The following is a 72,089-nucleotide window of genomic DNA, read 5'->3' as shown; positions in this document are numbered from 1 at the left end:
TTTAAATTTTATTATTTTTTGTTTTGATTAGTTTAACTTTTCAATTAGTACTTGCGTAAAATTAAATCAGATTTTAGCTTTCTTGTATAAATGAAGCTTTAAAATTAATTAGAATATTGAGTACTTATCAATTTACAAAAATTATTTGCAGCAGACAAAACTTTGTTTTAAAAACTTGAAAACTAAGTTACAAAAACTCATCATATTAAAGACAACAAAATATTTTAATAATTTCTAAGAAGTATTTAATTAAACAAGTTAATTCGTAATTAGTTTGATTAAAAACAATAATAAATTAAGTTTTTGAAACAACTAATGTAATTTTAGATAAGCTTTATATATTAATAACTCGATTTTTTTTAAGAACTATTAAAAAAAAAATTGACATAAAATATCTACTGAATAGTTTTCAATTTGAACAAGCTTTTCTTTCATTATGACAGTTTACCATCATTTTAATTAAAAAATAAATATTTTAACATTTAATCGGTAAAAAGATAACCTAAAACCAAATTAAAAACATCTAGAAAAAACGACTAAAAGTACTAACCTCACATGAACTTCCTCGTCGTTTACGTTTCTATTTTGACACAACCAGTTGGGTACTATGACGTAATAATTGTTGCTGTCTTCTTTATCAGGTCTCTTTTCGCAATAAACACTGAAACCTTCAGGAAGAAGATCTTCCGCGAACCGCATCAAATCCTGGTACAGTACACAACATAAAAACGGTTTAAAGTATTTTACTTTATGTGTAGGTTTCAAATGTTAAATGTATTTTGCTCACTTCTCTACTATAAATAATATTATGTATGTTTTTGTACAAATACTTTTGAATAAATATGCTAATTTATACATTTATCTCTTTGTTTTTTGTCAAACGTTTTGGCGCTTCAATACTCATTTTATCAAAAGCTAAAAAAAAACAATACTGATTTTTAATTTTATATTATAAGCTACACTATTTAGAAATTTGTTAATATTGAACCTAATTAAAAGACAGCTGTTTACATACAATACATTATCTAGCATTGAACTTGACATATATACATACATATATATATATATATATATAGTTTATTAGAAAAATAAGATTTTAAAAATATTGGTACACGTGTTTCATAAGACTAGACGCCTTAATCATCAGCCAGCTAAATTTTAAATTGTACCAGTATTTTTAAAATCTAAATTTTTCTAATAAACTATTTAAAAGTTCTTCAAGTGGACTCAATAGAAGGTGTTTAAGTTTTAATAATATATATATATAATAAATTAAAATTTTCACACTGAGCCCACCTTTAGGGCTTTATTATTAAAAAGGTTTATTTAAAGATCCAAAACTCAAAGGACTCGAGTTTTAAACTTGTTTTGAATCTGATGAGTAAATAGTCACAAAATTCGAGCCCTTTGAGTTTTGCATCTTTAAATAAACCTTATATATATATATATATATATATATATATATATATATATTATGTTTTAACATATCATATGGTTACTAATTTTGCTCTACAACTATGTTCTTATAGTCTTATCAATTTTGATCCTTACTACAGATTGCTGTTCAAAATAAAGCTATAAAACTAATATATAAACTAAAAACTAAATAGGAGCTTATAAAATTGCAATCTATTTTAAAACTAGTTTTTTGAAGTTAGCTTTGTTAACTTAATTATGTATTCAGCAAAAAAACAATAAAGTACATTTTAGTACAATTTCTCATTTGCGCCAAATAAATTTATAAATAAAAAATAGTTCTCCAGTAAATTATAAACTGACTGCTATACTTACGAGTAGCTTACAGTAATAAGTTACAAAACTTATTTCTAAGTCGTGAATAAAACACACTTTGAATAAATGCAATTTACTTTATTTTAAATAATAATTCTTAGTTTTGAAGAAAGAAACTATTAAATCACGACACAAATAAAAACTATAAAAAGTATTATTAATCGTAAAGTTATATAAAATACTAACATCAACTCCGGGACGTAGACGTTTTCTTGATTCTCGAAACTAGTTAATGAAACGTCTTCAAGTAAGTAAAACAACTAAAGCGTATTTAAAAGACAAACGCCGATATATACGCGACGGAATGAAATTAACTTCCTTGAATATTAATGTTGTTTTGGGAATTGGTAAAACTGTTTTGAGAAAACTTATCGAATGCTTTTATTTTTACGAAAAATTCCGCATTTATTCACACGCTTTTAAAATTATAAAATTAAATGTATATTTCATTACAGGTAAATAAAAAAATATAGTATATTGCTTGATCGTAATAACACTAATTTGTTCTCGTCCAAAGTCAAAAATCTTTTTTATAAAAAATTGGTTTGGTACATGATTTAAAAAGCCATGTTTTAATTGAACACTTAAACTATATTAACGCTTTAAAAGATCAAGAATTAATCTTAGTAAAGGTTTCCAAGTGTACGAAAACTGTATCTAACTGCAATATAACACGATTAAAGTGTTTATGTACATTTAAAACTAATATATGCTAATTAAATTATTATTTCATTAAAGAATGCTTCAAAAACTATACTAAAAAACTTTTTTTTTACAATTGTTTCATTATGAAATTTTACTGAAATATACTAAAAAACATATTAAGCAAACGATTTGATTACAAGAAAATTTTATGGCTTCTCTCTTTATTCTTTAGTTTTGCAAAATTTATTTTAGAAACGATTAATAAATTTCTGTTTTTTTTTTGGAATAAAAAGTTTTAAATTTAGTTACAATTTCATTTAAAAAAAATCTGTATAGACATAAACTTTGTGTTAAAAATTTTATATACTTATTTTTCCAACATAAAAAAGTTTTGAAGTATCTATAAATGAATAAATTAAGCAGTTTTTTAAGTAATATATTAACTTTTACTTATTCTAAGTTTAGCACAAGTTAATTTTAAAAGTACTATTTACATTCTAAGTCTGTTATAATTGTTTTATTTTTACACTCTTCTCAGTTATACAATCTATTTAAGTAGGTTTGATATTTAAAAAAACATTTTTTTACAGTTACCAGTAAATCAAAAACAAACGCATTTCCACAAATTAAGTATGCCAACAAAAGACATATCTTCAAGGGCCCCTTTTTCCAAACAAGAAACTCAAAAGTTTCAGAAACGCCTCGAAGAAAACAAAAGGATTAACTTGCAACCAACGACAATTTTGACCGTCAGAGGGGGCCAGCTGACGAAATCCTCGATAATCGGTTCTGCAGGATCGGGCTGTAGTTCATCAACGGCTTCTGAATATGATGGACGGTAAACTTACAATGGAAAGATAACGGTTAACTGAAAACGCTGACCGGTGGATCGGGGAAGTGGCGTCGAGAGACGATACTCTTTTGTATTGAGTATCTCTCCCATAAAATGCTGCGGGTTCATTTGCGAGAAGTTTTTAACTGGACATTCTCGAACAAAAAATTAATACTTTTTTTTGATTAAAACTGACACGACCACTATATGACGAAAGGGTAGATCATACTAATTCGATCATCAGAACACAATTGGTATGATCAACCCTTTTGTTAAACTTGAGCTTTGTGTAACGGCATACGTGAGTCCAGGCTTCTGCTCTGCAGACTTTCGCCGATGTATTTTTTGATTCCTGTATGATTTAAAACTTTACACAATCGCACCGGTAAAATACCGGTAAAAAACATTTCAACATAATGTTTAGCTGCTTAAGTCTATTATGACACGTCTGGTCAACTCTTATTAAAAAACCTTTTGAACTTTAGTGATTAGTTGTTTTCATTAAAAAAAATGTTTTAAAGATTTAAAAAAATATTTAATTGAATTCTAATAAAATTAATTTATTGATATAAGGTAAATTGTGGAAAATATATACTACAAAACTGTTTGATATTAATAAATGCTAAACATAACCTTATAGATGGTTTAATTAAGTAATAACAACCTTTTATAGTTAGTTTAATTTTCTTTTAAAAAAACTTAACATGTAGCCGATAATTTTTATAAACTTGAACAAGTTCATCAAGTATTTATTATTAAGTAGTATAACATTAAGTAAAAAGATTTCATTTAACATGGAAGTATCAACACTTTTTCTTGCGTGTACAGGTAAATTTTTTGTTGTCCTTCATTTAATTGATGAGCACAGTTTTCAAAAGTTTTAGTACAACTTAAAAAAAAAAAATTTGATAACTACAGTGCTCAGAACTTTTAACTTGTTAATACTACAAATAATACAGAAAAATACTGCCATAAACTATTGTTGTAATAATAAAATAGTAAATTAAAAACGTAAAGTAAAGTGTGTATTATGTTAAAATTGTTTTAAACTTTAGTTAAATGTAATTTTAACTAAGTTTATGATCTTATACAATTTATTACTTTTTTTCACGAATTGATGTTAAACTAGTAAACATTTTAGACGTTAGTGTATCACATGAATTTATTCATTTTTTCTTAATTAAACCGAACTCTTAATAACGTTTAATGTTTTGTTTTCAATAAAGTGAATTTTTGAATAATAAATACTAATTTCTGTTACTTTTCATTTACCAACTATAAAATACATTGAAACTGTTTTAGTTTTACAGCAATTGAAACGAAATCAGATAACATAGTTTGTATAATAAATTCATATATATAATCAAGCAATTTTTTATCATACCAGTTTGTAATGTTCTTCTACTAGTCTATAACTGTAAAAACATAACTCAAACATGTAGCTGTTATGTTTAAAAACTATATTATAAAACATAAAAATGCTAACATCTACTACCTGGTACCTGGTGCTACTTTAAAATATGTTTTTAATTAATCATCAATTAGGTTGAAAAACCAATTAAAAAAAGTAAAACGAATGGCAGGTAAGTCATGTTTTTTATCTACAGCTACTAGATAACTAATTCTATATAGGTTAATTTCTCAGTAAACTTAAAAAAAAATTAAAATGATAAGTTCAATGGGTTTGTATAAAGTAAATTTTTGAAAACATTACAGCATTTTCTCCCTGAAAGTAGCTAAAAGAATTAGCTTAGTAGTCTAATTTTATTTCAAAATACGTTGTTTTGTTGGCATCTGGTAAAACTAATCAGCAAAAAATTAATCAGTTAAATAGAAGAAAAAGTATAAGACTATTTCTAAAATCGTATTATAATTGATTAAACGTTTGCATTTAATTTGCTTAAGCAAAAAAGTCTATAATATATTATAACTATAATTTCATTAGTGTTACTATTGTAAGCATGAATTTAATAAGAAAATTATTTTTTTTAATAAATCAGAAACAGACCAATTAATATTGTGTTTGCCAAAATCAGTATAATGTGTTTATTTTTTGAACATTTTAGAATTTTAAAATGCGTAACTAAACGAGAGTGCGTAATGTCACGAGTGCGTAAAGATGCGAGAGGTTAATGTAATACACAATCTAAAAAACTAAATGCAGGTAGTTTCAAAAACAATAAATAAGTTAGTATATCAACGTTAGAAAATACAAATTTTTAGTTTACCAGATAGTCATAACTTAAAATCAAATTTCAACAACGTTTAATAACTTCAGTTGCTAGCTGTACAAAATTTACGTAAAACTTATAAACACATATTATTTAAGTAAAAATTAAAAACAATAATATATTGCCTTTTCTTTTAATGATAGTTAAGATAAGTTAGGTAAAAGCACAAAATCAAAAGTTACTATTCAAATTGATGCCGATTAACAAAATGAAAAAATATGTTTAGTCAAGTTTAGTACAACAATACAAAAGTTCCCAAAAAATCTAAATATTTAATAATTTATCCATGTAACAGTTATCCATTTGCAAACAAACAAGTTAAACAATGTAAAATTTAAACAAACTTTAATATCTGATAATCCTTTCTACAAATACTCTTCATTTACTTGGCCGTTTTTTTAAATCCTTTAAAACTGTATAGTAAACTTAGCAGAATAATTAAAATGAAATAAGTAAAAAATATCAAAATACTAAAGAAATTTTTACATATACTAAATGAAAATTAAACATACAGAAATTTTAAAACATACAATTTTTAAATGCTAAAATAAAGTTTTTAAATGTGATTTTTTACTAGTAACTTAACGAGTGACAATACTTAAGACAAATTTTAACTAAGATTTAAAAAATGATTAAGTCATATTTTTTTTTGAACATAAACAACTAACTCAAAAGAAGAGTCTTTTAAAAATTTTTAAATCTAATTTTTTTTTTTTTTCAAATGGAGTAATTTGTTTCAGAAGTTGATAAGTTTTTAACTTTAATGGCTTTTTTAACAAAACTTTTATAAATATATGAGTCTATGCTGAAGAAAATTACTTATATATCTTTAACACTTTTCTACTTTTATTAACTTTTGTTAAAAAATTATAAAATTTAAATAAAACAGCTTTGACTTTATTTAGAGGTGTTAACAAAATAAAATTTAAAAAGTTACTCATATTATTTTAGTTTATAATAATTAATTAGTAAATTGATAGCTGTGTAAAGAGCTTTTAGAATTATAATTGTATTTTTTTAAATATAAAATATAAATAAAATATTTGTTTTAAAACCTTTGACTTTAATTTTTCTTCAAACAAGTTGTTGTAAATTATTGCTAGTGTTTTACTTTAATGTAACTATTAGGCTCTATGGCAGCTTTTATGAATAATTACACAACTCCTAAAATAAAAACTTCTTTACTTTCTTCACGAAATAGACCAAAAACAAACTAGTTTATTTTCTTATCACACATTACAAAAGCTAATGTTATAAAGGAAAAATAAATTTGTGTTAGTCATTTTTGATGATTTAAGTGCATTTTGAGATAATATTTATACAAAAATCTCAACTTTGTTTTTTTTTCACAGTACTCTTCTAGCAACTTAGTAACTTTTACTCAAAAAGGTTAGAGTAAATTTAATAAAAAGTGATAAATTTATTCGTAAAACAGTAAAAACAATAGCTTAGACTTTGTAATAAATTAAATCTTCTAATCAAATCAGTATTTGTACAGTTTAAAACAAAAGATTTTATAATAGATTTTTAAGTATGCTTTAAATTTAAAGTAATTAATTAAAAACTGAAAGCAAGCTATTTTACTTTAATGATGTCTGATTGTTTAAGAAAACTTATAAACACATTTATACAAATTTTAAGTACAAGAAAAGTTGTTTATAAATCATTTCATGTAACATTTAAAAACAGAACAGGTCAAGTATACTATTTAAAATGAATTAACAAGAAGTAAAAGGGCAAATGAAATAAAAAAACAATTTTTATTCAGTTAAGTTGAATTTGCGTCACTGGTCCATTTCTGCAGTTTAGTGTCAAAAATCCACAAGTGACAAGCACCACTTACCTCATCGTATACGTCATCAGAAGGCGAACAATGGCTCAACGATGACTTTTTCTCTGAGTTCCATGCACAAGTGTTCTAAAAAGATTGTTTGATTTTGTGAGTTGTTAATAAGACCAGTAAATGTATATGCTTATTGAGTAAAAAAGGTCGCATTATTAGGTTAGTACGTATAATTAAAAGATAATAAGAGTGTAAAATAACTGTTTTACAGTTTTATTTTGATATTTTTTTCTTTTTCAGTATAAATCATTTGTAAAACAAACTTTATCACCGCATTTTTTCGGATCTTCGTAGCAAAACTTGCATTTTCCGCATCCAATTTTCCAATTTTTCTCGAAGTTTTCAGAAATAATCTCTGATGTGAGATCGTCATCACCAGTCGTATCTATCTTAAGTTCGCACGATCCTATACTCAATCTTTCGTTTAAGCCGAACGTTCCTGGTAAAAGGGAATTAGATGTGTTTAGGTTATAAGTTAAAATAAAACCGATTGTATCTAGCTGACTGAATGAAAATAATTTTTAAACTATAAGTTAACAAAAAAGAGTATTCTTAACGACGTTGATGTTTAGTTCAAAGCTTTTTGGTTTTATTCTTATTACTGCTTATAATATTTATGTTAAATGTCTAACAAAAAGTTTTTTTCGACGTTTAAACCTTTTTCATATCACTTTATCTTCATTTTATTATTTTTCAAACTTTTAATGTTTTGAATCTTTTTTTGAAAATATCACTTTAATGTATAACAATATATAAAAATGCACAGATATTTTAAAAAATCTTTTATTTACTTACCAGCTAAGAAATAATAATGATTAGTATCAAGACGTGTTCCACACGTAGCTCCATTGAAAGCGGAATATATCTTATTTCTCGCGTTATCTTTTACACTGCCTTTATAAGTCTGTATAATTAATCTAGATTATTTTTATTTTAATAGAAGTTTTAACAAATTTCTTATTTTACAGGTTGTATTGAAGAAAAAAAAACAAAGTTTAAAATTATACTATCTATCTATATTAATGTTATTTATTCAAAATAATTTATTTTAGTTATTACTAACACTTAAAACAAACTTTAATAACTTCAACTTCATACTCTACTTTGACACCATTTCCATAGTTAGGCACTGAATGAAAATAAAAAGAAATAAAAAACTTTAAGTTAATGATTAGATAAAAAATGATGTACATCTCGTAATTCAAAGTTTAATTTAATTTTTGAAATTATATTTCAGTTGAAAGTTAAACTATTAGTTTTTACTATATCAAGTTATTTTAACAAATACTTTTATCTTAATATAATTAAACGTAAGGTCTTTTTATTTTTCTTAAAATTGACTTTAAGGCAGTCTTAGATTAAAGTTATATAGAGCTTTAGTTTCGAAAAGTTATATAAAAGCTGTAAAGTGATAACTAATAGTATTAAGTTAAAGCAGAAATATTTTTGAAAAACTATAAAATAAAAATATTGTTTTAAAATTTATCCATCTGTATACATAATTCGTTTTCTTTAGATGCAATTAAAAAGTAAGGTGAAAATGTTTAAATTCGAAAAATCATAAAACTAATGTTTAATTTAATTGACTTCATTTGAAAATGTTTTCCGAAAAATTACCGTTTTCAATTTCAATGTACTCATGACTACCATTCGGTTTAAATTGTACAAACATCTCTGAAAGTGTGAGAATTTTGACAGCTGACAAAAAAGTTGTATATTATGGTTTCTGAAAATAAAACAAAGTAAAACAAATAATGCCAAGTTTTTGTGTATTAACGACTAAATTACTTTAACTACTTTTTACAAATTGTTCTACATATTTAAAAACTTCTGGACTGAGTTTACATTAATAAATAACAAAATAAGAAAAAAAAAACAGTTTGTCTGAAACAATTAAATCAGAAAAGCACAACTATAACAAGTAACATTTTTATCGAGCTAAAAAAAGAAAAAATTACAGTATTTACTAACCATATTCTGAATTACAGTATTTACTTTGTTGATGTTGATCAGAAAAACATTTGCAACTTTCAATGTTATGTACCAAACAAGAAAAAATTAAAACAATTGACGAAAATTTTTCCATAGATTTGTTAATCTAAACCTGCAAACTTTTAATTGTTTAAGTCTTTTTGAACTAAAGTTGTGGTGATAGAGGACCTGAAGGCTCATTATATATACTAAGTATTACTATAAAAAGCCAACCTTGCTAATACATTCTAAATAGGTTCTCTTTGCGATATTTACTTAAATACTGTTCAATAAGTTTTACAATTTATTACACAGTACAGTATATACAAAATAAACACACACTATAAAGAATACATAAACATAATAGTTGATAAAATAATAATACTCAGCTTAAATAAGAGTTAACAGGTGACTTCGGCTCACCATTCTACCATAAGCAACGTTTATTCAAAATTATCTTATTTAAGCATTGAGAAATTAATCTTTTTTTGCAATATCTTCTCATATATAATTAAGAAAGCAGTGAAGCATGCAATATTCTACACTCCCTTTTTCTGCTTTTTTAAAAGTTAAAATTTGTTTCTTAGATTTTAAAAAGAAAACATAAATATAAAATTTTGTTCATATTAGGTTCTTTCCTCCTCTTAAGAAAACTAAAAAAATCATTTCACCGGTTAAATTATTTTTATATTGTTATTTAAAACAATAAAAACTTTAAGAAAGTATCAATAGGTTTGAAAAAGTACTTATATACATAACATAAGTGCACATGCAAAGTATAAGTGAAATATATGTGATGTGTTAAAACTTTTAACAACAAAACAACAAATAAAACATTTAGTATGTTTGTGTTAGTTCAGATGTTTATAAAGTCAGTCAACTGAAGTCCACTTCTTTTTCTATCATCTTGTCGAAAAACTAACGTCTAATGCACATGCAACTTTTGTGTTGGGTACAAATAGGAAGGTAGTTGTCGCCGACTGAATGAGTCCAAACATCCGCTGGGTCAGACAATGAACTTTAGTAAAAGTTTAAGTTGGTGATGAATCGGTTCATCTGATTACATCGAACTTGATGACATTCATCAAACTTACGGCGTGACGTCACGATTGGGTGACATGAACTAGATTGTTCGTTGTAGTTGTCCATTGATATTTTAAGATATATTTAGTTTTATATATTTTTTAAATAAATTTTATTTTTAGTCACTCAAGATTAAAAGAAAATTTTTAAATGCTTTAACTTTTAAAGGTTTTTATTAATTGAAACAAGTGTTTTACTAATAATATTCACAAAGTAACTTTATTTTCGTAAAGTAACTTTTAATAAGTATAATGTTTTGAAAACATTCAAATTTTAATAATATTATCACAAAACTATTAAGTTTTTAAATAAACCTCAAATCAGAAAAATGACTTAAATTCGTAAACAAATAGAGGAAGTAAATGTTTTGAAATATGTTTTAAAATAATCAATTACTTCTTTTCGCTACACAATTTGAAAACAAATGCCTTGAAATAGCTTTATAGATATTAGTAACAGATTTCTTAAAAAAAAAAAAATTCAAAACAGTTGTTAAAAATAACTATGAGAGTTACTCCTATAAACATTTTAAAAGTATTTATAAAATATCTGCATCGATAAAAATTATTTTATATGTATAATTATGTTTTAAAATCATCTTAAAATAGCCCAAACGAAATTAATTGTTACTTTTAAGTGAATGAAAATAACGTCATAACAGTTCTGCAAAACTTAACACCCTTTACACAAGTACATCAAGTTTCAGTGAAAAATCAGCTGTAAATGTTTATTTACCAAAACATACATTTTTTTAAAGACTACTTAAGAAGCCTTTTTTAACAAAATAAACTTTTTTTTTAACTTCACAATAATACACTAACGTTTAGAAGCTAGTTTTAAAAACTTTAACAATTACAAATTTTTTTAATGTGAAAACAAATTGAGCAGTTTTTAAAAAAGATTTTTTTTCTACTTTCCTAATTAAATTGACTCTTTTTTTGAACCAATAAAAGTGCTTAAATGATTTGCTAGTACATTAGCTGCTTCCTTAGACTATTCATTTATTCTTAACCTCTAGTATAGAGTATTTGCTAAAAATTTTAGGAACTATCACTTTCTTTTCGACTAAACTTAGTTTTTTAAATCATAAGTTTAAGGTTTCATTAAATATAAGCAACTTATTCGCAACATAAATCTAAAGAATTACTTGCTCGTAACTTATAAGACAGTTTTTGGCCGTCTGCAGTTATTTAAAATAATAATAAATAACTTAAAATTAAATTTCAATAAGGTTTGATAACTTCAGTTACTAGCTGTACAAAACTTACGTAAAACTTACAAACACATATTATTTAAATAAAAAATAAAAACAGTAATATATTGCCTTTTCTTTTAATGATAGTTAAGATAAGTTAGGTTAAAATATAAAATCAAAAGTTACTATTCAAATTGATGCCGATTAACAAAATGAAAAATTATGTTAAGTCAAGTTTAGTACAACAATACAAAAGTTTTCAAAAATCTAAATATTTAACAATTTATCCATGTAACAGTTGTCCATTTGCAAACAAACAAAGTTAAAAAATGTAAAATTTAAACAAGCTTTAATATCTAATAATCTTTTCTTCGAATACTTTTCATTTAAACTCGCCGTTTTTCAAATCTTTTAAAACTATATTGTAAACTTAGCCGAATAATTAAAATGAAATAAGTAAAAATTATCAAAATACAAAAGAAATTTTTACATAAACGAAATGAATATTAAACATACAGAATTTCAAAAACATAAAACTTTTAAATGCTAAATTTAAGTTTTTAAATGTACTTTTTTACTGGTAACTAAACGAGTAATAATACTTAAGACAAATTTTAACTAAGATAATAAAAAAACTTTGATTTAAGTCTTTTTTTTTTTGAACAAAAACAACTAATTCAAAAGAAGAGTCTTTTATAAACCTTAAAAAAATTTTCAATTGGAGTAACTTGTTTCAAGGGTTGATATTTTTTTTATTTTAATGGCATTTTTAACAACAATTTTATAAATATGATTTTATGCTGAAGAAAATTAATTTTATTTCTTTAACAATTTTCTATTTTCATTAGCTTTTGATAAAAATATCAAATTAAAATAAAACTGCTTTGACTTTTGACACTTTGACTTTCTCGGTTTTAATAAAATAAAACTTTAAAAATTTACTCATGTTATTTAAGTTTATAATAATTAATAAGTAAGTTGGTGGCTGTGAAAAGAGCTTTTATAATTATAATTGTATTTTTTTACTATTATTAATATAAAATATTGGTTATAAAATCATTGATTTTATTTTATTTAAACAAGTTGTTGTAATTTATTGCTCGTGTTTCACTTTAATGTAACTTTTAGGCTCTATGGCAGCTTTTATAAATAATTACACAACTCCTAAAACAAAAACTTCTTTACTTTCTTCACGAAATACACCAAAAATAAATTAGTTTGTTTTCTTATCCTACAATGCAAAAGCTAATGTAATAAAATAGATTTGTGTTTGTCATTGTAGCAGTATTGAATGCTTCACTGCTTTCTTAATTACAAGAAAAGAGATTGCAAAAAAAAAAGATTAGTTTCTCAATGCTTAAACATGATAACTTTAAATAAACGTTGCTTTTGGTAGAACGGTGCACCATGGTGAGCCAAAGCCACCTGACAACTCTTTTTAAGCTGAGTATAATTTAATCAACTATTATGTTTATGTATTCTTAATAGTGTGTGTTTACTTTGTATATATTAAATTGTGTAATAAATTGTAAAACTCATTGAACAGTACTTAGGTAAATATCACAAAGATAGTAATACTTAGCTTATATAATGAGTTCTCATGTCCTCGATCGTCACATTGGGGTTCTTGTATAAATTATCAACCTTTTCGATTAGATCAGTCTGAATTAAGAAAACTTCTAGTGAAGACTAAAATAAAACAGCAGTAAAAGTTCTTTAATAATTTTCTTAAAAATCAGGAATGAGACATTTGTAAAACCTTAATCATACAGTTTAAGAGTGCATTTATTAGGAATTTTAACAAGTTTATAAGAACTTAGTATAAGTTTTCTTTTGTTACATTTCTTTCTACGATTAAGCAATAAAAGTTGTTTAAACAACAGTTTTTGATACAGAGAGTCCACAATCAAAGTTACAAGTATGTAGTATTAGCCTATTGAATATTATTAAGATAATAATGTTTACTTCTCGGGAAATTTTTAAGTTAGCCAAGATTAAGAAAAATTTATTTTTTTTGTTTTTTGTGGTTATTTTTATTTACTTTCTTTATGTTGTTTCAAGTGCCAAGGTGCACAATTTTAAGCAAAAGATGGAGTTTATCTAAGACGCCAACACACGCAAAAGTCGTCAACCGAGCGCAATACATTGCAATTGTTTTTTTTAATAAAAGTATAGGGAGGAACTTTTTTAAACCACGAAAACATTTAGCAGCAAAAAATGAGCCCGATGAATAGGATTCTTGTTGACTTTTATTCTCATTTACTACTTAAAGCTTCTAACTAATGTTTCGCATTTTGCTCAAAGTAAGCTACAAATGTTTATATTGTCGATATACTGAATCTGTAGCCATTGTTATATTACTTTTGCGTAACAAAATTAAAATCTATCTTATGAAAAAAATAGTTTTAAAGGCTGCAGACGGCAAAAATCTGTCTTATAAGTTATGAGCAAGTAATTCTTCAAATTTATGTTGCAAATAAGTTGCTTATGATTTAAAAAACTAAGTTTAGTCGAAAAGAAAGTGATAGTTCCTAAAATTTTTAGCAAATACTCTATACTAGAGGTTAAGAATAAATGAATAGTCTAAGGAAGCAGTTAATGTACTAGCAAATCATTTAAGCACTTTTATTGGTTCAAAAAAAGAATCAATTTAATTAGGAAAGTAGAAAAAATCTTTTTTTTAAAACTGCTCAATTTGTTTTCACATTAAAACAACTCGTAATTGTTAAAGTTTTTAAAACTAGCTACTAAACGTTAGTCTGTTATTGTTAAGTTTAAAAAAAAAGTTTATTTTGTTTAAAAAAAAATTCTTAAGTAGTTTTCAAACAAATGTATGTTTTGGCAAATAAACATTTACAGCTGAATTTTTACTGAAACTTGATGTACTTGTGTAAAGGGTGTTACGTTTTGCAGTTCTGTTATGACGTTATTTTCATTCACTTAAAAGTAACACTTAATTTCGTTTGGGCTATTTTAAGATGATTTTAAAACATAATTTTACAAATTAAAAATTTTATTGATGCAGATATATGACAAATACTTTTAAAATGTTTATAGGAGTAACTCTCAAAATTATTTTTAACAATTGTTTTAAAAACAAGTTTGTTTTTTATTTAGGAAACCTGATAATTATATCTTTAAAGCTATTTCAAGGCATTTATTTTCAAATTGTGTAGCGAAAAGGAGTAATTGATTATTTTGAAACATCTACTTCCTCTATTTGTTTACGAATTTAAATTATTTTTTTCATTTGAGGCTTATTTAAAAACTTAATAGTTTTGTGATAACATTATTACAATTTGAATTTTTTCAAAACATTATACGAAGATAAAGTTACTTTGTGAATATTATTAGTAAAACACTTGTTTTAATTTATAAAAAACCTTTAAAAGTTAAAGCATTTAAAAATGTCTTTTAATCTTGAGTCACTAAAAATAAAATTTGTTTAAAATATATAAAACTAAATATATTTTAAAACATCAATGGACAACTACAACGAACAATCTAGTTCATGTCACCCAATTGTGACGTCACAGCCGTAAGCTTGATGAATGTCATCAAGTTCGATGTAGTTAGATGAACCGATTCATCACCAACTTAAACTTTTACTAAAGTTCATTGTCTGACCCAGCGGATGTTTGGACTCATTCAGTCGGCGACAACTACCTTCCTATTTGTACCCAACACAAAATTTGTATGGACATTAGACGTTAGTTTTTTCGACAAGATGATAGAAAAAGAAGTGGACTTCAGTTGACTGACTTTATAAACATCTGAACTAACACAAACATATTAAATGTTTTATTTGTTGTTTTGTTGTTAAAAGTTTTAACACATCACATATATTTCACTTATAACTTTGAATGTGCACTTATGTTATGTATATAAGTATTTTTTCAAACCTTTTGATACTTTCTTAAAGTTTTTATTGTTTTAAATAACAATATAAAAATAACTCAACCGGTGAAATGATTTTTTTAGTTTTCTTAAGAGGAGGAAAGAACCTAATATGAACTAAATCAGGTTAAGGGAGTGTAGCAGTATTGCATGCTTCACTGCTTTCTTAATTAAATAAGAGAAGATATTGCATTGTTTAGAGTCATTTCACGTAACATTTAAAAACAGAACAGGTCAAGTATAATTTTTAATTTGAATTAACAAAAAGTAAAAATGCAAATGAAATAAAAAAGCAAATTTTGTTTAATTTTGTTGAATTTGCGTCACTGGTCCATTTCTGCAGTTTAGTGTCAAAAATCCACAAGTGACAAGCACCACTAACGTCATCATATACGTCATCAGAAGGCGAACAATGGCTCAACAATGACTGTTTCTCTGAGTTCCATGCACAAGTGGTCTAAAACGATTGTTTGGTTTTGTTAATTGTCAATTACTACTGCTGCGTGAAAAAGTTTGATAATTAGGTGAGTACGTAAAATTAAAAGAAAATGAGAGAGTAAAATAATTGTTTTACAGTTTTATTTTGTTTTTTTTTCTTTTTAATATAAATCATTTGTATAACAAACTTTATCGCCGCATTTTTTCGGATCTTCGTAGCAAAACTTGCATTTTCCGCACCCAATTTTCCAGTTTGTCTCGAAGTTTTCAGAAATAATCTCTGATGTGAGGTCGTCATCACCAGTCGTATCTATCTTAAGATTGCACGATCCTATACTCAATCTTTCGTTTAAGCCGAACGTTCCTGGTAAAAGGGAATTAGATGTGTTTAGGTTATAAGTTGTAATAAAATCGATTTTTACGAACAAACAGAAGAAAATTAGTTATTATATTGAAAAAAAAGTATTCTTAACAACATTGATGTAACTTACAAAGCTCTTTATTTCTATTAATGCTTATAAGATTTATATCAGCCTAAAAGAAAAAAGCCTAATAAAGATTAACCTTTTTCATATTTACTTTATCTTCATTTTATTGTTCACTAAACTTTTAAAATTTTGAACTTTTTGTTGTAAATATCCAGTATAATGACAATTTATTAAAATTCTCACAACTTAAAAACATCTTTTATTTTACTTACCAGCTAAGAAATAATATTGATTAGTATCAAGACGTGTTCCACAAGTAGCTCCATTGAAAGCGGAATATATCTTATTTCTCGCGTTATCTTTTACACTGCCTTTATAAGTCTGTATAAAATCTAGGTTATTTTTAATTTATTGGAAGTTTTAACAAATTTCTTATTTTACAGGTTGTATTGAAGAAAAAAAAAACAAAGTTTAAAGTTTTTACTATCTATTTCTATTAATGTTATGTATTCAAAATAATTTATTTTAGTTATTACTAACACTTAAAACAAACTTTAATAACTTCAACTTCATACTCTACTTTGACACCATTTCCATAGTTAGGCACTGAAGAAAAATAATATGATTAAAATAAAAGAAATAAAAAACTTTAAGTTTATGTTAGATTAAAAATAATGTACATCTCGTAATTCATAGTTGAATTTAATTTTTGAAATTATATTTCAGTTGAAAGTTAAACTATTAGTTTTTACTATATCAAGTTATTTTAACTAACACTTTTATCTTAATATAATTAAACGTAATGTCTTTTTATTTTTCTTAAGATTGAATATTCAGGCAGTTTTAGATTAAAGTTATATAGAAGCTTTAGTTTCGAAAAGCTATATAATAGCTGTAAAGTGATAACTAATAGTATTAAGTTAAAGCAGAAACAATTTTGAAAAACTATAAAATAAAAAAATTGTTTTAAAATTTATCCATCTGTATACATAATTCGTTTTCTTTAGTTGCAATTCAAAAGCAAGGTGAAAGTGTTTAAATTCGAAAAATCATAAAACTAGTGTTTACTTTAATTGACTTCATTTGAAAGTATTTTCCGAAAAATTACCGTTTTCAATTTCAAAGTACTCATGACTACCATTCGGTTTAAATTGTACAAACTTTTCTGAAAGTGTTAGAACTTTGACAGCTGAAAAAAAAACTTGTGTATTATGCTTTCTGAAAATAAAACAAAGTAAAGCAAATAATGCCAAGTTTTTGTGTATTAACGACTAAATTACTTTAACTACTTTTTACAAATTGTTCTACATATTTAAAAACTTCTGGACTGAGTTTACATTAATAAAAAACAAAATAAGAAAAAAAAAAACAATTAGTCTGAAACAATTAAATCAGAAAAGCACATCTATAACAAATAACATTTTTATCGAGCTAAAAAAAAGGACAAAATTAAAACAAACTAACCGTATTCTGAATTACAATATTTACTCTGTTGATGTTGATCCAAAAAACAGTTGCAACTTTCAATGTTATGTACCAAACAAGAAAAAATTAAAACAATTAACGAAAATTTTTCCATCGATTTGTTAATCTAAACCTGCAAACTTTTAATTGTTTAAGTCGTTTTTAACTAAAGTAATTTTCAAGATCTTAGTCATATGAAGCTACCTGTTAGCTTGAAAGTTTAATCAGTTTTTCTTTGTTTAGGAACTCTTAAAAATTAAGCAAAAACTTAAGTTTTTATAAGTAAAAGTCACAAAACTTATTAACAAAAAAATATAGCAAAGCATTTTGTAACTCAATCGTTTTATTAAAAACTAGATTTAAAAAAAAATTATATTTATTAACTATAAACTGTGTATCAAAATAAAAGGTAACTGTTTAAGGTATATCTATCAAAATATTTTTTAATATGTTGAAGTAATCTAATTTAAAGTAGTTTATCTTAAAAGAAAAAATTATTTAATTATTTGTAATAAAAAACTTGTTTTTTATTTGTTTTTTGATTTTAGTTAAAAAAATTTCTATTTTGATTATTAAATTCAAGTATATTCTGTTTTGAAAATAAATATTAAATGAAATTAAATCTTTAACATTTACTTTCTTTTCGGAAATGACATATTTAATTTGAATACTGTATTGAAGGAAGTTTTTGAATATGTTTTGAAGTTTCCTTGAAAAAATAACCACATACCTCAACTATATTGTTAAATTTAAAATGTTTTTTTTTTCTTTATATAATCTAAACAAACTTTTTTTTTCTATTTTTAAAGCACATAGTTCAAATAAATAAAAAAAATTTACGCAATTTAGAGTAATAGAAGTTATAAAGTAAGAACAGATAAAACTAAATAAAAAAGGAAAAAAAAACAAATTTTTTAAGGCTTTATGTTGAAAGTATTTCACGAACACAAATGAATTATGAAAAATAAAAACGCTATTAACAACAAAAGTTTCAAAGATAATCAATCAATTTCGAAATACATTACTTGTTTAAAACTAAAATGAAATGCAAATTTTTTATTTTGAGAAAACTTGCCTTACACCTGTTCAGAATGTATTAGAAAATTTCATTGTGGTTGTTTTTGTCTGTATTTAATTTTAAGAAGCTTTACTGAGATGTTTGTATTAATTTTAACCTGCTCTAGGTGTACGTAAAAACTTAAGAGAAATTAAACGCAATTATTTTAATTAAAAAATAATTTCAATAAACTAGCAACAAAAATGTTGTAATAAAATTAACATAATAAAGTTAACGGTTGTAAATCAAGTTTTTTTTTTAAATTTTAAACTCTTCTCATTAAAGTTTAAGCTTTTCTAAATACTAAAAAGTGGAACAAAACATAGAAATTGCTATAGGTTTATACTTACTTCAGAAATGTATATACAAAACTTAAGGTTAAAAAGTTTTCATGTTATCCTTTTGTTTTTACAAAGAATAAAACTTAAAGTTAAATTAAACAAGCTAAACTTAGTATATATGATATATGTCTTTAGTAGTACTTATTTCTGCTTTTTTTTTTTCTTACTTAAGATATTAATTATGTCGCAATAAACACTGTGAAGACCTCAACAATGATTTACTTTTTTGAAAAGACAGTCACTATAATGAAAGATTAAAATTTTACCGTTTAAACTAATTTGTTAAAGAAACTTTTTTTTTTGAATCTGTTATTTAAAACTTAAGATCTTGATTTACACTACTTTTTAGCTTATTAAAAACAAAATATTCAATAAAATTGATAAGAAACTGATGTTATTGAAACAAAGTGGGATTGCTTCAAATATTTTTCTTAAACTTTAATCAAAAGCGTGTGATGAGTATTTATTTTTACTTAAAAACTTGAGCTGGCAATTTTTGCATTTTTTAGGAATTTTGAAAAAAATTTCATTCAAAGAATACTTTTACTAACTTATCTAGTTAAAAAGTAAAAAAAAAACAATCTTTGTTAAAAGATATTTCTTTAAGAACATTTATTTTTTCTAACTTTAAATTATTTTTCAAAGTGTTATCTCTTAAAAAATTCTTAAGAATTAAATTTTAAAGCAAAAGAATTTGCCGTCATTTTAACAGTTGTAACTTTCATTTTCATGTATACTGATTTCAATCTATTTTTTTTGATATTGCACAAACTAGGTTTATAGCATATTTTTAATTTAAAATATGTTTTTAAATGCTAACTCATCTCTCTATATATTTAGACTTACTAAACTTATGTTCCTTGACTAATTGATAAACATTTAGTTATACCTCAGTATATAAGAAATTTTGTTAACAATAAGAGATTAAATTAGAATTCTAAGCATAAACAATTTTTATTAAAACTATTTCTAAAATTTAACATATTTTTGTTCAAAATAAGAAATCCATTACAGCACCAAATGCATGTTTTTTTTTAAAGGCTACAGAAACAAATTATAATATAGAGACCACACCATTTCTAAATTGTAAACAAATGCTTAATTATAAATTTAACTTACTAAGTAGAATGATATAAATGTTAAGTATCAAATAAGTCACTTACAAATAAAGATAAAGATAAAATCTTTTTATTGTTAAAAATTAGTATTTTACTTAAACTTAAATCTTTTTTTTATATATGTATAGTTTTATCTTTGCTTTTCATATTTAGAAATAAAGTAAACAAATTGTTAAAAGTGGGAAAGTCACCAGTGTGCTTTTAACTAGAAGCAGTATCAAAAAAAAGCCATTATGGTAAGTATATTTAGAACCTCTCGTATCTTTACGATCTCTCATATCTTTACGCACTTTTTCTGTGGACACAATGTGCGTAAATAAGCTAGAGGTTACTGTACTTCTAATTAGTTAAATATAATTTTTAGTAAGTAAGTATACTTTTGTGCATGTAGAAAAACTGTTCTAACTTTTTTTTTTTAAACAAGTTACAATTGTTTTGATATGGCAGATATTTGATAGATCAACAATAAATAAAGTAAATGTTTTTTCTGTATAATGTAGTCTATAACAAAAAATTTATGTTGGGGGAATTTTCAAAGGTAATAAAGTTTTGTGCATGCCTAACAAAATTACCAATTTTCGCCACTATGCTCCAATTATAGTTGAAAATCAATGAAAAATTTCAAAAGTTTACTAACGCATAAGACTTTTGTTTGATAAGGTTTTAGAATTTAAACACAAATATAAAATGAAGCATAAATGTAGGGTGAGACTCAATTTTTTACAAAAAATTCAAACTATAAAAGTTATGGTTTTGAAAAGCTTCAAAACTTGTTTACCTGAAGAAAAGTTTTTTTCTAAAAACTTATTTAGCTTTGTTTATGTATTTAATATTTTAAGTAATTAAGCTTATATATTTTTTTGTACAAAGAACTGTATAAAATGAAAAAACTAAAAATTACTTATAATAAAAGTATTTTAATTTAAACAAGACTTTTTTTCGTTTCAATCAGTTACTGTTTGTTTTTTTTTTGTAAGAATTAACTCTTAGCGACAACCCAACAACGCCTTGTAACCAACTAATGAGATTTTAGTATAGTGGTTATGAATAATTTAGTGGTTTAGTCGGAAAAGAAAGTGTAACCACTGAAAAATAGGGTGGAGGTAAATCGTTATTTGAAAAATTATTAGTTTCACTTCTACTGGTTTGGTTTAAGGAACGATTCGTTGTTACCTTCAAAAAAACAGTTCAGTAAAAATTATAAAAACTTATAAATTGATAATAAATAGTTTTACGACTTAAAAGAGGTTTATTCTAATCAAAAAACAAAGTTACAAAACAACTTTTTAGAATTTTTTATTTGGTAGCTCTAGTACTTTGTTATGGCTAAACTTTTGTTTAACAACTAATTTATAGTGTAAACTAATTAAGTTCCTACATTAGAAACTTCCTCAAAATAAAACTTTTTTTTATATGTTTATGTTAAAATTAAAATGAAAAGTTTCTCACTGAAGCTTAGTTAAAAATTGTTAAATTCTTTTTCTTTTTGTAAATTTGTATTTATATTAAATTCTATTTAATTTAGTACTTCAACTAGATCAGTAAAACAAAAAACTTAATATAAAATATAGCTATTTAATTTTTTTTTAATACATAGATATCAAAACAAAAACATTTTTTATGAATAGAAGATTAAAATTTAAAAACCCAGAAAATAAATTTATATAGCTATTAAATAGTAACAAATTTACAAAATACTTTTTTTTATTAAACTTAGACATGTTTCTGTTAACTTACACTTACTGTGTAAAATAATATGAAAAATTGCAGGGAATTTGCTTCGCTAGGATCTGTTTTAGCAAACAATCAACTTAAATTTTTGATTTGGTAAAAGTATTAAATAAATTGTATAATCGTTCAATTTTTTGTTTCTAAAAGGAGCTTTAGAACAATATCAAGCCAAAAATCTACAAAGCTTTATATTACTTTTTGCTGTTGTTTGGGTGCTTAATAAATAATTATACTAAAATAACTAACAGTGGTTCTGGTGGCGATTGGCAACATTTTGAACTTTTTTAAAACAACAAAAGCAGAAAACCACTGCAAAATTGACAAACCAACTTATAGGTATAATCCAAATCCAAACGCGTTTATCGTTTGTCTTATTTTTGACTCTCTCTTATTTATTTTCTCTATTTTGTTCTTCTTTGTAAGATTTTATATAACCTTATTTATTTTTTTCAGATCGTTCCTAAAAAATCAAGTATTGCAAAAGAATCGTCAAAGAAAAATGGGTCTTAGTCTGCTTTTGTTTGCTTTTGGTTATTTACAACGTCTGTTTTGTTTTTTTTATTTTATTAAAAACCTAAACCACTTTCCAGCATTTTTTTCGATTAAACTGCTCATTAACAAAAGTGTTCTTATCCCGGTTACTGATATATTTTCTTTTACTAAGCAAATTAGAAAACTTTACTTTTATTGTAGTTATTTTTTAGTTAAAAATTTGTTTTGTGCATTAACTTAGTTTCTAAATAACTGATAAATATAGAACATTATTAAGTTTATAAACAGTTTTTAGCTTATTAAATAGGAAATACTCAATTACTTTTACAAAGCAAGTGTCTTTACAAAACTTAACCGTTTTAAACTGTTTATTTTTTGAGATATTATGAAGTAAAAGTGTTTAGTAAATAACCTCGAGTTGAGTTTTTATCAGCTTTTTCAAGACTAAAAAGTGCTGAAAAAAACACAATCCATTAAATGACGATGTCAACATGGTCTTAAAGAAAATAAATTCACTACTTGAAAAAAAATATAGACCTGTTTAGTACATCATATTTTAATTTTTTCAATAACTAAACTTTTTTCTTTTAAAAAAGCACACAAAATGTATATATGAAGTTTGTTGTAGTTGACTAACGAAATGACTATAGCTGCTTTAGTAAAACTTACTTTATGTTAAAAAGTATAGTTTTTAAGTTAGTAAAACAAATGTAGTTTAGTAGAATATTAAATAAGTATAAACTGTTATTAGTGATCGTTCTTTGCAAACAATAAACTACAAACTTTGATCTGATTTAATTTCAGCAAAGTATATAACTAGCATATCTGGTAATGTTTTATTTTAATTTTATTATCATTACTCTTCTAATTAGAACTTTTAGTTCATCTTTATTTAGTTCAAATTACTTTTTTAGGTATTGTTAAGATAAGTTTTATAAATACAACAACTTACCTATTTCAGTAGTTATGAGTTATCTCCTTAACATACATTTTTCCAATAGGTAAAGTTTAAATTTATCATGATTATAATGGCTTTCATTTTAAATATTTTTTTAAGTAAATACTTTTTAATAAACTTGGTTTTATTTATTGTTAGTTTAATTCAGGGCGTGTCTAAACTTTTTTAAGTGGGGTAGCAGTTTTTTTGATTAAAAACAAATTACTTTCTCTGGTAGCTTTTAATAAACACTTTAGAAAAATCAGTGTGTTTGTTATTTTGTACTTTAGAACTTTATTACGGAAATTAAAAACAACATTAATGTCAATGTAAATTATTTTAGTAAAAACCAGTTTTCAAATTATAAAAACATATAATTTTAGAAAAAAAAGAATTTTTGCGGAAGATATATTAAAAAAGCAAAATTAAAAGATTTTGAACAAAAAGAACTGAAATTTCTTTTATTGTAGTCCACTTGCTTTTCCATTACCGAATCTTAACAATTTAAATTGATTTTTGTTGTTTTTTCTTCTAAATCAACTTGTTTCCCTCTTTTCTTAAAAACTCTAGTTAAAAAAATAACAGTTTAAAATTTAAATAAGCTAGAAGGTCGAAAAAACTAGTTTCATCAAGTTAGTTTGCACAGTGTTAAGATAAGAAATGTGAACAATTTTCAAAATTAAGTATTACCTTTTGATGACTACTTAAAATATAAAAAAATACTTGATATAAAATCCTAATTTATTTTAGTTTCGTTACAAGTTAAAGAAAAAGTTTAACAATGTAGATGGTAACTTAATTTACAAAAAAAGTATCACAATAACAGAACTTGACCACCCTATACATGACAAGTTGCAAAATTACAATAATAAACTCACAAACCTGGACTTTTTATAGACTGTAAATGCCAACACAACCAAACCAGCAATAAATACGCAGATGAAAACAACAACACTGACACTAGATGTCGAATGTTCGGTAAGTCCTTCTCCATTAAATGTCCCCGAAAAAATTTCGCACCTGTTGCCTGTGTAGCCTGGGTCGCAACTAAAAATAGAGTGGAAAAATATCAAATAATAATAGTTGTCATGTAGACGATTTTAATTAAAGTGAGTTTTCAATTTGATAAAACTATTTGGCTTTTACTAATTGTTGAGTAAAATTAGTATATTTCAAACTTATGCTAAGCTGTTTATGTAACGTAGAACATCGAACTGTTTATAAAATAGCTATTACTAAGACTTCTTAAGAAAATTAAATAATTTAAATTTAAAAGCATTAATATAAAAAGTAGTTACTGTATATCATTAATTTTTAATTAATTCTCAATAGACTTAAAAGTTTTATTTTTTGTTATTTCAGCTTTTAGATATACTGACAACTTTTATTAAAAGGTAAATATCGTTACATTTTTTTTTGTTATTAAAACAAAAAAAATACAAGTTGTTTTGATGTATTATAAACTATTGAACTAGATCATTATTTCTTATCTAAAAAGGTTTTTAATGCGAATTTAAGTACATCTTGTGTTTATCGTAATCAAAAGTCTAGAAAATGTTCTAATGAAAGTGTATCTTAATCAAACACATCAGCATTTAAATGTTATTAGCGTGTATGACATAGATAAACAACCAGTATTTCTCTTCTCGAATTAGTTTAGCTTATTCATTTTGTATAAAAAAAGAACTGAAAGTCTTTTATTACGTGTTTAAAACTAATTTTATCTATACTTTGGGTCAAAAGACTAGTATTCAACTTTACAATATTATTTTTGTATTTATTGTAATAGAATAAGAGAAAACATTTCTTAAAAGTGCACTTAAAACATAAACTCTTTAACAATATTCGATTTTAATATAAGTATATTACGAAAGATCAGCTTTTTTAAGTAAATAACTTTTAAAAATTAGTCCTTAAGTTTAAGGAGTATAGGTTGAAAGTTTATTGAGGTATTCTAGTTTTTTTAATGAAATTAATTTTTAAATTGAATTAAAAGCAAAAAAGTTTTCAATTTTGCTTGTTTAAAACTTTGTTACGGAAGATTATGTACCTTGTTTGCCCAGTTCAGCTATCTTTTAGTATTAACATATTTATAACCAACATGTTAATTTTTAATTTGTTCAGTCTAGTTTAAATTGTGGTTTCATAATAATATGTATAATATAAACTAATTGTTTTGTTCTATTTTAATCTTTTCAAGGTATAATTTTGAAAACATATAATTTTTTCAAATGAGTTATTGACTTACACACAAAATTTACTATGCTTAGAATTTTTTAAGCATATTCCATGCGTTGAACAAAATTGCTGATGTTTGCAGAAACGGTGGTGATGTTCACTGTAATCTGCAAAAAAATGTAATAAAACATTATAACCTTTTTGTAATTTATAAACATAAGGATTGTATATATTTAAGTTTAGTAGAAACTATTGAAGAAAACTTAGAGCCATATCAGGTTAAAAAGCTTTTATTAAGTACAATCGATTAGTTTTTATTACAACAAAATGTGCTAAAATATATATTTTTAAATAATATCATAGCAAATTTATTTTTTTGTATGTAACATTAAGTAAAAAAAATATCTTAATCTTAAACAACGACTTTAATTTTATTTAAGATAAAAATATACATAGATAAATGCAACTTAAGGCTCCAACCTATTTCTTGGCAGTCTTCGATATCTTTTTCACCTGGAAACGTGATTTTGTGATGCTGCTTATCGTGTATTTGATAATAATCTGCACATTGCTTGTTGAGATGGTAGCACAGATCTTTTGGATTTTTATGCGTTATTGAGTGTATGGTTCCGTTTATTTTTGTCTTCCATGTGTGGCAGTGTTTATACACGTCAGGGGTGCACACGTGATCACACACGCAACTTTCTGTTTATATTTTAATCTTTTGTTTATAAAAGTATTTGGAATTGATTTTTGTTTGTTTGTAGAACTCAGTATGCTTTTTAAAATTAGTCTTAATTTTTAGACCATTTAGTAACTTTATTTCAATACTTTATTTATTTATAAAACATTTCTCTTGTCAAATATTATGTTTATCGCAACTGTAAGCACTTAACATATTCAAAGGTTTTTTGTGCAAAAAAAAACTTAAATTTTTTACAAGCAAAAAAATGTAATACTTATATCTAACAAAATACTAAAAAATTAAGTACTAGCTTTCATAAATACTCGAAATATTATATTCAAAGTTACTTACTTTCATCAGAAAAGCCGCTTTTTCCTTTACACCTCCCGTAAGGACAATCTTTGTCACTTTTACATTCTTTTGCTGATGTAAGAACAACGAAACAAAGGAAAACTAAAAACAGTATTTAGTTTATTTTATTTTATTTTGCTAATAACAAAGTATAATAAAGTTTAAACTTACTTGATAAAGTGTAGAAGCTGCCCATGCTAACTCGTTATTTTTCTGTTTTAATTGTTTTTATAATAAGTTATTTTATCCAACCAGCATTAATTTTTTTTTTTTTAATTTTTTGTATAAATGTTTTGAAGGTTGTTATAGAACTTTGCTTATAAACTTTTAAGTTAGATTTACTTAATTTATAAAAAAAAAATGTTTTAAAAAATGCTGGAGCACTTTCAAGCTATATGAACTAAACTAGAACATAACCAAAAATTTGCCTAAAAGACTCTTAAATTTTATCAAAAAATAACAGTTTTTAATAAAAAAAACTAAACTAAAAATTTTGTTTATTTTTTAAATAAAACTATTTTAATAGATAGAATTAAATTTTTATTTCTAAATAACTAATAATTTTTTTCAATAAACAATACACTGTATCAAAGAAAAACGGTAAAAAAAATTATAATTACTCTATTATACCATATACAGGTATTTCAAGTATCTTTGTATAAGTGTTGCAATCCTTAACTTTGACATAAGTAAATTGAATTTTGAGTATTTGCTAAAGAAAAATAACAAAAAGGCAGTTTATTCAAATTTAAACATAACCTTTAAATTACTTTTAGTAAAAAAAAAACCACACAGTTTTAAAAAGAATAAATTTAATTTTACACGAACAAATATACCACTTTATGTCATTTTTAGTTTCTAAAATGTCTAATCTGCCTTCCAAACCAATGTGTACTTTTATAAACGATCTCTAAATCAACTTAATCTCCTTGATGAAAAGGATTTCATAGTTCGAGTATCACTTGTATTAATTTTTTCAACTTAATAATCTTAATAATACACTTTTAACAAACTTTAATACATTTTAAACCCTCTTTCTAATCACTTAATCATTATTTTAGTTAAACTGTATGACTTTGGTTTTTTTAAACACACTTTGCTTTAGAAAACTTAAAAGTTTAACCTTATAACCGAAATTAATCTGTTGTGTGCTTAAATCTAAACAGCTAGGTTAATGTTGTACACTTAAAATAACAAAAAAAGTAAACCTAATTACAACTTTTTGCTGTAGTTCCTCTGTTTACATACAATTTTTTACAGTCTGTTTATTCATCAGTATGCACAGCAGCCAAAAATAGCAGAAACTTCATTATTATTGAATGATCCAAACATATGAGTAAAAAAAGCCGAAAAATATGGCAATTGCTCCTGTATATCATATGTTTATAAAACGAAAGACTAAATACTATTACATAAAATAGTTTAAACAACACATTGCACCATTTTTTAGACTCATCAGATAACTTTTACAAGCTATACTTAACTTTTAAATGTGCTGAAAAATAATTAGCAATATGGTTAAAGTTTGCATACTGCTTTAGTATGTTTTATTTTACTATAGATTTTTCTTATCTGAATATTTGAGATCTAAGGTGTATTTTACCTGACAATAAACAATCGAGGTACTTTTTCCAGAGGTTTAAGAACATTTCTTATGTTTTTAAACAAGTCAAAAATTCATGAAACAGTTTAAGTATTTATCTAAAAGATTTTTGTTATTTTATAAAAATGATAAACTTAATCATGATAAAAAGTTTAACACTTGTTTTATTTTTTAATTAAGTACTTTATGAAAATTCTTAACACTCCAAGTTGCATTAAAAAGATACTTTATTTTATCTTAAGTATCTTAAGATGTACGACTGTATCTAAAACACTTAACAAACGTTTTGTGTATAATAATTCTAACAGTAGTAATAAACTAATGAAAAACATCTTTAAAAGATTCTATCAAAATTCTAAATGGTTAATAAGTACAAAAAAATATAACATTGAAATATTTAACGTTGTACAAGCTATTGAACAATTAAAACCGGATGAATAAACAAAAGTAACTTACAAGGATAATAACTACATTAAATGTGGGTCAAACTGCTCTCTAATATTATATAATTACATTCAAGCTTAAGTCGCACTAAAGTTTAAGTGTAATTACTTCAGATTTAAACTATATCTAATATTAACTTTATGCACTTTAAATTATTCGTGAATAAAGATTTCGCAATTATTCAAAATAAGAACGATATTCGTTATATAGTTTTAAGTGTACACCTTTCAATGAAACAGGTATTTGAGTTAAATATAACTTTTAATAAAACATGTTGAATTTTTATTAACAAAACTTTAAAAAATGTTTATTTCAAATATTCATTAAGTGTGGTCTAACAATAGTTCATTTTAAAATAATAAACTTTTACATACAACAACCCAAGTTTAAGTAATTTAATTTAAAAAAATATATCAGTCTCTTATTTAACCTTTTTTATCTAGATTTATTTACTGCATTTTTACAATCGAAAAGTATCTTTAAAAGTTATCAAATCTTTCCAAATCTGATAATTCTTCCATTATTTTTAACCATAAAGTAACAAGGTTTTATAAATTGCTAGGAATATTAAAAATATTTAGTATTATTACAAACAAATAAAACAAAATTTGAGCTTTTTTATTTTATTTTTAAAGTGACGTTTGAAATTGTAAATGTTTCTAATAAGTTTTAAACAATTATTAGTTGTTTCAAACTTTAATTTAGTACTTATCTATTTACGACACTTTGCTTATCTGTTTATTTTAGGTATTTTTATTAACCTTAGCTTATTAGGTTACTAATTTAACCTTATAAGATATTTAGTTGGTTTACCCTACTTTTAAGATATGATGAAAACTTAAGCTTTGCACACTTAGCTTAACGTTTCTGTTGGTTCTTAGTTTGACATATAAAATTATAAAAAAGAAAGTATGTCGTTTTTAGTTTGTTTACTCAACATACTCAATTAGTCAAAAAGTTTTAATTTTTGTTTGCTTAATGAAACGTTTAAAAAATAGACAGTACTAAGTTAATAGCAAGGAAAAAAGTCTGTAAAAACTACTGCAATTCAACAAAATGAAATAAATAATAAATAAAAATACAATCATGTACACATTAAAGTACACACTTATTTTATTCAAACGGCAGCTTTATGATATTTGTTTATTTATTACAAAAATTTATTGCAGCATAAACTAAAAAAAAATCTTTTTTAGAGATAATCAAAACTTATACCAAACATGCATCAGAAAATGTTGATAGGTTAAAGGAAAATATGATTTTCCACAAGCGCTTATCATTAGACTAAACTATGTTGCTGTGTATAACTACTTTGTTTTAAGGTCAAATAGCATAACTTAAACATCTTTGAAAAAAATTAGCTATTTTACTTTCTGTTTTAAATTTTTGAAATTAGTTAAACTGGTTAATAAAAACGTTTTCTTTTTTCTTTTAAAGTTGTTTTCAATCAAAAAAGGTGATCAAATAGTTAAAACTTTCACTTTTCTTTAACGGTACAGCATTATAAAAGTCAACTAAGTTAATCAAGTCAATACAAGTAAAAAACTAATTCTACTTTTTGCATAAAGTAAAAACTTTGAATTAATGCTAAATGTATAAGTAAAATTATAGTTTTTCTAATAAAATTTATCGAAAATAAAACACTTAGTTTTAATACGTTTGTTATTTTTTACTTTATAATCATTTTTAACACAAATATTTGCTTATCCAATAAAAGTACCCATGTTTCGGATAAATGCATAAATCAGACACTATAATCTTTTTTAAATTTTTATAAAAATCAGACAGAAACTATAATCTTTTTCATGCACTCGTATCCAAACTGAGCCAAGATCGTGTACGAAGAAGAGCATATGCCTCCTATTTCGGAGCATCCTTGCATCTGAGCGATATCTTCCACTATCAACCCGGTTTCAGTTGAAATCTTGTTCATCGTGTACTCCGGGTACACTACTACTATTCCGTACTCTATTTTTTTTTTCGTTTAGGGAGTTTTTGCTTTCAAAGTATTCTCTTTCGGTTACCAGCTGAAGACTGCGAAACGTGTGCTTTTTCGGAACCGTGTATTCACTTTCTTCGCCAAGTTTGTGGATTTTATTCAACTGTAGCCCGATCATTTTACCATTGTGTTCATCAAAAAAGGCAATGCTCAACCCGTTGTAAAGGTAGGTGTCAACGTAGTATTTCGCGAGAACTTTTGCTTTATTTTCGTCTACTCGCATCGACTTGTGAACGAAAGCATCCGTCCAAAACCAAGAGACTATTTTGATTGCTTCGTCGTAGTCTCTGTTCTCAACTTCGCGAAAAAGGAAATTTGGCTTGGTGTTGAGGTGGCCGTATGAACGATTAACTAATCTTTTTGCACTCATATTGTCTTTGTAAAAGCAAAACTAAAACTAACTGCTGCACTACGTAATATATAATGATTTATATAAAGTACTTTGCTTTTATTTTAACATGAAGAAGTTTTTGATATTATAGCGAAATAGTATAAACAAACTATACGTTTTATAAATTAAAGAAAAGTGTAATTTTAAAATTTGGTAAAGCTTAAAATAAATTTTCTTTACTTTAATACTAACATATAAAATTTTAGCTTATAAGTAGTCCACATATTTTAACAGATTTTTTTCACAAAAAAAGTATTTAAAATTCAAAAAAAAATATGATAAAACAAAAACACAGCAAACTTTAGTGTTCCAAGTTTTATACTGTTTTTTTTTATATAAACCTTAGTATACCAAATATAAGCACTAGTTTGTTAGCAACAGCTTAATTTTTAGTTATAGTATTTGAACAATTTGATAGTATCAATTTTTAATAGAACTAATAAGCATTAAATGTAAAAACAATTTTTTTGAATATATAGACCGTTTTATACAGTAAGATAGCTTTTAAAAGACATGTTTTAGTACAAAAAAGTTAAAAATGCATAAAATCATTTTGGTGAAACAATTTTGTTGTATTAAAATTAAATATCATTTGTTTAAATCAATAGTAAAATTTAAAATATGTTATTTAAAACCATATTGGAGAAAAAAATCTTGTAAAAATTAAAAAGTCAAAAATCAAAGTTTTCATACGTTTGTTTTATTTTATTTAATCAATTCTATAATTTAAATCAGGTTTGGCAAATAGTTTGCTTAAATTACTTTTTAGCTTGGAAATACTTATGAAAACAAAAAATATATCAACCATTTTTTTAACCAATGCTTAAAACGTGGTAATAGTTCGATTGTCAGAAAACAGTAGTAGTTATTAGTGATTTAAAATTTATACGAAAAGCATTTTGTACTCATCATTTAATTTATTTCAATACAGTACAACAGCATCAGCGCTTTTAAACACAATTCATTAGTATTATAACGTGATTAGTTTTTGTAAAAACTAGTATATGTTAAATAATGATCATTGTACATGTAAAAGCAAGCATAAATAAGTATATTGTACTTATTTTTTTACCTATATAAATAACAATCCAATGTTTTTCATAAAAGTTTCAACATATTTTCACTGCAACTCTTTAGAAACTTACTGCAGACAATTAAAATAAAATGAAATACTTTATAACAGAAAAGAATAATAACAAGACAAACGCTGTGATAAATGCAACAAAAAAGTCTTCGATAGCAGAACATCTGATTAATAACTTCGATTGTGCAAACAACTACGATTTATCGAGACTTAAGGTTATTTATTAGCAATTGTACAAAAACAATAGATTTGGTTATATTTAATTTCAATATTTTTAAATAAACCTGAGTTATGTAAACAGAAAGAGTTTGACTACAAGGTTTCTTTGTTTATTAGAAAGTTTCTTTCGTTATTTTATTTATTTAAAAGTTTCCTTGTTTTTTTTCAACCATTTTGTTTTGCTTTTTAATTTAAAATGTCATTTGCATTAATTTAATTTTTGCATTAATTACTACTTTACACTAATCTAAAAAAACCTTAAAATTTGTTTTTGTTGATTGTTTTTTTACAGCAATCTAATTAATCACTTGTAGTAAAACTACTAAGTAGTTTTCTAAATTGTATTGTTTATAGTTAAAAAACTATTGTTTTATTTGAAATATCTGTAGTAAGTTTCTGAAGAGTTGCAGTTAAAATATATTAAAACTTTTATGAAAAACATTGGATTGTTGTTTCTATAGGTAAAAAAACTATAGGTAAAATAATCCATAATAAGTAACGATTATCATAAACTATAAGTATGAATGCATGAATAAACAAATTATGCAAAAAAAACAAGCAATATTTAGTTCAGAATTAACTTAAACTTTACAATTTAGATACTCAAACAACTAGATGACATTCAAACAAAGTAAGAACAGTTGTAAACAATGAAGCATAAAAACAATTAATAGTAGAATTTAAGATAAAAACGAAACAGATGTCTAAACAATTTTCATCTTTCTCAAACTTTTCGTCCTCTTTACGGCTAAGATTAAAACTGTTTCTAACGTTTTTAAATGGTAAATTTATACCACTTACCATTTACCAAATCAGTTCAAGTCATATATCTCAAAAAATTTAGGTCATTTCTTAAATAACTATCAGTTTATTTTGTGACAAACTATGCCCGCGAAGCACTTTTTGTTTGTTTCATGTTGCTTAATAAAAACTGTCCATCTCCGCTTTAAACAAAATGATTACAGTTTTAAAATAAACGAAAGTTAAAAAAATAAAAAAATAATTGTGTCGTAAGGCTATTCAGCAATCGACAGTAAAAAGTTTTTAGTTTAATCAAAACATTGTTATTAAAAAGCAACAAAGAAAATTCATCATCGTTTAAACCTGCAATAAAAAAACCTTAAGCTTTGACTCTTTTTGCTTGATACGTAAAAAAGCATGGTTTATTTGGTTGTTTATGCAAGCTTAAAAAAAGATATAGGTGGTATCAATGTAATATAAAAAATATAAAAAATATAAAACACCTAACATTTTCTATCCAATTTTACATATATTTGTGATTAGTTCTGAAACTGTGCTGCAAAAGTAAAGAAGGAGATTGTAAATTTTTATTAATAAAACTTATAGTTTTGTAAACAGTGTAAATTAAAAAAGAGTTAGTCCGTTACAGTTAAACAAAATATATGCTTAATCGATTTATTTTCAGTATTAAAACACCCAAGTGCCACATGTTAATTGTTTTACAAAAACAAAACTTTAAGGATAAATAATAAAGAAACGAACAAAAGAAAACCATACAATACTCACAATAAAACCTAAACTTTTTAAACTTAATGACAGCATGGAAATATTTTTCAGGTGCAAACTCAAAGAAGAGTTGCACGAAGACGCGCAAGCTTAAAAAGCAGACCCGACGAGCGCTGTTAAAAACGCTGAACGCCATAAAAAGCGCGAAAACTATAAAGTTTGCGCGGGAACGGTCAGATTCGGGTCATTGCAATCTTCAACGATCCTGCACAGAGCGCTTCCTTCGAACAAACACTGATCGACACCCATCTTCCCATTGCTGTACAAGTTAGCGCACTTGTAACAACCTTAAGAATAATCGAGCTCATTTTCACCCCATTTCATGGACATGTCGGTGATGTTTGCCTCGGTTCCGTCGGAGAGGGAGATCGGGTTGGCGATCTTGGATGGATCTTGGTCCATGTCCTTGACGCTGATTCCAAGCCAGATTTCTTTGGTGTACTTGGTTTCCGCGCGAAAGGCATTGGCTGGTTGTGCGGCTTCTTTGGCGTTTTCACTGTAAAATAAAAGATTTTTGTTTCATCAATTCCATTTAATATTTTAGCAATTCATTTTTCTTGTAATGTGTTTACAGTTTGTGGTTTTATTATGTATAAAATGTTCATGTTTTTGTGCTAGTATCTAGTTTCGGTTGTTTCTATATTTATGAATACTGACAAAACAAACTTTTACGTTGAACAATTACTTAAAAATACAATTAAATATATGTTTATTTGATTATTTTTGAACATCTAGTATTATACAATTTTATACTTATGGTTTATTGTTTGCTTTTTATTCAATAAAAATCTTGCTGAAAAACGCATATTAAACGCTGAAAACAGCTATTCAAAGTAAATATTCTTTTTAGTTTACTTAGTCTATCATTGGTGTCTACAACTAGCGGAGAACATAATTTACCATCAAGGGAGTTCGCCAAGCAAGAACACATGCAATTATATATATTTAAAACTATGTATTACAATGTACTTCCTTTCAAGTGTTTAGTGATTAGTTTTATCTACAAAATTTTAGCTTTGATAAATGTATTGCTCACTTTTTAAATGAACTGTAAAGTCTTACAAAGTTTTTCAAAGTCAACCCTTGCTTTTGATGTATTATTCTTCAGAGTTCCAATTTTAAAAAATATCTTCTACTTTAAAAATATATAAATATAGCGTTTATTCGTCATAACAATAGTTTTTGAATAGCTGTGCGCTTAAAAATTTAAAATATATTTGGATTTTACAACTCATTACTTAAGAGTAAAGATCCTTTTTTAACTATTAGGTGTATTTTGTAACATTCTCATTTTTCTAAATTTTGATAAAGATTTTTTTATCAGTTATAATTGTTGTATATATTTCTGTTTTAGCTTCAAAAAGTACATTTCATCGTACAGTTATATTTTATTTTATCAATCTTTGTGTAGTATAAAAGGGCTCTTTTTACTTTTCAAAATTACTCTATTACTCTACAGGTTGTTACTTTTTCAATAAATTAGCTTTTCAACTATAAAATAAATTACATTCTTGTTCCATATTTATAACATATAAATTTTGAATAAAGTTCTTTTTACCGTTAAAAAAAGTTGCACTTGTTTACAATTATTGTTAAAAATCATTATTTTTTTTTAAGTTGCTGTTTAATCGTAAAATATGTTTATCATAGTTTTTACTTTTGTTCTATTAATCATTTTATTAGTACTATTTGCGTGTTTCAAATTTAAATTAATTATACTTTTATTATATAAGGCAACATTTCCGAATAAAATGGCTACAATAATTGTAAAACAAATTAAACTTTTATTCCACAGATATCCCCTGATCCACACGTTTAATTATCATTTAATATAGTTTATTTTTATTATATAAATTTAGCTATAACATTTTTCAAATTACATTTCAACTTTAAAGCTGCTGAATAAGCTATTGAGCAGCGTGAATATCTGTTACTTCATAAAAACTTTTTATTTACTGCTAGTTGTGTAATAAGTACGTGGGCGCTTACTCACTGAGCTCCTCGGCAGTACCATCGTCTTGCTTACCGTTTACGTTTGTTTTTGTAATTTAAGTTTTTTAGTTTCATTTTCAAAGCACATGCAATTCACTATTAAAGAAGCGACTCGCTAAGTTTTAAAACGCAACGCACAGTACACTAATTAAAACGAGTTTCTTTGCACACTATATTATTTACGATGAACATACTTATTACTGAAGTTTTTTTATTATGTTTTTATTTGATGTATCTTATATGAAAATAACATATATCTGCTTATATAATACCTTATGCTTCTGTTCTACTGACTCTCTTCCTAAACTAGTTTGTAAAGGCGCTTTTTTTCACTTTATTTTAGATAAAACTAAATCGATAAGTTTAAACTTATTGAAAACTTTATGAACAATTAAGAATTTAAAAGGTGTATAACTTTTGACTTTGAAACATATGGCTTGGGCAAACATTAAATTTGTTTTTTGTTGATTGTTAGTATTTTTGACCAGTTTGTTTGATATAATTTTTTTATCTTAAACCATGAAAACTTCAAAACTGTTTAAGAGTGATTATTTTTTTCTTATACTAAAATAACGAGCATGTAGTCATTCACTCTATAAGTTATAATCGCTAAATTTTATTTGAATGCTTGATTTATTTCAAACCTAATTCAAACTTCATGTTTATTTTGTGTGTAATAAGCATGTTTTAGTAAGTTTATTGAGCTTCTCAAAAATAAATGCTAATTTCTAACTATTTTTTTTAATAATTTGAGTAATTTAGTTTTATTTTTCAAAGCACATATGATAGTCAACTAAAGCAGCGGCTCGCCAAGTTTTCAAAAGCTACGCACAGTAGACTATTTAAAAAGAATTCTGTGCAAAATAATTACTAACGACGAACAGTAAGATTAATGAAGTTTGGAATTATATTTTTAAGTTATTTTTAGCTTTAAAATGGTTCATGGTACAGCTTATAAGTTTTTAGTTTGACTTTTATTTTATAAAATAAATAAAAAGCTAAAAAAAGTTATCAACATTTTAAGACTTAAATTATTAATTTCAAGAGACAAAGATTTTTTCAACAACTATGCTTTGAACACAATACTTCAAAGTAAATAAGCCCGTTCAGTTGTATGTGATATGATTTGCAAATAAAATAATGCAAAAAAAAATTAAATAAAATATACCCTCAAACAAAATAAAATTGTTTTCCTAGAAAATAGTTTGATGTTTAATACATTTCTTTTACACCTAAGTTTTTTAAAATGGTGTGTACCATTTAAAATATTGTGTAAAACTTTATATCAAATGCTATACTAAAAAATTAAATTTTCTTATGTCTGTACCTCAAAAAGATAGTATTGAAAACAATACAAAAAGTATATACTTATAAACAACTTAAGATAAAAAAATCATTTCCAAAACAAGTTTAATCGTTTTGTTAAATGTGAAATATTTCTAATACTCGTATTAATCAGTTTTATTAAATAAAACATAGTAAGTGGTCTTTATTGATGATAAACAATTGTATTTGAATAAAACTTTTAATAAATAAAATTTTAGTGATAAAGTTTTTTTTACCAGTCTTTTTGAGTTTAATATATTTAAAGTGTATAAATTTAAGCACCTGTATACAGAATTAAAAAATCAAGATTTGAAATATTAAATGTTTAGGTAGAAATAAACAAAGTGAACTTATAGAGTGACCATCTTTGTGCTTGCTATTTTAGTGTGAAAAAAACAAAACACACTGAAATAATTTCAAAGTTTTTCGTTGCTTAACATAAAAGTTTGTTACTTAAAATGATCAGAGCAAAAGTATTATAATGAACAAAAAGTAAATCACTGTATGTCTAAGCCACATGTTTCAAAATCAAAAGTTAAACAACCTTTACAATTCTTAATTGGTCCTAGAACATTAAACAAGTTAAAACTTAAGAGTCAGCTTTATTTTAGTTTTTTGAGTTTTCACTGTTTAAAATAAGCTTTAATAAAATAAGTTTTATCGATCTATGAGTATCATATAAATCTTGTTTTGTTCGTTACTATGTTCTTCAAAAAACATTATCTGTGAAATTATGTTGCTGTAAATTATTAATATGTGACACTTGGGTATTTTATAAAACATTGCAAACAAATCGATTCAACTTATAATTCAATTAACTTTAGCGGATTTTACATTAATAGTTGTCTTTAAACTGTTTTTTCAATTCGCGCTAGCTACAAAATAACAAGTTTTGTTAATAAAATTTATACCCACCTTCTTCACTTCTTTTACAGCACAGTTTCACGAATAATCGCAAAAATAAATACACTTAAATACAATTTTTTAGTTATTTTATATCTATTTTGTCTTACATTGATACCACTTTATAGTTTTTTTAAAGCTTGTATTAAACAAGAAAATAAACCATGCTTTATTAACTATATTAAATTAACCTATCAAGCAAAAAAGATCAAAGCTTAAGGTTTTTTTAACGCAGGTTTATACTATAATATAACTTTTTTGTTGTTTATAATGAAAATACTTAAGGTTCAATTTAACTAAGAACCTTTTTATTGTCAGTACGATATTATGTTAAAATACATATGTTATTAGTTATGCTTATTTTATTTTTGTTCGTTTAATTTATTAATGCATACTTTGATAGCTCTTACGTTAATAAAGTAGAACGACCAAAAGTACTTGATAAGCTTTTTAGTATTCTATAAGATTATTCAAAAACAGAGTGTACTAGTAACAACCAGTGACAAATTTGTTAGAGAGTGCAGAAAAGTTTTAAATATCAAAAAATTCTCTTACTTAAAACTTTTGTATTTAGTATATTTACTACATTTTTCTAAATGCTAAAACTAAATAAGTTTGTTTATATAACAAAATATTTGTTTATTGATTAAATATATGTTTAGAAAATTAGTAAGATATGTTTATTTATTTTTAAACTTAAAATTAGCTAAAAAGACCTAACTACTTTTTGTATAATTAAAGTATAAAAGTTTTCATTACAAGTACAGCTATAAAACTTACCTACCCAACTAAAAATTACTACAAAATAAGTTAGTTGTAAAAAATACTTTAAAATAGAAAAATTTTCAATGCATGTAGCTTGGAAAACAGTAACAAAGTTAATTTATCGTTTAATAACAAATTTTTGTCAAAATTAAGGTAAAACAAATAAGTACATTTATAAAAAAGTATAAATAGCAAAAATATATATCTTGCTATTAATGTTAATTAAAGGAACAAAATATGTTCAGGCCTGCGCAATACTGTTTGTTTGTTTTAAAAGTTTTTGTCCGTAAACGTATTGATTAACTTTATAAAATCCTTTTGCTAAATCTGAAAAAAAAGTAATGAAAACGCATAACTGCTTTAAACAGATTATGCTGACAAGATATTACAAATAAAATTAATTTGTCACGTTTAAAACTGTTATTAAAGTGTTCATTTACTTACTTGGAGTTATCACTTATTTATTTTGATAATCTTTCGAAAAGTTTGAGTGCTATATTATATACTTTTTGAATGTGTACATATTTGAATATTTTAGAAATAAAAATCTTATACTTACCTGGTACCTAAAAGGAAACTTTTTATTAATAAAAAACGGTTTACTTTTTATTGTTCATTATAACATAACACACTATAAAAAAATTTTTGACAAATGCTGTTTATTAAATATTTCCAAAGCAAAATGTGTAAAACAAAACTTTAGTTTGTTAAATGGTATTAGATTAATTAAAGTATTAGTTAATTATAAAAGCACAACATCTAACAAATAGTGAATGGTTTATTTATATCTTAACTCAGAAATCTTTCTTAAAATTAAAATTTATACTGCTAAACTTTGAAAATACAGTTTTTTTTTCAAATATTTTCCAAATCTCCTATACCTCAACAAGCCTATTGCAACACAAAAAAAAACATGAGTTTAAAGTACCTCTTTTTTTGTACATTCAATAAACCTCTTTTAAATTGAAAAAACGGATAATCTTTAAAAAGCCAGTACTTAAGATCTGAACAATTTTTTTCTGATAAGGTTTTTTTGTGATAGATATATATAATCTTTGGTTATAACAAAATTTAATTTCTAAAACATTTAAAAAACTCGATTTTAAACAAAATTTAATTTCCTATTTTCAGTCTAGTACATTTTTGGTCCACTGTAAAAGTCTATAAATAAAATTTAACATAAGTTAAACGTATAAATTAAAAATCTAAAATGCTACTACTTACAATGAATAAAATAAAACGAATTTTTTTAAGTTAATTAAGAGAATTTATCTACTGTCAAACTTTCTTACCAATAAAATGTACTAAAATGTACTTTATTAATTAAAACTACTATCAGAATTGCTCAATTTAAAGTTAAAGGTAGTATAAAGAAAACTTAAGCTATGTATAAAAAGTAGTATTATCAAGTATTTCTAGAAATAAAGTTTATTGGAAGTATTTGTTAGTAAAACCTAACCACCTAATACGGATATTCATCATCAATTCTTTACTTTACACGTTTTGATTACCATCATGATTTAAAAATGTAAGACAAGTTTTATTTCAAGTAGATTTTATTTTTTTTATTTAATTTATCTGTTTAAGTCGCTCCGTATAAATGTATTTTTTAGATAATGAAGTTAAAGAAATAATAAATAGAAAAGTGAGCAATTAAATTAAAATTTTAATTTATCATGAGTACATGATTTAGAAGCAGCTCTACTATCTTTACATGCTTAAGTGTTGGTCAAGATAGATTTTGCTTCCTTATTTGCAAATAAAAACGCATTACATAACAATTTATGTGGAAACAATTTTGTTTTTTAATAAAGCTCACTGTTTTTCACAAATAATCAAAATACAGTATTATAGTACATATATATTTTTTTTTATTTAAGTACATCATGAATTTTGTCAAATCGATAACTCATATTACAGTTAATTTTAAGCCAACAAAAAATGTAGAAATACTTTAAACTGGAGAACAAAAAAGAATGAAAAAATATATCATTAATTTTTGTATCAACTTTTTTTTATACATGCATTAAATGTTATAAAAAGTTTACTTTTAACTAATGCAAAAAGAAACACTTTTAATACTTTTTAGTTGACACTTAGTATTTTTAGTCCTAATGAATAGGGTTATCACCTTGTTTATTCATGAAGTCGTTTTTAATTACTGTTTTATTATTAAATTAAAAGCCAGAACTTTAATAGTATATTGAAAGTTACAAATTAAGAAACAATAAACCGGATTTGTTTTTAGTAACCTTAGAAAAACGGTCTTGTTTAATTTTTTTTAGTAACCATAATTTTACGAATTTTTTTCGATGTTATATAGACTTACTAAATTGAATAGAAAATTTTAAATAACAAACTAATCGTACTATAATAAATAAAAATTTGTAGATGTTCCTATTAAAAAATAATTAGCATTTATTTAGAATGTTGTTTGATCAGTTGCTTTTAAGTTTTTAAATAAGACAAAATTTAGTTTTATTAAAACTATAAATAACTATATAACTAACTTTGAAATAGCAACCAATTAACACTCTTAGTTTCTCATCAAACGACTAAATATTTTTTTGTAATTATATGTAATTGTATGTATTATGGTATATATAATTAATACAGATAGGTTTTAATAAAAAACAGTAAGTTTATAAAAATGTCGATGTAGTCCTCAAATTTAGTTGATTTAAGTTTACGTTTTTCTTTGTATACACTTTTGCTACGCTTTAAATTTCAAAGAAAAATATTTTCATTACGTTTATTGCTACGATAATTCAATATAAATATACTATAAAGAAGTTTTTTCAAATGCATCGTTTACATGCCCTGGTTTCTTGTCTTTTTGAACGAATTCATTGTACTTTTTGCTGAGATCAGCATCTTTTTTCTCACCATTTAATTTTGAATTGTTGTTGGGCAGCAACATTTTAACTAACTTCATAGCTGGCCACTCAAAGCCACAAGCAAAAATAAATGCAAGACCAAAAGTAATTACTACAACTCCTGTAATTAAAAATTATAACAACAACTTCGTTATAATAAAACTCTTCAAAATACCTTAACTAATAAGCCAAGTGTATTAAAGCTTATTACTTTTGCAACTTAAAACATTTTGTCGACTTTAAAAGTTTAAAAAAATGTATTCAAAATAATTTTCACAATTGTAAGTGCCTTACACTTATGTTGTATTTAAAAAACGCTTGTTATTTTTTTTAATATTATTTTTGATGCTATTTTTCAACAAACTACGGTTCAACAAATGATTAGATACTTATGTAATTTTTTTTGATTCTAGGTCGATTGCTTTAACAACACTATAGTTTCTTCTAACTACAACTTTGTTGATTTTAGAGTTTTTGAACAACTTACTAACCTATATAGTTGAATGTCATGTTTATATTTGTAAAATGGGTGAGTTTTTCATCATTAGCGAAATACCAATATATAACCACGGGATGTATGAGATAGGCAGAAAATGTCAGCTTGCTTAGTGAAGCAAAAGCCTTCCAGCTTAAAAACTCAGTTATTGGTCCTTAATAAAAGCATATATTATAAAATGATACAAAATTTAGTTAGAAATTTTATTTTTTTCAATTTTACTTTATTTATAACTTGTATACATAGCTTGTAGAACATTTACAACAAAAAAGTTGTTGATACTACGTTTATGCTTCGTTTCAAAATTATTTTGCAATGTAACATTCGCAAAAAATTTAAAAACTAACCATTTTTACCACAAATAAACTCCATTAATAATTTTTCAATAACCACTAGTAGAATACTGGTAAGAAAAGTGTTGATTAACAGTGCAAATTAACCCTTTACTGTTAAGCTTTTAAATAATTTCCACCACAACAAACCTCCAAGTTGGCAAGTGCAAGCCACGATGACCCAAGCAATGCAAGCGCTCCAAACCGGTCTGCTAGCAGCTCCGTAGAACGCGTCCATACCGGCCGAGGGCTGTTCCACGCTCCTCACATTTCCCCACAGCGCGTATATCACACTGAAGCCGCAACCGATGGCCAGAAACCAAATTGCACACGCGATCGTCTGTTGTGTTTTTTTTTTTAATAACATTATTTAAGATAACAAAAGTAGAAAATTTTTACTTATTGAATCCTTTTATTTAATTTGCTGGGAAAAAAGTACTTGTTTTAAAAAACAAAGATTTTTTACTTAGTTGTAAAATAAATGTAAAAATATTCAAAATTACTTTAATTAATTTTATATTATTACAAAAATAATTTTTTGAAATCAAAAAGCTTACTTTGTTAATTTTAAGTTTTCTATTGGTCTTAAAAAGGAAAAATCCGGCCAACATTCCGATGAGATAAGCGCTTATTCTGCACCAAGGTACAAAGTAAATATCAGTTTCAAATCTATATCTCCAGGTGTTCATACTTGGATCTACTGGCCAGCCCACAAAGAATCGGTTTATTCTGAAAAAATAACTTAAAACTGTAAGAAAAAAACTATGTAGACTTGTTTATGGAATTTGCAGCACAAGAATTAGTACAAAAATAATTATTTATACTTTTTACAAGTTTAATTACAACTAAAAGAGATTTTTGCATAGCTTATAGCAATATTTTACACTAGTTTTCAGCCTCAATTTTTAATTAAACGTAGTTGAAAACACAAACTAGTCTACATTCTAAAAAAGTTTCTTTCAAGTAAAATGTCGAAAACTACAAACCTTTAAATTCATAAGAACTTATTTACGGTTTTTAGCTGCACGAACTAACAGTTGGGTGGTGAACGCGTAGTAGACGGCGATTGGCATAATGGGTGTCGTGTAAGACACGTAGGTGGTCACGGCTATGCTTCCTAAAATGAAGGCAACCACGGCTGTAGTGCCCAGTACCGTTGACCTTTTGTAAGTGTTAAGGTTAGTAAAAACGCATTAAATTTTTATACTGGATAAACTGACTTCCAGAATGCGTAGATAAAAAGAGGCGACAGAATGTAGAACTGCATGTCGTTTGCAAGATACCAAGTGTGTTGGAAGCACTGAAAATTTTGATTTGTCATTAAAAGTAAACATCTTTAAAATATTTTTTAATGATAGAATATACAACAATCTGTAAACAAACAAAGTATTGAAGTTTTATTGACAAAATTTTTTATGCAAACTAATAAAAATTTACTTGATAAAATGTTAAATTTAATTATAACTTAGCAGTAGCAAACACAAAACTAAGCAACATTTGCATTGACTAGTTGTTTAGTTTTGCTTTGTGTTTTCTACTGCTCAGTTGTATGTATATTCTATTTAATGTTAAGTAACTACAAACTAATCAAAAAGTATTAAATCTAATACTATACATATGACAAACACACAAGGTTTTGCAATGGATACAAATCGTTTATATAGAGTATGTTAGTCCACCAGTCTTGGTAACAGACATCGTGAAACCCTTGAGCGTACCTCGCCATGGCTGGTCCACTTCCAAGGTACTTAAACATTCCGGTTGCGAACATAATTAAAATAAATACTGACGGTGTTAGTCTGAAAAAAATATTGATTTTTTTTGTATAAAGCTTTTAAAAGCTTTGCATATCAGTAAAGAAAGAGATTAAACAAACTGTTTCAATTTGCTTACAGCTACTTCGTAGAGTGGATGTTGATATAAATTTAAATTGTCTAAACATTAAACAAAAAAGAAATAGCAATTTGAATAGTTTAAATAAATATAAAAACCTTAAATACCGAAGCAAGTACAATTTTAAAACATTGTCCATTCGTCCGTTTTTGACACAGCGTTTCAGCAGCAAATAAGCTGTAAGCAGACCACCAATACAGAAAAATGTGTCCACAGAGAAACTGCCGTTTATAATGGCCATATAACCGAAACCATTGATTATCTGCTGGCCTCCAGTAGCAAGGTTGTCTAAAAAAACGGATGTTAATAGAATAAAATGATAATTAAGTGAAAATGTTTGTTGCTCCATGAAGCTTACAACTAATGAAAATTTAATAGTTAGCAGTTTTAGAACAATATGTAACAAATAGTTCTCATTTCTAGAAGTATTCATAGTATTAATTTGGAATTAACTGTTTTAGAAACTGATGCTTATAAATTCTAGCTAATGAAGGACTGTTCTATTTTCATAAAATATACACTTTTTATTTCAAATCTAACAGTGCTTAAAAAAACTATTTACTATAAAATATGATACTTATTGAAACAATTCATTACCTTAAACTGCGCTTACTAGTTATAACACATCAGTTCACTAGTTATAACACTAGTTATAACACGGTGTTTCATTTATTTAAAATCATAATGTTGTCATGTCCGCAATTACAAATTTTATTAGTAAATTTTATAAGTATATTACATATGTGCTTGCATTTTTTTTTTTTTTTAATTTATTAATTAATTTTTTCATTATTATTTTTATTGTATTATTGTTGCATTTGAGTTTTTAGTTATCTATTTATTTATCTATTTTGTACTTATCTAATAGGCTATACTTAATTGGCCATTAAGCATTTTGGAGTCTTGTTAATCTAGCAAGCTCATTTAATTTAATCAGTTGTAATAAGAATATAATTAGTGTTGATTAGTATTGTTTAGTATATATGGCTTTGTCTATCTTACTTTATAGAGTTTTAAATCGTATTCATTGCTTTGCATGAAACACCGTGTTGAACAAAACTCTTAATCTGAAATTGTCTAATTAATAGTTATAACACAGTCAAGCCTACAAAATTATACTGAAAACTGAAAGATGAAAAAAACTGTAGAGCTTAAAAAAGTTTGATATAAACATTTGTTTTATCTGGTTTATTATTATACAAAAAATTATATAAGTATGTTTATTATTATATTAAATTATAATATTATATATAAAAAAGCTCACCCATTCTATTTATTGCGAAATCAAATGAGTGTCCGAGTAAGACCCACAAAGTGCTGATCACTCTGATCCCATCAATAACTTTAATCGCTCCTCTCGGAGTCTTTGTGCTCAACAGATCTTTGCCGTTGTCTAATACGGAAAAACAACGCAGAATACCTCCTGCCAGATTTTGTACAGTATGAAATTTTAGTTTGTAAGTTATATAACTCAATTTAGCATACTTTATAAAATTTTCTTTGTGATTTTTTTTCGTTTGTGGTAGTTAATAAAATAAAACAAAATAAATTTGTTTGTTTACTCAGTGACTGTAAGTTTGCAACTAAACAAATATTTGTACTTTAAGTTTTTCGAACGTAATAGTATTAAGTGGTTTAGGCAAAAACAAACTCTAATAATTTACTAACCGACTTTTCGTTCGTGTTTAGTTTCTTTTTTAATAGTCAAAGCATAAAGAGTGCCAAGAACATTGAGTAAGGCGCACAGTGAAGCTATAACTCTGTAAACATAAAGTACAAAATAAGACAGCTCAACCTAATAACCTGAATCGCAATAGTTTTTTAATATTATTTTCTTTTTTGTAAACTTAAACTTAATTTTTTAGTAAAACTGAAAAAAAACTATATGTTAAAGTAAAATATTTAAGTGTTATGTTATTTTATAGTGTATACTTTCAAGTTAATTTATATTATGAACTGAACATGCAATTTTAGCTTTGGTGTATTTAAAGTTGAACAAGCTTTCAGGCTACGTTTTATTCGAATTTTTATTTCTTTTAGCATAACCTAAACTGAAAAAGGTTATCTCATCAAGAATTATATTTCTTATCATTTTAAAAGTATGAAATTAAAATGCTCTATCAGCAATTACAAAATATTCAATACTATACTTTTAGTAATGTACTTTAAAAGTAGAACTCTACCAGTGAACAAAATAACTTCAGTTTTTAAAGTTTGTAACTTTATTTAAGTTTAGTGCCCACTAAGCAAACGAACATGAAAGTGTAACCGAACCAGTCAAGATTTTTGTCGACTTTCGGGCAGTTTGTTTGCAGCTGATTGAGTCTAGTTGACGTCATTGTCCCTATGACGTAGTTGACGTCAACAGCGCTGCAAGTGTCAGGAAAACAAGATGCGAAGCTCACGTCTATTGGTATTCCTCTCACAACTGGCTTTAAAAATAGTTGTTACAAAAAAGAACGTAATACAATAAAAAATATTTTCACCAACTTATATAGTTACAAAAAGTAAGTTTTTTTATTTTACTTGGAATGTTGTTATAAAGTTTTATTATATAGTAAACTACAAATATGCAGTTGCTTACAAAGTACAATTACCTAAAACAGTTTTTGAGTCTTTTACAGTCTCGAAAAGTTTGAGTAGTTAAAAACAACCTTTGAGAACTTAAAATTAAATTATTTTTGGGTGATTTTTTTCTAGATAAAATTTATTTGATTTCTTAGTCTTGATTTAAAAAAACTAAAGTTTTAACGTAAAAAATACTGACTTTACCATTAAACAACTATATGAGTCAAAGGTATTTAACTTTTTATCTATAATCGCAAAAAACTTTTGATTAATTTTTTGTACATATTTGCAAGCCTTTTATACAAAAGTAAATAAACATACAACGTAACGAGGGCCGAAGTAAGTAGTGCAATACTGGGTAGTGATATTAGAAGAAATGGCACCAATGCACTCCTGATAGTGACCCGTCCATCTGACATTTCCTTCGTAGATACCTCCTTGCCTGACTGCCCACGAATCTCGCACTTGAAATAAAAAAAACGACTAAAAAACTCATGTTTTTTGTTTTTAATATAAGTATAATAAATTTAAGTGTTAGCTAGTTTATATACTTTTATTTCAGCAATTAAAAATTTTAGATTGCTTTACTGTAACAAAAGTAAAATTAGGATTTATAAGCTAAACAGTTTAAGCTTAAACTATTAAACTTATTTTAAGTTTGTTGTATAATTGTTTAAATAAATAAGGTTCTATCTTTTTTTAAAGTTTAATTTAATGAGATCTGACATTTGATTTAGATTAAGTTTTAAAAATATTGGTTTATGCACGAAAAATTTTGGCATTAAGTGTAAAAAAATTTTAAGATTTACAAAATACTTTTAATAGCATTTCTTTCTTTTCCAATTACATTTTCCAACCATTGTTTTAAGTCATTCTTGCATGCAATTGTAATGTTACTTAAGTCAATTCTTGAGTTTTCTGACGATCCCTCTAATAAACTAGAATATTTTGTTTATATATTTTTTTGGAACATTAAATTATCAAACTGTTTAGTAAGTAAGTAAGTGTTTAAACTAAATATTTTAAGTTTTGTTAAGCTTGAAATTTCTTTACCTATCTTAAAAACCACTTACTAAAGTTTGTTAAAAAAGATTCTAACGAAACAAGCTTGTTGGAATACATAGTAATAACAATAATTTGCACAGTACTTAAATTTATTTAACTAATGCACGTTACTATTTGAAAAAGTAATTCTGTGGAACTGTATTAAATGTTTAATACAAAAAAACATATGTCAGTTGAATAAAGAAAAGTACTGTGCAAATTGGTATTATTTGTTTATTTAACTGATTTGTATTTATTTAGTTTTTCTATCGATTGATTTAAAAATTTTCGTTTGTATAAATATAGTAGATCGTTTTTGTTTTATTTTTAAATGATTAAAACTATAAAATTTTTTAATGAAAATAAAATATGTTTCCTATAGTTTTTAATTTGTTCAATACTACAAAACATAAAGTACTTTCACTAGACTATTAGTGTTTACAACTATTATTATTAGTAAAATACAAGTTAACTACTTTTAAGTTAGGCTAAGCTGTTAATCTTCTGTATTTTATTCGTTTACTCATTACTTATATTTTTTAACTTATCTAACATAGCGGATTCTTTTTATCTTACAACATATAAATCATTAAAATATAACAACAACTAAAAATTTTAAAACAAATTTGTGTTAAAAGAATTTAAGTTGTAAACTTAATATTCATACTTCATTAAAAATTAAAACAAACCTCAAAATATTGTTTATGTAACCATCTCTGTTATCATGAAAGTCATTTAATGAGCTTCCAATTTGTTCAATAGATCTGTAAGCTTCGTTTTCTTCGTAAGTTAAAAATTTCCCATCTTCAGTTGACACCTCAATTGGAACTAATAATGTAATTGCTAATACGAAAACTACTCGTCCAAACATTTAAAGTACTTTTCTATTTTTTTTATTGTACTTATAACAACAAAGTGTTAAGCTGAAAATACGAAAACTAAAACACTTATTTAACAAAGCTTTAATTACTTAGAAAAAAATAAAAATGTAATATTTTGTATTTATGAACAAAAATTCAACATTCAGCTGTTATTTTATACTTTTGATGCTTGTAAACTTTTAATTAAGCTTTTAAGTACAACAAATTAACAAAAGTATGTAGTAAAAATCCAATCAAAATTTTAAAACAAACAGAAATCAAAACTAGGTTTTAGTATGTTTAGTAAATAACCAAATTTTGTTTATTTTGATATTTTCTCTCTCTAAAATGAGACAGCAAAAATTTAGTAATGACATTAACTTTTCTAAAATATAGCTAATTAAAACCTTGTACTATAAATATATATATATATATATACAACTTTAAATGCACTTCATAATTTGATTTAAAAAGGGTTATCTTTCAGGTATTATAAAAACATCTTCAAATTAAACTCTTCGTTTTAAGTTATGAGACTTCTACAACTACTAAATGTTTTCAATCATTTGACTTATTAAATGTGTCGTTTTTATGTCGAAAACAAAGCTTTTAAACTTTATAATCATCACATAATTTTCTATGTAGAATGAAAATACAAACAGTGATTTCAATCCAAAGTAACGTTATAATACTAGCTGTTTTTAAGAAAAATTAAAGCTTTGTAATGATATTAGCATCTCATTTTAGTATTTTAAAGCTTGTGAATAAAAATATTTTTCATTATTCTCAAAACAAGCTTTTGCAAAACAATTTTTATAACTCTCTAAACAATTTTCTTAAAACAATAAATATTATTGATTACTTAAAGGAGTTAATTTCATTCCGACGAGTATATATCGGCGTTTTGTCTTTCAAATACGCGTTAAAGTTAGTTGCAAATTTATTACGCGGTACGATCAAGTAACGTTTTACTTCAATTATTGAGAATCAAGAAAACGTCTACACAGCGGAGTTGATGTTAGTATTTATGTAACTTTACGATTGTTGATACTTTTTATAGATTTTATTTGTGTCGTGATTTAATAGTTTCTTTCTTCAGAACTAAGAATTATTATTGAAAATAAAGTAAATTGCATTTATTCAAAGTGTGTTTTATTCATAATTTAGGAATAAGTTTGTAACTATATTAAACTATCTCAAAAGCAAGCTATTTGTTTAAAGTGGAAACCACGCAGTGTCTTTTAAGAACCTTGAATCTTCTGGTTAGGATCTTTAAGCAGTCAACAGAATAAATGCAAACAAACAACAATGACGATATCAATTTTAATAATTTTCATCAAGCAGAGATGATGAAAGATAATGCTGAATTTTATCCGTCAAACAGCATTCAACAACAATTTAGAAAATCAAGCGAAGTTAAGCAGCTAACAAATGAAGAAGAGTTAAGAGTTTTGCAAATGCAAATAAAAAAACTAAATAATAGATTAAAGCAGTCTAGATCACCACATTACGAACGTGCGATGCTAGAAAAACGCGAACCTTTTTACGATGATTACGAAAAAAGTAATCAAAATAATTTAAACATTTTTAGCGACACATTTAAGGCGCAAAGACTAAGTAAAAAGTTTAAAAGGTTAGACTTTGTAAGAAACCCTCGTGATATTATTAGTTTTTTCGAAGAGGAAATGTTAAATGAAAATATTTCTAGTAATACAGAAAAGTATAAATTTTTAACTGGGTTTTGGCCGAGAGAAGAGTTGTCAGACTATTATAAAATGACAGAACGAGGTGAAAGAAATTACAGTTCTTTAAAAAATTTTTTTATTAAAAGGGACAATCATTTAGCTGAAATTTTAGATAAAGTTCCAATTTGGGATGATTGTACGAACTTTAATAAAATATTTGCTACAGCCGTGAGTTGGGCCAAATGTCCAGAGCAGGACAGAATTAAATTTTTTCTTGCATACTTAATGCCCTTTTCGATTAAAAATAAGATTAGGGATTATTTTGATGAAAGCTTAGAAGTTTTAAAAAGAAAAGGACAAGCCATATGGAATGCTTATAAAGAAAACGCATTAATACCTAAGCAAGTTAATTACGATAGACTACAGCAGTATGAGCAAAATCATTATAAGTCTAAAATAAATTACCATAAGCGAGTTTGTCGTAATAATCAACAAAATTTTTATTTAAGAGATAATGGTATTAATCATAATTTCAATTATCGTCAACATAATCAAGATAGAGATAATCTTAAACTAAGAAAATCGTACAATGGGAATAGTAGTAATGCTATTAACATAGCACAGTGTTTGTCATGTCATCAACACTTACTTACAAAAACATCTAATACAACCAAAGAGTTTCAAACAGCCAAAGAAAAAGCTCAGGTAACCAAAAACACTATAGCATTTGGAGTAACTGGTCAAGTAGTATGGTTTAATGTTCGCAAAGGTTACGGTTTTATTCAACGTGATGATCGGAACAGCGATATTTTTGTTCATTATACAGCTATCGTCAAAAATAACCCTAACAAATTCTTAAGGTCTCTTGCACAAGGAGAAAAAGTTCAGTTTGATATTGTTGTAGGTGAAAATAACATGTCAGAAGCCGCAAACGTGACAGGTCCTAATGGTAAAACAGTTCAAGGGTCTAAGTACGCTGTAGATAAGAATTTAAACTACAACCAAAAGTTTCAACAAAAAAGATTAAACGGAAACTATTGCTCAAGTAACCTCCAACAGCAGAAAAGAAAAGCTAATAGAGCTTATAAGCAAGCTTTTGCTTTTACAGCAAAACAAGGTAAACTTAGCAAAGAAAAACATCAGAAACAACAGCAGAAAAATATCAGTTACAATAAAAAATATGATAGCGAGCCAAAACATCAGGTGCCAACATTGCAGTTTAAAAGTTATAAACAAGACTCAGGCTACTACAATTCTTCAAAAACAAAATCACAAATTAGCGTATCAAGCAACATATTAGCTAAAGAGAAAAACAATTTGGCAGTACTTAATTCCTTTGACAAAAAAGAAATTATAACACAGAATAAAAAAGAGTCAGAATTACTAATAGCAGGTCTAAAACTTTTAACATTTATCATAAAGCCTTTTGAAGATAAAATATAAGTATTTTCACAAAACTAACGAAACGGATTTTAATAAAGGTAAACAATTGTAATTTTTTATGAACATGAACACCTATTTTAATATTTTTTAAACTCAGGTAGTGTTTTTAAGAAATTATACTGAAAGAAACTATTAAGTGTGTTTATTTTGTATTTTTTTCTGATAAAATATCTGAATTGTAAAATTTTATAGCTTTTTTACTTTTAATGATGTGTTATGAAGTTTTTTATATTATAAATTACAGTTTAGCAATTGAACTATTAATTAAAAGCTATCAAATAGCAATTATAAAATAGAAAAGTTTTATAAGCCTATTTTTATATTGAGATTTTAGTAACTACATTTCACTCTAACTTTAAAACAAAACTGATTTATCAGATTTTTTGCTCGTAAAATAATCAAGTTCAAGTTTAAAGCTTTCAATTCGACTCGTGATAAACTTTTCCTATAAATTTTGAATTTAAAAGTACTTTCAACTCCCATTTAGTTTTGACTGTTAAAGATCGAAAAAAAAAGCACTCGCTAAGTTTTTCTCTTTATTAATTTCTACAATGCATAAGTTTTGTGTCACATTAAAAAGAAATACTTTATACTTGAATCCTATAATGTTTGTGCATGAAAATACTGCTTATTGTTTTGTAAAATATTTTAAAGAAAATGTTTTCTGTTTTGTTTATTAAAGTTTGCGAGTTGAATATTAAGAACATATGTTTTTCTAAGTTAAAAACAAAATTAAAGTTTTTCATGTTTTTTAAAATATTAAATTTCTATTCAATGCATCTTTAAATGCTTAATTTTTTTTTGTTTTGTATAACAAAATAGGTTTGAAAGTAAATACTGACAGTTTCGTTATTGTCTTGTGGCATAATAACATAGAAGTTTTTACTAAACTTTCTTGAAAGAATATCTCAACTTTTTTTTTGAGCCGCGTATTTTTGAAATGAATACTACAATGATGGCCAATGAAAAGATGAATTTTTTCTATGTCAAAAAGTGATTTCGATGAATTTTTGAATTTGAAGTTTAGAGAAAAACAAGCGAATTAAAACAATTCGTTCCTGCTAAATAAACCACCGTAGAAGAGAACGGAAGAGAAATGCCGGAATACAACAAGCCCGAGGACAACAAGCCCAAGGACAAGAACTTCGAGGACAACAAGCCAGAAGCCAACTAAATGACTATCATTGTTACCTTGTTGTGTATTATCTTAGTTTTTGTAAATTATGTAATTTTTGAGATAATAAGTATTCAGTTTCTTTTTCTTACTTTTTTTTTACCCGGCTTTTTAACAATTATAAAAAAGTTTAAAGTTAAGTAGGATTTTAAGGATATTAATTATTTAAAACCAGGCTTTAAACGTTAAAATTTAAAATTTAAAAAGAAACAATGTAATGATATTAGCATCTCATTTTAGTATTTTAAAGCTTGTGAATAAAAATATTTTTCATTATTCTCAAAACAAGCTTTTGCAAAACAATTTTTATAACTCTCTAAACAATTTTCTTAAAACAATAAATATTATTGATTACTTAAAGGAGTTAATTTCATTCCGACGAGTATATATCGGCGTTTTGTCTTTCAAATACGCGTTAAAGTTAGTTGCAAATTTATTACGCGGTACGATCAAGTAACGTTTTACTTCAATTATTGAGAATCAAGAAAACGTCTACACAGCGGAGTTGATGTTAGTATTTATGTAACTTTACGATTGTTGATACTTTTTATAGATTTTATTTGTGTCGTGATTTAATAGTTTCTTTCTTCAGAACTAAGAATTATTATTGAAAATAAAGTAAATTGCATTTATTCAAAGTGTGTTTTATTCATAATTTAGGAATAAGTTTGTAACTATATTAAACTATCTCGAAAGTAAAGTCCTATTTGTTTAAAGCTTGTGTTTTGTTTTTATACGTAGCTTTAGTAAGAAGACAACTTATCTAAAAGTACAGAAGTTATAACATCGGCCTTGCTATCTTATTATTAGTTTGTACTGCATAACATAAAACATAGGTAAAAAATAATTCAAACCTATAAAATAGTACATACTTAATTAATTCTCAAAATCGACAGTTTTACAGCAGTTTTCTAACTAAATTAGTTAATAAAAAGTCTTATATGGCCTTTCGTATATAATATCATGTACAACTTTTAAATAATACCAAAAACCTATGAGCTAAAGTTAAAAGATAAAGTTATGAAAATTTTAAGGTGATATTAAAAAATTACTATAACAGAAATATACAATTAGTTAAAGTATATTAAAGTAAGATACAGTTTTACAGAGAAGAAATATATTTGAATAAAGCATTTATTATTCATAAGGATCTGATTGAAATTGTTATTACTTATTAAGTAAAACATTGATTTATAAATAAATTCGGAATCAATGAACTTGATCTTTTTCCTTGAATGCAAATTGAGAACTGATGGTTACTCTTAAAATAAATTAGAAGTATACAAATGTACAACAGCATGAATACTAGCATTAATAATAGTTCTATAGACTTTTAAAAGTTCTAATTTAGGTAATACTGCGCATAACTTGTGGTTTAGAAACTAATTACGAATAATTCCAGCAGGAACATTTCCATCATAACGCTCATCAGGACAGTTAACTGTGGGCCAAACTCCTAATGACTTGAAAAATGAGAGCAATATTTAGGTTTTAGTTTGATCAAAGGGATTTTTTACCAAGAGGACATTTGCATATATGAAATTTTATTAGGTTGCAATGAGGATATTGTTTACATATATTTTGAGATTTTACCGATGACTACTTGATTGAACTGAAGGATAAACCTTACTAAACACGTTAAATGGATTTTGACGACTTTTATCTACTTTAGTTTGTAGCAATCACTATTATATTTGATAAAATTTATACTTAGAGTGTTTTTTGTTATTATTTAATATTCTACTATGTAGGTATATTTAGTCTTTCACATAAGTTTTCAAAAATGGACTAAATAAATTATTAACTAAAATCACTGTTAGAAAATATACAAAACAATCTTAGATAAATTTAGTTTTTATCTTTATTCTTTAAGGAAACTTTAAGGAAAGTTTAAATGTTTTTTTTTTGTATATTTATTGTTTACATGGTTTGTCTTGCTTCAGTATTTTTATACTTGAAGAGCAACAAATAATTTCCATAACTTCCACTGTACGGCGACAAATGTAACATTGATCAACAATGTAACAAATGGTCTTTGGATATAAGTGTATAATCTACCAGACCGGGAAACCTGGCTTTTTTTAAAATCGTAATACTGATTTAAAAAGTAGATCAGTTTTCTGCTATATTTTGGTTTTAAATTATGAACGACTCCTAAAAGTTTCAATCAACTAAAAATTGCAAGAATTTATTTTCCCGTTCAAAAACAAATTATATACTTCAATAAATTTCACACTTAAGTTGTAACAAAAACTTGCCTTAAAACAGAATTGCTAAATTATAGAGCAGTATCATATATTTCACCTTTTTTTTATTGATGTTGATTAGTTTTACGAATATTTTTAACTGTTTTCTTGTTGCTACAGAAGTTAAAAAAAAAAATATAAGGTTAATTCTTAGCTTGAACTTTACAGGCATATGTTTTTCTTTTAAAATGGATCTATAAATAAATGTTTATTTATAGTTATCTTAATTCCTTCTTTTTGATAAACCAACATTTACTTTTGTATTTTTTTTGTTATAATTTTAATACATTTATTCTAAAATAAATCGTTTTCAAAAATTTTTTTATTATAAGCTGGACAATTTATTTAGTACAGAGTTTTCCAAACCTTTTTTCTTAACTTGAATTAACCCTTTATAAAAATTAAAAAGCAATGCCCCCTCATATTGATTTCTTAAAAACAAACCGTTTAATTATCTAGCTAGACATAAAATTTTTCATCTTCATTATTAAGACCAGAATATCTAGGGCAAGTTTTAAATTATGGCCTTTTCGCCGCTTTGCAGTTATTGTTTTAACACTCATACATCCCACTTTTGGAAACCCTTACCTATTGGATAAAATATACTGAGATAATAAATTAAGCGATATCTCACCAAAACTAGAAAAAGAATCGATCAATAAACCAAAACTATTGAACTTAATTAAGCTTCAATAAAGATGTAGTATTATTTTAAGCAACATTCGACTACTATAAAATAACTTGTACAAGTTGAGTTTTTGTAAAGCGTTTTTTAAATAGTTCTCGATTTTTTAGATTAAACTTCAAGTTATGCAGGCTGCGAGGATTTATTTTTCTCCGACCTATAGAATTTTTTTATGTATTAAAAACTGGAATAGACTGAATCTTTAATTTACATCTGATATGTTTCAAACAGGGACCGTATGAGCAATCAAATAGTTGTGCTAAAAATTAGTGTTAGGTATAATAGCATAGGGCTTCCTCGCTATTTCGGCCACGATAGGCTTTTTATACAAATAAATAGCTGTTTTCTTTCAACGTGACCACTAGTTTTTCTTCCAGGCTTTTGGTTCTAATTTCAGTTCAGCTTAAGCCAAAAAACTGTATTAAATATTATAAAAAAAGACGAAAATATTACTTACAAATGAAAGGACATATAAATTTTATCTATGAGATTTTTCGTTATAACGTTCAAAATTTTATTACTTATGTAATATAATAAATTTTATTTATTATGTAAAAATTCTAGTTGTTTTTTAAGTTTTTCGATACCGTCACCAGCCTGTTTTAATAATCTACCCATTTTTATGTTGTGCAATCCATGCAATCAAACGCTTACTGAATTTTTCGTTAGTTTTTTTGTAACTTAATAAGCAGTTTATTATGTCAAAACGAATTAAATTTAAACTATACTTATTTATAGCGGCTTCTCCAAGAAAAATAAGGAAGAAAATTTACCATGTAATAAAAATTACATATAATTCCACTATAAAATTTTCTTTAGATCGTTTACAATGTTATTTGTGGTGGCCACATGGAATATAAGTTAAATTTTTACAGGGTGGCGTCTTTGAGTGCCATACAATTAGCAATAGGGCGGTTTTTAGAAATCGGTTAGTGCTAAGGTGAAGGTCTCTTCAGTTTACTTTAGATTTTGCACTGGTGTTTTTATGTTATTTCCAAAATATAAAAAAATTCGACCAGAAAATTATAAGAGTTGGAAAATAAGCACCTCACTATTTACTTTAATTTAGTTGAGATATTTGCCTATTATTATGAAAACATTATTTAAGTCAAATAAATATCGCAACTGAATGTATGATTTACTGGGCAGTACTTCACTTAAAATTATTTGATGACTATTTACATTTGAATTTTCATGCCTGTTCGTATACATTTGGTTAGTTTGATTTGTTTATAATACAAACGAGTATATAGAAGTGGTTTCAATAATAACATGTGATGATATATTTATAAGAGCGTTCTCTATACTACGACTTAAATTAACTTCGTCGGTTATTATCACCTTATGAAGCAGTTTTGGATCAACTAGTATAATATATATATCATAACAGAAAAACCAAAGCTAATAGACATGGATGATACTTGTTTTATATTAGAATATTAGATACAGTAGACTACCGCTTAAGTACGCAAATTGAACCCGACCAAAAAGTGCGTACTTAGCATGGGTAGTAAGTACTTTTTGACGACATAGTATAATATGAAATTTAGCTGTTTGTTTTCTTTCTTACAAGTAGCCACCAAATAAACAAGTCTTTTTATTTTAAATAACATTTAATACATAATTCTAATCTGCAAAATTTTGTAATAGATTTTAATATAATTTATTTTTTCCATAAAAAGTTTTTACATAATTAATACATACATTTAGTATAGAAAGTGAATGATATAAAAAAGAATATTTAGTAATTTTTTCCATATTTTGTTTTGTTAGAGGGAAAGTACCAAACTACATTGTGTTTACCAAACATTTCCAAAACATCAATGTGTGTACTTACATTTAAATTAAATTATGACTTAACTATGCTGTATTTGTAAGTTTTTTATTACTTTTTCATCTAGATTTATTTATTTTATAGCATTACAGCTCAAATATCAGTATTCTTTTCACTTTTCTGCAACGACTACATAAGTATTTAGTTATAAACATTTAATAGCATCTAATAATTTGATATAAATATATTTAAAAAAAAATTTAATAATATATAAAAAAAGTAGAATGTTATTTTGTCTTTCTGGATAAGTGCGTACTTAAGGCGGGGTGCGTACCAAAAAAAAGTGCGTACTTAAGCGGTAGTCTACTGTAATTAAACAGTTGCCTTTAATTATAAAGGCACTGAAAGGTATTGCACTAAATTTACTTGGACTAAGTCGATCTAGTTACTAATACTTTGAGCAAGCTTAGGTATTAACTTCATTGAAAACTATTAATTTACTTAAAATATTTTTATTCAACCTTAAAATTACATTCTCTTTGGTTTTAAATGAATCCGTTTTTTCTCAGCCCTAAGTTTATTTTACCTATCAATCTTGTAGTTGATGGTTAGCACAGTGTATGTGATAAAATCAATACATGTTAGAAGTTTTCAATTTACATAAAGTTCTACATAAAAACAACAATTATTTTTTTAACATTCTTTTATTACAACTAAACACAAATATTTATCTTATCTTCGTTTTTTCAATTCTGCGATTGTATCCTCCACTCTGGATTGTGTACGTTTTGATTGCAGACTGGAGACTGCACCTATAAGAAATCAGTTTTAGTAAGTGAGCCCGATTAACAGTATGAGAGCATGTAAGTGTAATTTTCAACTTTTAAAACGTACTTAGTTTTTCTGACATAGTATTAAAAGAAATGTTTCATAATATAAGTTTTAGATAAATCAAAACTTTTCTTTTATCATTTTAAAGACAGTATACACAAATGTTGTTTATATTCTTGAGTGGTATGATCACATAACATCATCCACTCACCCACAAATACAATCTCTATTTAATTTTCTCCCATTCGACAGACCACAGAGCAATAAAAAACATTACGACATCATATCGGAAATATATGCGTCACGATATCTTTCTACTCAATGGTGCTTTTTAGGGAGGTTTTATTTGCATGTACGCAAAACATGAAATGCTTACCTCTCGTTTATTTCCATTTGCCTATCATCTATTCTGCTCAACTAAATTTCCACACCTAATAAGATATTATTGTTATCAATAGTTAAAAATTTGTTTAGTGAAATGTTTATAAATTATTTCAAATAAAACATTTGTTTGATTTCAAAATTTTGTGCTTACTCATTCAGTAAAATTATTATTAAATTAATCTTTTAAACTTCAGATAATATAAAATTTCAATACGTTTCAACAACCTAGTTATACAAGTTTTCAACTTAATTTGCAAGATTAAATTATTTACAAATTTAAAATATAGTTATGTTGGAATGTAAACTACAAATCAGTAAGAATATGATACATATTATATACCACACAATGGTTCTGTAGTTTTTATTAATTTTGCATAATTCTGGCCAATATTTACACATACAAGTAAAATTGGAATCCGTTATGCCACTTAATTAGTAGACTGTTTTTATTTGAAACTTACATTCAAGGAGCCCAATTTCAATCAAAGATTGTGGTTACATTCTTTCACCTTCATTCTGGAAACTTTTCATAAATTTTTCCTGAAAGTAATACTAATATTAACAGAAAATTTATGTTTACTAGAAATATTTCAAGTTTAATTATAGCTCAGGATGAAGACAAGTTTCTCATCATTTATTTTATTGACGGGGAAAAAATTGACATCATTGCTTATATTATTAGCAAAATAAGATTATTAAATCAAGTTCAAAACTTTAACTAACCTTCTATTATTCAATTTTCTACGGATTAATGAGCAACACTTCTAAAAATTCTGTAGATTTTATTCATTTTAATATTGAAGCATTGTATCACTAAGGTTTGTTTTAAGACATTATTTTATCAGTAGTAGAAGAAAATCAACAAAATTATTTCTGATCTGTTGAGCTTTATGTGATCATCAGCAAAACAAAAATAAATATTAAAATATAGAAATTTATTTTATAATTACCTGAAAATTAGCCTCCTATGAAACGTGGTTGACAAACGCTGACAAGTGAGTGGTGAAATCTGAAAAGGTATTTTATTAACAATTGAACTTTTTAATAAAAGGTTTCAGATAAATTTTTGATAGTATCAGATTGTTTCCCTTTTGATTTCATTTTAAAAAATCATCGGTGCAATTATCTTCATTTAGTACTATTTCAGTTTAACTAAGAACAAACACGTACTTACCTATTGAAAAAATACTTTTTCTTCAACACGTACTTACCTATTGAAAAAATACTTTTTCTTCATCTTGATTATATTGAAGCTGTAATTGTATAAAAGTTTAGATTGCTTAAATTTTAGAGAAAAAAAATTACTACATAATAATTGTTTCAGAAAGTATCCAAAAAGAATATCAGCAATACATTTAAGACAGGGCAAGTCAATTTCATCATTATAATCTTAGTTATAAAACTCATAAATTAAACTAAAACCAACCTTGAAACATCAAGACCTTTCACTGGCTGTTTCACATCAAATGGAGATTCCTCCCTAAAAAATTAGACCGTAAATACTGTTCTAAAATGTTTAATATTGATTTAATTAGCCCACTTTATTAAAATTACTCATTGTTTCACTACTCCTAACAGTATTTGTCATTTTTTTTTATTATTTTAATAAAATGATAATTTAACTAAAATTACTAACCATGTATGTTACACAGCTCACAATTGCTTTCTGAACTTTGTACCTATTGATAATAATAGGTATTAGACTAATGCTAACAGATTGTTGTACTACTTGAAAATATTTTTTTTATTCAGTTCTCCAAGGTAAATTTTCATTAGAAACTCAAACACTAAGCGAAGTTGATCATCATGTATAAAAGACTAGTTTAGTTAATTCAAAATTTAATAAAAACTAACACATATTCAGAATTGGTAAATTCTTATGGTATTGTTTCCATTAATTGTTCATTCTGTAAAGATTCAACTTTTTAGAAATTAAGTTTTACAACTTCTTTATTTTTAATATAGTTATCACTAATCAGTTCTCCAAGGTTAATTTTCATATAAATTAATCAAACACAGCGAAGATTTATCATCATTTTTACACTATATATATATATATATATATTTATACAACTATAATTTCAATTCATAGTTCACAAACCTTACCAGCAGACGTCTTTGACATGGAGTTTGGAAATTCCTTCAATCTATAATGATAGATTGAATTATTGAATTTGTTTAAAATAGACCAAAGTTAATTTAATTATTATTTAGTTTCAGTGATCTCAATGAAAATCAGCATTATTTACTAAGTGGCCTGGACACAAATTTTCATCATTAACTAAAATATTATTTTTTTGTAATATAATATCAGCTTACTTGGTAGAGGTAGTTCTGATTAGATTGACTTAGTCTTGATAGAAGTGATGTAGGGTTTCTGTTAAAAATGTTTTTATAATTTTGAGTAATATTAACCACTAAGTTAACTAATTAATTTATATTTGTTCAGAGACTCTAGTCACCATCAGAGAAATTCAGTTAGCTTGATAAAGTTATAATCATCACAAATTTATGTATAAAATCAAACTTAGTAGTATAAATTTAAGTATACTTATTTAACTTACCTCAAACAACCAACTAAGTCAATTTCGAATGAACTGTACTCACAAGACATATCTGTAAAAATTAAATAACCATTATTTTCTATTAATACATACAAATATAGGTTATATTAAAAATAAAGAATCAGGTTCTTGATTTAATCATTATTCATTGAGAGAGTTAAATTATCTTCATTTCCATTTGATAAGTTCAATATTAGTAAGGTAGATTTCAAACTAACTAATTTTAGTTCTGAATAGTTTGGTCATTGAATCATCAATCCAAATAGCTTTTCTACAAAAATGTTGCTAGTCAGTTAAGAAAACTATGATTTATTTCTTATATACTTGTTTTAGGCTCAGGATGAAGACAAGTTTCTCATCATTTATTTTATTGACGGGGAAAAAATTGACATCATTGCTTAAAATTTTTATTACAACAATAAAATTAATATCACTTACTAATTATAGTACTTGGTTCAGTTGATTATGTAGTCCAAGAAGCTGCTAGCAATCTATAAAAAAAAACCTATTACTATGAATTTAAGACTATGTTAACAATAATATTGAGAAATTTTTAATCAGTAATAAAAGAAAATCAACAAAATTACTTCTGATCTGTTGAGCTTTATGTGATCATCACTTAAAATTAAGAAAAAGGTCAAAATAATACAACTACAACTTACTATTAACAATTTTTTATCTTTTTGAATTTCATTCAACACCTTTTAGTAGTGTAACCTGTTTAAATAAATATTTTGAAATTTATATAGATTTCAGTTAAACAAATACTTTTTTTTAGTTCTTCATGCTCAGAAAGTATCCAAAAAGAGTATCAGCAACACAATTAAGACAGGGCAAGTCAATTTCATCAAAGCAAATTATTTCAAGTGTTAATAAATAATTATTTCATAAAGGTACCTTATCACTATTAGTTGACTTTCACTGGAAGTTGGGTTGTGTTCCCTATTTCATTGTGTTTCACCTATAAAAATGAATTTGTAATACATTAAGTAATTAAACATGTTTACTAGATATTTTAAAAGTTATCAGTTCTCCAAGGTTAATTTTCATTACAAAATCAAACACTAAGCGAAATTGATCATCATGTTAATTATTAGACTAAATTGGTAAAAATTCAAGTAAATTAAGTAGTTCTTACCTTTATGAAACTTCAAGCTTTGCATACATCCTGTAAAAAATTAAAGTTTAATTATCAGTTCATAAATACTATTAATTTCTACTGTCATTGAGTATATCAGTTCTCCAAGGTTAATTTTCATTTAACATAATCAAACACAGCAAAGAATTATCATCATTTTAAGTTTTGGAACAAAATTTATAATATACAAAACACTAACCATAACTTTTGAGATTGAGTATTTTCTAATCCAAATAATTTGTTGGGATGGGAACCTATAAAATGCTATTATTAACATTAATTGTTTTTATAATGTGTTAAATGCTAAAGCTACAATTAATTATTATCAGAAACACTTTTCTTTCACACTTTATCAGTACAGGTCTGTGTAAATTCATCATTTATAAATGATAAGCTTAATTTTAAAAAGAATGATTATATGTGATTAGAAACTATGATACCTTGTCCTCAGTTTCAAGTTGATGATGGTCATTGAATGGATTTTCTTCCATGTACTAAAAAAAATAAATTTATAAAATTTGTGAATTATCTAAAAAGCACAAAATTTATTTCAAATTTGTCAATTATGTTGATTGTATTCTTGAGTATTATAATTACATAATCATTATACACTCACCCACAAATACTATCTTTTAATTTAGCACAACTTTACCGTCCTCAAATGATACATAAAAATCATTAAGGTGAAAAATATGGGCATTACAGTTTATTAATATGTGAGCACTAGTTTAGATAACTTAAGTCAACTTTAACTTTTCAATTAACCTTATAAATCAGTTATTAACATCATCACTCAAGAATACACTAGAACAATTTTGTATGCAATAAAAACATAATTCTTACTATCAGTTTAACATGATATTATGCAAAGTACTATAAGTAAAATCATTTGTATGAATGCAATCTTATACAAAACCAGCTTTTTAAATACTCACATTATTATATGGTCCAAGCTGGCAAGGCATGATAAAATTCTATTTCCATGTTCTGTGAGTAATTATAGATATAAGTATATGAAGACTTAATAAATTATTTAGTTGATCATTGAAAAGAAATGTAAGAATTTTGGGCAGTCAATATTTGCATTTATTTACAAATACTGTACAGATAAATTCACATTAATTTTGCATCACTTATCCCCCTCAATATACCATTGAGAGAATATATCAAGGTCTACAAGTATGCTATATTTAATTAAAGTATTAATCAATTCCTTACTTTTGTAATGGGTTTTACTTCTACTTCGTCCTTTCTCACTTGGTTGACCTAAAAACATTTATACATTTTATTATGAAACATATTTTAAGATAAATATTATTCCAAATTTAATTTATTTTAGTTCTCATATCTCATAATCTTTGAATCACAGAGTTACTAGCCATTCTTACATGAAAAAATATGATGCAAATATGAACATCAGTTCATAATGTCATTTTGAATAGAATTTGACAAATAAATATTTGTCATTCATCAAATTCAACACAGAAAAATGCCTATTCAACTCTCTAGGCAAGTTTTTAATCATTGAACTTAGACAAAATGCATATATATTTGGTAGCAATTACCTTACTAGTTCCTAGAAACTAAGATGACAGCTGTTGATTGTCTGACACGAGGTTGATCCAGCAGCTCCCCAATCATTGTGGGATAAATTGATGAAATGAATCTGAATGATAAATAACTTGTTAGATTATAGATAACCTTAATATATAGATTGTAAAAATGAGTATAGATTGTAAATACACATATGTGTCATGCCTCATTAAACAACAACTATAATCACAATGTTAAAATTAACATTGTAAGCAGGAGTTTAGTGTCAGCAGAATTTAGCTGGTTTTTGATTGGTCGACAATTACATTTCACTGAAAGAAATATAATTTTTAATACAATCAATAGCTGTTGCTATATTATTAAAATCCAATTAATTAATTATAAAGAAAAAGAATGAGAACAAAAATGTTCAAATTTACAACAGCCCACATAACAAATATAACTAAAAAATTTGATAATAAAGATGTTCATATTATTATTTCATGTGGACCACATAATGGTTTTTCCACACTTATGTAAACAAGTGTGGAAATAATTTAAAATATTTAATTTAACTTTTTATTTTTAGGTTGTACTTTAACTGACTTCTCCACATACTTATATATATATATCTGTGTTTTAATATGTATATCCTTCACTTATATAAATATTTAATATAAAATAACTGATTGGATATCATCTAACTTTATAGTGCAGTAGAAACTGACAGTACCTAATAAAGTGTTATTACTTTATTAATCTTAACAATTGCACTATACTCAAACTTCCCCTTTAATACAATAGTCAAACAATCAATTATTGGGTATATTTATTGTCTTTAAAAATGTAAGTTGATAAAAATTTTATGAGGTATAGTAGTTAATAAGTATTTAATTTCAAAAAATTATTTTTCATAAAAATTCATGCTAAATTTAATATTTAATAAATGTTTGTGTAAATAAATATTCTAGTACAACTTATTTTTAAAAACTATTTTAGACCAACTGGCATTAATATAATTAATGCAAATTAATTATTTTAGTTTACACAGTACATTTGTTCACAATCTTAATAAATAGTATAAAATTATGTAAACAAGGTCATGTACACAAATCTACATTATATTTAAAACTACAATAATTTATTAAGGTAACTCATAGCTAAATAATTAAAATATAGAATTAAGTGTGTGAATCAGCTATAACTAGTCAAGTTAGCTTTATAAATTTTTAAGCATAATAATTTTAGCACATAGATTTTAAACATGCATATATATAAAATTTAATATATGGTGATTATTAACAAATTGTGTAACTAATAGTAGATCTTATTTTTTTATAGGCTAACTTTACAGTTTCTTATCATCATTAACAAATAAAATAACTATAAAATTTTAATACTTGAAATATCTGCTTTGTTAAATTTTTATCTTCTAATATATATTGTAATCTAAATACCTTTTACTCTTGGCTGTAGTTAGCATTGCTTGTGGCAGAAAGAAATAAATAGTATCTCTGATTTTTTGTTAAAAGCTTTCGTACGAATTTGAACTTTTTATGAACACAAGAAACCATTTTGGAATTTTTAGAGTGAGCAGAGCTAATTTTCTATTTTTTAAAATCAAGTGTTGTTTACAATCAGTTTTTTTAAGCATTTATAAAATTTAACGAAAAATTAATACAAAAATTTTTTTAAAAATAGAAATTAGTGCTTGTTTTCATAAAAAGATACTTTTGCATTGTTTACAATAAGTTCAAGCTGACTTGTACTTTACTTTATTTCTGATGTATTTAAATAAAGTCCTAATTTGTTTTAAAACTATTCAAAATCTCTAAAGTTGCCAATATTTTTGAAATTAAGTTTCACTACATTTCAACTATTAAATTAGTTATTAAACTAAAAATGATAAATTCTAGTATAAAGCAAAAAAAATATTATGGGTATTTCTTGGTTGTAAAGTATAAAACTTTAGAAATGTTAGCTTTTACAAATTTTTATCACTGCGTTAATTGAAACTTATGTCAAAGAAATTTTAAAAGTAGCAAACATTTTAGAATATCTCTAAACACTAATTGTGATTTAATACTACTTAAAATAATAATTGCTAAAATTATATAAGCTATAGATCGCCACACAGCTTCTAAAACAGATGTTTAAATTTAAAAAAATATATTTAAAATTTAAAACCCTTTTATTCTGGCAACCCTCCTAAGAAATATGTATTTTATCAAGTTTTAGTACTATAAAAACATAAGTTAAAAGTCATTACTTTCAAGTATATCTATTTCTTGTTTGTATTTTTAATTCTAAGGTATTCAATTTTAAAACAATTAAAAGTCAAAGACCAGCAAAATATAACGTACAAATTATAGCAAACATTCTATTTGTTGATAAGCTAAGCAAATTTTTTAAATGTGCTGTCTACTGTCAATTTTTAACGAGCTTTGTTGTTGGTAGTTTCATACTTACTTTATATATTTTGATATCTTTGTTTTAAGAATTAGAAACAATTAGCTATTAGTTTAGAGAGTTTAAACTGTATCCATGTAGTATAATTCTTAATAACCAGAACGGAAGGTTGTTTCTTACACTAGGTCCCATGACCAAATTTTTTTTTGGGCGCTTGTTTGTTTTCGTTCAGTAAACTTATTATTTTGTAATTAGTATTAATAAACAACGTATACGACAAATGATTATTTTTTGCTTGCTACCTTTTAAACCTTATAACTTATAATCAAGTTTTAGTGTTTATAAAATACAAAACTAGTATATTAAAAAGTAACAAAATTTCACATTGCTCTTTCTTTATTAAACTAAATTTCTATTCTGTGTGCAAACTTGTTAACACACAGAAACATGTGTTTGATTAATAAAGTAAGAGTATGTAATGTACTGTTAAAAATTGTTCTTATATATTTCAGTACACTTGCTTCGCTACGATCTGTATTTGCAAACGATTTATTTTAGATTTATATTAAGTTCATAAACTACTATACATGAATTAGTTGTATTAAAGTCATGTTTTTGTTCAAAAACATTCCATGAATTTTTCCAATTTAATGTTTGCTCGCATACATTTTCATACCTTACGCGTGCGCGTATCTCGTGAAAAATTACCTATTTAAACTACAGTTGATAATCCTACTGGTGTGGTTTAACAATTTAGAAATAATTATAGCTATAAAATACTTTTCTGTTTTATAAAACCTTAATAATAGTTTTTATGGTTTGCTTACTTCAAAAATACAACTTTTAAAAGTTCTAAAGTTTGTGTTACAGTTTTCAATTTGTAAAAGGATAGAAAGTTGAAATATTTTAAAACTAACTTTTTCATTTAAAGTTGGTATCATTCTAAAAATTATTTTCTTCTTTCTAGTCTATAGTATGGCATGTGTGACAGAACACCGTAATACTTTTAGAACAACAACATGTTCAAAATAACTATAATACTAACTAAATATAGTGCTAAAGTTATGTAATATGAAGTTTATGAACTTAAGTAAATGTACACTGAGATTATTTTATTTTAAGTTTTTATTTTGACAAGCTCTAGTAAGTATAATTATGCTTCGTAAATTAAAAAATATGTTAATATAATTTAAAACATTAATATAAGAGTAAGGTTATTAAGTATCATAAAATTATCGATGTATAAATAAGAATTTAATAAAAAATTTAAGACCTTTACTAGTAAGAAAAATAAAAACTTTGTTTTTAACTTTCTTATTAGTGAGTTTAAAAAGCTTAAAATGTTTTCAAAAACTATAAAGTATTTAAAACTGTTTGATAAATAAGAAGTTTATTAAGTATACACTTTTAGTTCAATCAAAAATAAAAAGTTATTTAAGGATCAGGTTTAGATTCCTATTACTCTATAGTCTATACTAAGTCACTGATATAAGCAGACCGTTTTTGAAACTAAGCTATGAAAGCTTAGGTTAATTAAAAATTCTTTGCTTAATTTGAAACTCTTAAATATTTTTTGAAAATAATTATGCTAAACTTGGTTAATTCAAACTTATATAGACTTTTTTTAAATATAAACAAATTTAGTTTTAATTTTTGAAAAGCTTACGTAAGTTATTTGTTAGAACTTTAATAAACTTTTATGATCAATCATTTTTGCCATGTTACTTTTTGTTTAATGCACTCTTAAATCAACAGTTGTATAACTATATAAGTATTTTCAAAGGTCTAATAATGATTAATTTTTTATTTTTTATTTAACTTAAACTAGTTTTTAAATAAAGCATTGCTTATAACTATCATCTGTATATACCTATAAGCTGTTTGCATATTACTAAAAACTATTTTTGTAAAAACTTAAGTGTGAAGTACGAACTAATTAAACTAGAACTATAAATAAGTAATCTTAATAGACTTATTAAAAAATAAAACGATATATCTTATGTAAGAATTAAATCGATAAAAAAAAAAGTTTTAATATTTCAGATTTGGTGACGACGATTTTGTGAAGTCAAAGTTGGTGAAATACTATAACCCTCTGCTGTTATATTCTCTTCTACTTTGTATGTGTCTTCTTTAGTAGGTACAGTTTCTACAGTTGAAGGTTTGGTTGTAGATGTGTGAGAATCTGCTAACAGCTCGGAGTTACTTTGTTGAGCTTGCCTATTGTAACTCGAAGCCTTATCGGCCGAGTGTGCACGCTTCGTGTGCTTCTTGACCATACCAGAGATGCTGGTTGTCGAAAAGGTTTTGAGTTTCCTATTATTGGAACTCATACGTCGAGGTATTAACCAAACGTAGAGTTTTCGTAATGAAATCAATGGCAATTAACCGAGTTAGAACTCAGTAATGCCAACAGGTAAGAATTTTACCGCAATTAACCGAATTTGACCTCAGTAATGCGAATTGGAAACAAGGTATGGTTAATCGAAGCTCGTCTAGTATTATGTTGACCACTTATGGTGGTCAATTGATTTTAGTAACTACTTAATTAAAACAAAAGTTATTTTTGTAATTAAACGTTAACTTCCTATGCTCAAACTTTAGAAGTTTATATTTACTTAATTATATCTTACTATTACTAAATAGAGAATTAGCAAACTAAATTTATTTACAATCTTTAAAAATACAATACGATATAAAAAAAGAGACACTCACACACGTGCAGGTCACAGCCCAGAGGTTTTGGTAATAGCTCACTAGATTTTACTCGTGATTTAGTTTTAAAAGAACCAAATCAGTCTATGATGATTGATGAATCAGATAGCAGTCGCCTAGGGGTGGTTTCTAACGCCGGTAGTCGTCTCGTGTTGAAACTGAATCCCTGAATCGAACGTCTAAGCGGAATGGCTAAGTGGAAACTGCCTCTTCGCTGAATGTGTATACTCAAAGCCTTCTGTGAGATCTTATGCGTTAAGTCAAACGTCTTCGCTGAGTGTGCAAATATGAATCCCCGCGCCCTTACTGCGACGTTTGGTTTTGTGCGGAATGGCTTGCGTAGAAAAAAGGTTCCTCTCTTCTCTCGGAAGCAGTGTAAAGCAGGCGCAATGCTTACAATACAAACCTAAAGCTGGAGGAAAGAGAAAGTTGGACAAGTAAGCCAAAAAAACAAACAATAAAAATCACCAAGTTTAAGAAACAAACTAAAAAAAGTTGGTCAAGTACTAGCAATAAGTTTCACAGTGGGATATAAAAGTTAATTAAAGAAAAAGTACAAAAATATCTAAAAAGAAGAAAGAACAACAGATAAATAGAAAAATTGCTTAAAAAGAAATCAAAAATATACCAGTTTGACGAAGGAAGGTTCTAAAGATCATGAAGAATATAAATAGATTGATCGGTATTGTGTTGCTCTCTTAATGTACTTACATATTTAGTAGTTAGCATATAACAGTGGGGTGAGGTATTGATGCAGTTGTCTTACCTATAAAATATTCAAAAGAAAAATAAATTATCTAAAAACTTTCAGTTTCGTTCTGAAGTTAGCCTTTTATATAACCTAATTTTAGATTATGACCATTTTGATCAAAACATCGAAACATTGTCTGTTCAGCTTAGAGATTTTTTATAAAAAATAGTTGGACCTTTGAAATTTCTCTATATCAGTAGAGATTTAACAATAATTTTTCAAGCTATTGTAAATATATATCAAAAACATGGCTATGGTAAAGATAACCAAAAATAATAGTTTAGTGAAGTATTCTATTTAGTTGAATTTTTTTTTTTGTTTGATGAGAACCAATAATATTTAGGAACACAAAAGTGTAGGTAAGTATTTTAATATGAAGTCAAATTAATATACACTTACATAAATATAAATCAGTTCAAACTGTAAAACTTTTTAATCAAAGTAATTTGAAACTTAAAAAAGAGTTGTGACACGTTCACCCTTCTCAGGCCACTCATACCAATTTAATATTTTAAGAAGACTATGAGTTATTTTTTTGTCTTTAAAATCTATTACTTTCTTTGAAAATAGTATTTTTCTTTTACATGTCGAGTTATTTATTTACAGAAAAATTTGTTCAGTGTTTTGCTCATAATAATTTTTTTCAACTATTTCACAAAGTCGTCAGACTAAAGTACTTTATGACTATAAAATATGGGTAGCTGTCAAATTTGCACGAGGGGACAAAACTAGACGAGTGCACAAAATTGCACGAAGGGTCTTTTTTGCACGAAGACAACTTTAACTTTTAATTTTTAATTTTTTTTATTAACTTTAATTTTTTATTTTTTCTTAAGTTTTTTTTTTTTGTTACTTTCACTGTTACCCCTAACCTTACCCTCGGTCGGTAAGTTATTTTTAATTTTTGTTCTATTTTAATTTTTTTGTTTCTTTTTTATTTTTTTAACTACCACTGTTACCCCTAACCCCTACCGTCGGTCAGTAGCTTTTTTTTTTTTAAATTAATTTTTTAAATTAAAAAAAAATATTAGTTATTTTTTATTTTTACTATCACTGTTACCCTCAGTCACTAACTTTTTAATTTTTTATTTATTAAATTATCTTAGTTTTTTTTCTGTTTTTTTACTCTTGTACGAAATTGACCCTTGGTGCAAAATCGTCTTCGTGCAATTTCGTTTTCTCGTGCAATTTTGTGCCCTCATGCAAATTTGACTTCGTGCAATTTTGTTCTCGTGCAACTTAGTCCCCTCGTGCAATTTAGACCCGTTCCCATAAAATATAGCTGCTTTTGGTACCTCTAAATTGTTTAATATTTAAATACGTGGCATAATATTAGAAGTAATTCCCTTTGTCTTAAGCTGTAATCCTTTAGCTAAACATAAAACCATGTTATAAATTTATTGTACTGAACTCATAAATATTCATCTTTTAACCTAATCATTTTATTTTTAAACATACCAACAAACTTTTAATGCTTATACATTTCACTATAAGCTTATAACTAAAAAAAAGTTATCTAAAATGAAAAAATAATAAAAATTTAGTGCTGCAGGAGTTTTATAAAAACTTTGATTTGAATTCAAACATTGTTATCTTTGCTTGGTTAATAGTTTCTTCTAAAAGTTTTTAAGAAAAGAAAATTAGATAAATAAAGAAATAAGATTAAACAAACAATACAAAAAATTTCTCGGCAATGATGAAGTTATATAAACTTATTAAAAATAAGG

The 72,089-nt window shown here is 25.3% G+C and overlaps 3 protein-coding genes and 1 long non-coding RNA gene across 6 annotated transcripts; all 4 read right to left on the bottom strand.

The window, feature by feature from the left end:
* Positions 1-6,544: 6,544 nt before the first annotated feature.
* LOC145834319 (metalloproteinase inhibitor 2-like) lies at positions 6,545-10,908 on the bottom strand. Of its 2 annotated transcripts, none has more exons than XM_082941718.1 (6): positions 9,314-10,908; positions 8,960-9,040; positions 8,419-8,471; positions 8,138-8,246; positions 7,606-7,781; positions 6,545-7,417 (listed from the first exon to the last, which is right to left on the bottom strand). In XM_082941718.1, exons 1-6 carry the CDS (start codon positions 9,426-9,428, stop codon positions 7,268-7,270), a joined length of 684 nt encoding a protein of 227 aa, XP_082797844.1. In that variant the 5' UTR covers positions 9,429-10,908; the 3' UTR covers positions 6,545-7,267. The 2 variants fall into 2 exon arrangements, with proteins under 2 accessions (XP_082797844.1, XP_082797845.1); XM_082941719.1 differs by having other exon boundaries at positions 8,960-9,068; positions 9,314-9,445.
* A 4,730-nt stretch (positions 10,909-15,638) lies between these two features.
* Positions 15,639-17,959, bottom strand: LOC145834797 (metalloproteinase inhibitor 2-like). Of its 2 annotated transcripts, none has more exons than XM_082942309.1 (6): positions 17,819-17,959; positions 17,463-17,543; positions 16,895-16,960; positions 16,627-16,746; positions 16,115-16,290; positions 15,639-15,945 (listed from the first exon to the last, which is right to left on the bottom strand). In XM_082942309.1, exons 1-6 carry the CDS (start codon positions 17,931-17,933, stop codon positions 15,736-15,738), a joined length of 768 nt encoding a protein of 255 aa, XP_082798435.1. In that variant the 5' UTR covers positions 17,934-17,959; the 3' UTR covers positions 15,639-15,735. The 2 variants fall into 2 exon arrangements, with proteins under 2 accessions (XP_082798435.1, XP_082798436.1); XM_082942310.1 differs by having other exon boundaries at positions 16,627-16,735; positions 16,908-16,960.
* A 16,304-nt stretch (positions 17,960-34,263) lies between these two features.
* On the bottom strand, positions 34,264-49,041 carry LOC145833509 (nose resistant to fluoxetine protein 6-like). The gene is made up of 14 exons (XM_082940681.1): positions 48,882-49,041; positions 47,448-47,590; positions 46,815-46,990; positions 46,227-46,318; positions 45,823-45,981; positions 44,657-44,846; positions 44,279-44,464; positions 43,886-43,951; positions 43,701-43,826; positions 43,223-43,394; positions 42,816-43,005; positions 42,329-42,487; positions 41,781-41,958; positions 34,264-34,471 (listed from the first exon to the last, which is right to left on the bottom strand). Exons 1-14 carry the CDS (start codon positions 49,039-49,041, stop codon positions 34,264-34,266), a joined length of 2,205 nt encoding a protein of 734 aa, XP_082796807.1.
* A 9,694-nt stretch (positions 49,042-58,735) lies between these two features.
* LOC145834295 (uncharacterized) lies at positions 58,736-65,977 on the bottom strand. Its single transcript, XR_014369782.1, has 23 exons — positions 65,945-65,977; positions 64,520-64,620; positions 64,173-64,220; positions 63,890-63,941; positions 63,395-63,448; positions 63,154-63,208; positions 62,955-62,984; positions 62,714-62,777; positions 62,479-62,533; positions 62,255-62,307; positions 62,035-62,087; positions 61,817-61,868; positions 61,572-61,629; positions 61,354-61,399; positions 61,107-61,159; positions 60,889-60,931; positions 60,679-60,732; positions 60,464-60,505; positions 60,203-60,261; positions 59,976-60,025; positions 59,714-59,792; positions 59,245-59,299; positions 58,736-58,849 (listed from the first exon to the last, which is right to left on the bottom strand). It is a non-coding gene; the product is annotated as an uncharacterized LOC145834295 (long non-coding RNA).
* Between the last annotated feature and the right edge of the window lie 6,112 nt (positions 65,978-72,089).

Source organism: Thalia democratica, chromosome 4, assembly GCF_965202585.1.
Source record: "Thalia democratica chromosome 4, ktThaDemo2.hap1.1, whole genome shotgun sequence".
In the NCBI taxonomy this organism is placed as follows: Eukaryota; Metazoa; Chordata; class Thaliacea; order Salpida; family Salpidae; genus Thalia; species Thalia democratica.
Note: the sequence above shows the minus strand (reverse complement) of the source record. Positions and strands in the feature narration are given on the sequence as shown.

Coding starts and splice junctions, on each gene's coding strand:
- LOC145834319 (XM_082941718.1), bottom strand. CDS start 9,428: ATGGAAAAATTTTCGTCAATTGTTTTAATTTTTTCTTGTTTGGTACAT. Junction 9,041..9,313: donor ATACTGTAATTCAGAATATG/GTTAGTAAATAC, acceptor CTTTTTTGTCAG/CTGTCAAAATTCTCACACTT. Junction 7,782..8,137: donor TCATTATTATTTCTTAGCTG/GTAAGTAAATAA, acceptor CCCTTTTACCAG/GAACGTTCGGCTTAAACGAA.
- LOC145834797 (XM_082942309.1), bottom strand. CDS start 17,933: ATGGAAAAATTTTCGTTAATTGTTTTAATTTTTTCTTGTTTGGTACAT. Junction 16,961..17,462: donor GTACTTTGAAATTGAAAACG/GTAATTTTTCGG, acceptor ATTTTTCTTCAG/TGCCTAACTATGGAAATGGT. Junction 15,946..16,114: donor CGAAAAAATGCGGCGATAAA/GTTTGTTATACA, acceptor CAATCGTTTTAG/ACCACTTGTGCATGGAACTC.
- LOC145833509 (XM_082940681.1), bottom strand. CDS start 49,041: ATGTTTGGACGAGTAGTTTTCGTATTAGCAATTACATTATTAGTTCCA. Junction 43,395..43,700: donor TACGCGTTCACCACCCAACT/GTTAGTTCGTGC, acceptor TTATTTTTTCAG/AATAAACCGATTCTTTGTGG. Junction 41,959..42,328: donor CATGACATTCAACTATATAG/GTTAGTAAGTTG, acceptor TTTTAATTACAG/GAGTTGTAGTAATTACTTTT.